The following is a 59,976-nucleotide window of genomic DNA, read 5'->3' on the forward strand; positions in this document are numbered from 1 at the left end:
TAAATCTATTGCTACTCTCTAGTTCACTATGATAAGGAGGGAACTTATTATCTATCTAGATGCGTATCATGATCTTCCCTATTGAAGAATGAAAATGTGCTTTCTTCCGAGGAGAAAGGAAACACCCCCCAAAGTAAAGCGGCATTACGCTGCTTGCCAGCCATGCCTGCTGTGAGCACGCCGTGACTCTGGGTCTCTGCAGTCACCCCGTGGTAAATACCTGTGCTGGGATGGAATTCCCACCCACAAAGCTTGCACCTTGGCATCAAATATCTTACCTTCTCGATTCTTGGATTCTCTAACAACTGTTTGCACTTTACCCTGCAGCTGGTGATCCCCAAGTCCTGAAGACGCTGGTACACATGTCAAGAAGCAGCTGCTTGAGGGCCCTGCTCTGCAGTCTATTCTAGGGCCCGGAAGGTACATTTGTATAAGCAGCAGAGGGGCCTGGATGGACCTTGTCTGAATACCCTTGTTCCAGAGAACAAAGACTCAGGCAGATGAGGTAGAGAAAGGGAAAATTCACTCCAGGAAAAAGTAGAGGAAGAAGCACTTGTAAGTTTCATTTCACTTTCATACAGTTCCATATAAATATTCTCAAATAAATCAAAAAACTTTATGAATCAGCATTTTAAGTTTTTTACTCTGCGAATGTAATACAATCTTCAGCTAAAACAGGAGTAATGAGACAGAATGGTTCTGAAAAGTACAATAGAAAAATATTGTTCACTGGTTTATTTTTCCAAATGAGCAATAGGCTATTTACAAATAAGCAGATCTCCACTGGTGTGTATTAAAATGGCAAGTCTATTCCTGTTGGAAATCTAAATGAAAAAGAAATTTATTAAGGCACATTTGATACGTGAGTTTAAAACAAACAAACTTTCTGGTGTAATGAACAGATTCATTTCACTGTTGTCCCCAAAACATGTGAGCACCAAAATTGTCAAAGAACACTTAATATTTAGTAAAACAGTGAGGAATGTAAAAATTAAGGAGGGGGGGGGAAGCATTTTCAAAAGGAAATCTTTGGAGATCAGTTGACTGCAAATAAAACATACTAAACACACTCCTGATACACATAAATACTAGTAACTGATAGGTACTCGAGAAATGGCAGCGTTCTAAACAATGGATATTAAATAAATTAAAGGTATTTCAGACACAAAGGATAAAACAAAACAGTAATTAAAGAACGGAAGGCCTATCTCCACAAACATAGTGCAGGACAGGATGAAGTAACCAAAACAAGATATATTTTTCCCCCAATGTTTTCATTCTAAATATTAACATTTTACCTTTTAAAGAGAAGGATCAGGAAGACAGAAAATGCCCAATCCTCCCTGAAATTTAATGCCAGGTCCATGCAGGCGACACGGACTACAAGAGTAACAGCCATGGTTCCTACTGTGCGCTCTCTGCTTCTCCTGCCTTTTAAACCCTGTGAGACCACACGAGCACAAGTTTGGGGGGAAGAATCAACTTTGGAAAGCTCTCCTGAAGGTGATGATACAGCGACTGTCACATCTCTTTTACTAAGGAAACACAAAATGGCTTTAAAACAAAATCATGGTTAAAAAAAAAAAAAAAACAAAACCCAAAAGGTAGAATCTGTGCAAAGTTAACAGTTACTAGAAAACATTTACCACAGTTACAGTGTCTTGTTACAATAATACTTTGCAGGAAAGTTCATGTTTTCTGCCATAGGACTGTAGCAAAGGAGTCTGAAAAGGAACTGTTTAAAAGTGTCCATCAGGTACATTTCAAGTTATAATTAAGCAGGTCTGCTACATAAGGTCCAGCGAAGAAATGTGTTCAAAGGCAAACATGATCACATTTTTGTTCAAAAAGCTCAATCTCCAAAGAGTCCTTTGTAAGAAAAATCACGTGTAAAATATATCCTCATATGGACTTCAAAAACTGAGCATACAAAAAATTTCTGAAAAATAAATTAGATAATTAAAAATGTCTTTTTCCAGCAGAGCTGGACATCAGGCTGTCCTCACTGAGCCGTTATTATTGCTGCTTTTACTGTAACCTGGGTCGTTTTTCTCTAGCCACATTTCAGCCAGCTGCTGTGTGGACCCATACGTTGATGCTTTGGACCCCAAGCACATTTTGTACTGTTTGGGATCAAGATTGGGATCGCAAAAGACAGGGTGGTGGACGTGGACTACTCCTACTTCTTGGCTTCTAAATGTCTTCAAACCTGCCTGGACCACCTTGTTGAAAAGGTCCACGTCCTCGAGCCCCCATCCCTGGATGGAAACATCGAAGCCTCCTACGCGGACAAGATCTCCCTTATAAATGCAAGTAATGCCAAACCCATAGTTTCTCCAGAAGCCAGTTTTCTGAGTAAAGGCAAAATGGTTGTCACTGGGAACTTTCCCACTATAAACAATCTTTGGATCGTACTGGCTGAAGATGATTGGAAAATATATTTGTTGGCCCAGAACGGTATTTGCTCGACATCGCTGAAGGAATTCTGTAGTAAACACGAGGTCGACATCACAGAAGAAGAGCAAAGAGTCATTATTAAACTGGGAAGATCCTACTTCAAGGGCCAGAGCTCTTGAGAACTCTCCAGACACTGGCAAAATCTGCATGTCAGCTTTCGGGTACTTAACGCGATAATCCCTCATGAGTTCGACTTGCTTGGCCTTGTCAGGGTTGGAGTCAGAGTTAAAAAGCAGAACGACGAGCTTGACGTTCTGATTTGGAATGAGACATGTCTTCTCGAAGTTTCCCATAAATCTCACAAACATATCAAAACGTCCAGACAAAGGAATCAGTATGTTTATCTTTTTCTCTTTGGGTTCTTTATACTCGCTCTTTGACCCGGGGAGCTGAAAGGGAACAAGCTTCTTTAGGGAATTTGAGAGGAAGGACAAGGATCCGGATTCTTGATTAATCTTGTTGGCCAATTCCTTTGCATCCAGCTCCTCGTGCTCCACGAACTGGATCCTGCTGAAGGTCTGCTGCAAGTACGCGTGCCTCCGCACAGGCACCGTCATCTTCTTCCCTTTGTGCCTCTTGTACAGGAGCAGCAGGTCCAGGATGTACTCGGCGCCGTACATGGGGTTCACGCGGCGGTAGCCGTACTGTATCTCCTTGAAGTCGATGATGCGGCCCCGGGTCTTGGCGTTGGCGTTGATCATCTCCATGACCTGCATGACAATGTCATCCAAGGCTTCCCTCTGGGCAGAGTCCATCCCTCTTCGAGGGGGCTGGCCATCAGCAGCCGAATACAAATACTTCCCGGTCAGAAACTCCCATTCCAGAATCTCCTCCCGCTGGCGGGGCTGGAACCGCATGAAGGAAGGGGGGATCCCCAGCTGCAGGTCTTCTTTATGGATCTCGGTGTTGCTGTACCTGCTCATCAGGACAATCTCTCGGTGCAGCTGAATGGTGCGGTGGCGAAGCTCGGCGATCTTGCGGCTGAGCATGTAGCTGTGGAGCCGGTACTGGTAGGGAGGGTTTTTGTTGGGGTGCAGTGTGATGGCTCGGTGGATCTTACTGTTATGGAGATCTCTAATGTACCCCTTTTTGTTCTGTTCATAATTCTCATAAAAAAGCTGCTGCATCTGTTAAGAAAAAGAAAAGATTGCTATAGAATTGTGTGACTGTTGCTCTATTCTCGTATTTCTTTTCATGTCTGCATACTCCAGGAAAAAATACTAAATATTAGAAATACTTCTCAATGAGCTACAGTCCACCAAAGGACGTAAGTAAAGTTCTGTCAACAGTAGCCCAAGAGCTTCATAGATATAAACTGGTTAAAGAAACAATACCTCATGTTCACTGGCCAGCCAACCGTAATTTTGTAAGCAAACAGTAATGAAGAAGTTTCCCCATTAAGAAAAAGTGCAATCTCGAGATGACAGTGCACCGAGTCAGCGTGCCTGGTAGGAATGTCATCCCGAGTCCCCTGGTCCCATGAAAGGGGCCCAAGCATCAAGAACCTCACGGAAGACTAAAACCCAGGACAGGGGTGCCCATCGGCCTGGAGCAGCAGACCATGGGCTACTCTGGATAGGACCCAACCACACAGGAGCCAAAAGGAGAATTCCTGGAGTAGAGAACCCAAGCCTGGGATTAGCTGCTTCCGGGGAGCTAACGAGCAGGAGCTGACCTGCAGGAGCAGGCCTGCCTCCCAGAGGGGCGTGTTCTGGGAGAAACCACGGCTGTGCCAGGGCACCGGAAGTGCACACCTTGGAAGTCCTTCACAGCTGGCTTGTTCATGTGCCAGGAGGGCCTCCCCACAGCCTCTGTGCGGGTGGGGGGGGGGGGGGAGGGGCCCGGGGGTGGGCAGCTTACTTACACCCGTGCTCAGACAGCTTTGCCACGATGAAGGGCAGAGACAGTAGGGAGCTCACTGCTCTCCCCAACTCTACCTCTGAGCTCTGATACAGGTTTGGGGGGACATAAGCTTGAGGCCCATGAGCCAAAAGGGTTCCCTCAAGTTAGGGAGGGAAAATACTTAATTCCCAGTACACTGAAGCAAGATGATGATGAACATTTACAAGTCTGGAATGAAGGTTAAAAATGTGCAAGACAGGGCCTCCCCGGTGGCGCAGCAGTTGAGCGCTGGGTTGCGAAGCTGCCCACGGCCTCTGCGGCGCCGGTTCGATCCCCGGCTGCTCCCCGGCCACCGGAGGAGGGTCCTACATGGCGCGCAGACCTCTCCTGCCGCCCGCTGCTCCCCTCAGCAGTGTACTTCGGTCCTTCTGCCTGCTCTGCTCCCCGCTCTGGCTCTGGTGAATTCTCTCACCCTCTCGCGCTTCTGACTGTACCCAGTGCTTGTATAAACAAGCAAAACAAACAAACAAACAAATAAATAAACATGCCTCTATTAAAAAAAAGAAAAAAAATGTGCAAGACATTTTAAATAAAAACAACCTCTGAGATTGGTTATTTACATCTTTAAATTAGTCTTATATCATGTGCGGTTCAATTTTGGTTTTTGTTCAAATATCAACTCTTGATAAGAGTGAAATGCATTTGGACCGAGTAGTTTGCTTGTGGGCAGCTATCTTTTTGCGTCTTTATTCTGAACCCACTGCAAATACCATCATACAGAAAACACCAGTTAGCAGTTTTACATCCCATTTTCTTTCTATACAATACTATGTGACACTACACATGACCAATAAAATGAGTAAGTCAGAAAGAAGCGAAAAGCATTCCAAAGAAAGGTTTAACAGAAAAAGCAAAGAAGGTCCTGGACAGCCCCACCCCTCCTCAGAGCTGTGAGGCTGACAGACATGACCTCCTTGAACCTGGCTCTCGCTTGTAGGAAACCCGAGGACTGCTCCTGGGGCAGGAGTCAGCAAGGAGCACACCTCTGCAGGCGCCCTCACTGACTCCGACTCTGCTTCCCACATCATCAATGATCCGCACGGGAGGTCCGTACATGGAGTGAGCTACTGAAATATTTCCAAGTGTTGTAATTAATCAAAAGGGAGTAAAGTTTAAATAAAGAAAAAAGACACCAGGCGTATGTGACCTTGGAGAACTCTTGAGAACTTGGCCTTTTCTGTGAGTCAAGAGGCATTGGGCTGCCCCCAGAGTAAGTACATGCACACAGACACACAGACACACACACACAGGCGCGCGCGCGCGAGTACACACACACACGGTGTCCGCCTCTCTCAGCCACTGCACTGCAAACAGTGGCACTTAGCAATGTGGAATTTTAGATTCTATAGAAGAATCCATTTTTAGAATTTAGAGACTATGGGAAAGCAAAACTCAAACACTTGGCTAAAGTGGCCTGAAGTAAAGCAGCGACCTGGGGTTTGCTGAGAGGAAGTTGGAAACAACTGAGGCGTGAACACCTCCAAGGGCTGGAAGGCCCGGCCACAGAGTGATAACTGATAAAACAACATTAAAGTGTACACCTGCAGAAGATAACATAGGTGGGAGCTGGTCGACCTGGAATGTCTTTGTGGACTCATCTCCACTGGCAAGGGAAACAAAAATACGTCAAACTAAAGTTTTTACACAAAGAAACCACGGCCAAAATGAAAATGTAAGTTACTGAGTGGGAGAAGAGACTCACAAATCAGACATCTGACAGGGCTAATATCCAAAAGACATGAAGTGCTCCTTTGACTCAACAAAAAACCACCTGGCTGAAAAGAGACAGACGATCTGGTCAGAAGCTTCTCCAAAGATGCGCAGACAACCGCAGGCGCGAGAAAAGGTGCTCATCACCACTGACTGCCGGGAATGCAAATCAAAACAGCAATGAGATATCGCCTCACGTCTGTGGGGATGCAGAGTTCCAAAAAGACAAGAAACAAGAGCTGCTGAGGATGTGGAGAGAATTTAACCTGTGGCCCACGGTTGGTGGGAATGTAAACCAGTACGGCAACTCCTAAGAAACAAACGGAGCCTTCCCACCCACCCTCGACTGTCAACTGCAGCAAGGAGCAGCCGAGAGGCCACCCTTGCAGTTTAACACGGTGAGCCTTACAGCGGACGGCAATTAACTGCGTGCCGGTGAGAAAGGACTGCTCCAGGCTCGCAGCAACACTCCACACAGCAAAGAAAGCCCTGCGACTGGGGACTGGTGAAATAATTACTGTTCACTCTGTGACAGAAGGCTCTGTCTGTAATAATGTAGATATTTTATATGTGTGTTTATAATTACATATTATTTCCATTTATCTGCTTATAATGTCCAAACTTTAACAATGAGCATGAAGCAGCATGGCACCTAGAGGTCCCCCCACTTCCGAGAATGTCCACACGCAGACATCACTTTGGCCTGGGGAGCTGCTTGCGGGTCAGGAGTCTGAAGCAGGTGGTTTTCCTGCCTTTCCCCTTTGAAGATGCTGCCAACCCCACCCCGGGCCTTCAGACAACAGGCGTCCTTGCAGAATCCTGTTCTCTCAACTCTGTTCTTGGCAAAGTGGCAAAAATGGTCTTCCTAAAATACAAACTGTAGACTTATGGCCCGCATGATGCTCTGAAAAGAGAATAAATATAAAAGGAATAAACCACAAGGGTACAGTGGACAAGAGATGTCCCCAAAATCTGGGATCCTGGTGAGTGAAGGAAACTAGAATGGCACTGAGCAGACACCCCTCACGGGAGCTCAAGAACGCCCTCTGAAGTGGGAAGGTGTTTTCAATACAGAATTCTCTTCCTAGCAAACTGCCCAGCAAGAAAAGGGGGGAAAAGCGGTATTTTCAGATACTCAATGACTCAAGTCTACCTTGTATCCATCTTTCCCAGGAAGCTAGAAGAGCATGTGCCCCTCTGCAGTGAGGAAGTGAATCCAGAAGGGTTAACACAGGACACAGTAAACACCACAGATGCGCCCCAGTTAGCAGCACAGCAAGTCCCACAAGAGTGCGAAGCATGTTTGTATCCCCCAGATTCATATGCTGAAGCCCTAAGTTCCCAATAGGATGGTTTTAAAGATGGGGCCTTTGGGAAGTAACTGAGGTTGGATGGGATCACGAGGGTGGGGACCCCTGATGATGACTGGACTGGTGCCCTTGTTTGGGATGAAGGGACCAGATGCTTTCCTCACCGGCAGGAAAGAGACCAGCTGTAGACCAGGAAGAAGGCCCCTCTAAAATCCAACCATGCTGGTACCTGACCTCCAACTTCTAGCCTCCAGTGAGAGATAAATGTCCGCTATGGGGGCGCCACGCCTGTGGCATTTCTTGCTGTGGCACACTGAGGGAACTGGTGAATGTGCGAAGACAGCAGGAAGGTCCTCTGCCTTTATCTCCAGAGCACAGCTCAGCGCCTGACACATTACACGATCCTCAACAGATACTGGATGAATGATAAAATGCTGTCTTCAAGCACAAGAATCAAGATGCTGTTGAACAATTTCAGTGCAGAAGACGACAGTGGACACCAGGCAGGGGCAGCGCACTCGGTAACTGACACACACGGGCTGGCTAGCGTGACCGGCATGGAGGTGGGTTCCTCGGACCAGAATGTTTTTTTAAATGCAAAATGCAGCAGCACGCGTTAAAAACACATATTTTTCTAGGCAACAGATGTAGTTGTCATTTGTTTTTGACTACCCAGAAGACCCAATGTGACTGCACATTTTATTCTTGGCTCCCCAAGCCCTACATTCAAGGCACGTTCCAGAGGGTGCCTCCTCCAGGGCACACAGGTCTTCCAGACATGACTGATCACTCCTTACACACTTGCCAGGACACCGTGTCCCCAAACACTTTCAGGAATACATTTTTCAAAATGTTTTAGAGGCTGTCTGTGGCCGTTACTCTCCCAGCGCCTGAAGGTAGGCGAGCTGACCTGGAACACAAAGTGTGTGTGCTAAAGGTATGGGCATGAAGAGGAGAAAATTACTAACGAGCTTATGGAGGCCTGAAAACCCCCTGGAATCATCACAAACTGAGAATTTTAGACTATAGTGAACTTGTAGTAGGCACCTCTGGCTAAATTCCAAAGTCTAACTGAAAGAATGTTGTGTTATAATCCCTTTTTTAAAAAATGAAGAAAATCTGTTGCAGAAGAAGAGAGAGGGAGAGAGAGAGAAATTTATAAAAGGGAGCATTTATTTTTATTAAAAATATTGCAAAACCTATGCCCAGATTGGTTGGTGCCCTCCCCCCGCAACCCATGTTATTAACCCAAAGGATTCACTTAGTACACTAACTAAATGTTACAACATAAATGTTCTGAAGTAGTTACCCACCTAGAAGACTGGATAGAATATGTGGTTGTAATGGACACAGCTCCCTTTCTAAGGGGGCAAACACACTCCTAAGACTTTCCAGCTAAGCAGAGAGAATTTAACAGGTAAAGGTGAAACTAACACCCTGCCCAACTTGGCATCACGTAACAACCTTAGGTCATTTAGCATCCCCCTCAACTTACGGACAATGCCTTTTGTAAATGCCTTTGGTGTAGAGACAGGAAAATTTACATTTATAAGATAGAAAGCAAAAGGAGATACAAACCAATGCATACAGCTTATTTAATAACCACCAAGTTATTCTTTGCTTTTAAAAAATGCACCAAAGCTTCCATTTCCAGCACCCATAAAACAGCCATTTTTAATCTCTGTTCTAAAAAGTTCCCTCATAAGCTTGGACTCCAGTAAAACCATCTCCCTCTCTGTGAGAGGCCTGAGGCTCTGAGTCATTCTACGGTACATCTGAGCGGGCTAATAAATATCAAGGTCACTCTCTTCCCAGGAACTCCCAGTCCAGCTGGGAATACCCAGCAACTTACCCACAATGAATCTTCAATTAACAAATACTTTCTATGGTCTTCATTAGCAACGTCCCCTGCAAAGCAGGCCAACTTCTCCCCAAGCCATGTTCTCCCCAGTAACTGTCTACTTCAATATCCCTCACACGCATATCTCAGCCACATCAACAGATGATGGCTGTTCCGAAGTGACAGCTCCTTCTAATTCTGATTCACACAGTGCTTCAATTCACTGCAGAGAATTTGTTTCCTTATTCTTTTATCTGAAAACTGGTTCAAAGACCTAGGTTGTGTAAATATCAAGAAGTCTTAACTGATAGTAGTTTCAAAATAACCATATTCACAAGTTTTAGATCTTTAACATTATCATATATTAGGAATTCTTGATTTATTTTTTAAACAAGGACCTTTTAAGATAAAAGAGGCAAATAATAATGAGGTCAAGACACCAGCACAACCTGGGCAAGTCCATGGCTCTCAGGATATACGGTTGATGCTACAGGTCCCTGCTAGGTGTCTCCAAATTAACTTTCTATAGGTTTTTTTTTTTTTTTTTTTTAAGATTTACTTATTTATTTTACACAAGAACCAGGGTACAGGCCAGATGTGTGGGAGGGTGAGAGGATTCACCAGAGACAGAATGGGGAACAGAACAGGCAGAATGACGAAATACACTGCTGAGGGGAGGGAGCAGCAGGCGTGACAGGAGAGGTCTGCTTTGCCTTGTGGGATTCTTGCTGGCCGGCTGGGATTGAACCGGTGCTGCAGAGGCTGCAGACAGCTTCACAGAGCAGTGCTCAACCGCCTGCGCCACCAGGGGAGGCCCTCTATAGGTTTTTACCAATTTTCATCCAGCTAAATTCAAGGTCTAGATATTTTGTATTTTGAAGATTCCATTCATACAAGTGTATTTCACAGCAATTAAATTGGGTCTTTAGTGGTTTAAAAGGGTTAAAAAGAGAGGGAAACTATAGGAATGTGTCTTGAACAGCGTCAAATTCTGAAATTAAAGACCTTTTAGAGATCTCTGACATACTTCAAAATGATAGAGAATTAAACTTGACAAGTAAAACAAAAGCTGCTGGTAGTAAAGGATGAGACACGAAGCAAAGTGAATGTGCTGAAATCAAGAGTTTGCAAGGGATCTATTCCCAGATTTGAAAAATCAGCAGGGGGAGGAGGAGCCCTCAGCCACAGTCAGAACATGTCACACTCCCATCCCTAGAATCTCACCTAGGGGCACTTCAGCTTCCAGAAATTACCTTTCTTTCTATTGACACAGATAAGAGGTGAGTTCAGCAGCACTGTGAAGAATGACTGCATGGGCACTATTGCCAGTGAACCAAGTTTACACAAATGGGGCATGGAATGTTAGGGGGAAAAGGATGTCTCAAAGCTAATTCCATATAAGCTTTGTGGACTCCACCCCCACCCCAGGTCAAAGCCAAAGACACTGGAAACTCCAAATCCCATCACCACCAAAGGGAAGGTTAAGCAGCCAGGTGGATATAAAAGGCAGACACGTGGGCTTTGGGGATCCCCCATTTTTGGCCCTCTGCCAGCTCGCAGCGTCCGGCCAGCTCTGAGAGTGACTTTGGGTTTCCAGGTCGTTGGATCGGGTAGGAAGCATTAAAGACTTTATTTCCCTATTTTCTCCCTGAGTTGTACATTTTTCTTATTTCCTTTTCTCTTGTAAATAAACCTTTTATTAACCTTTTGTGTGTGTCTGTAGTAGAGTATTCATAAGTCCCTTTAAAGCGTGCGGGTGAGGACCCACAGCCAGGAACCCGTTTAATATCGGGGTTGCTCTATAACAGGAAGACTCAGTGAACAGTCATGTTAAAGTCAAGTACACCAGGTGGGAGAAGCCAACAAACCATGCGCAAAGAAAGGATGAGCGGAGAAGGGCAGCACCCAACTGCCACTCAGCTCTGGGCCTGCTCACAGGGATGCTGCAGAACTCTGTCTCCCAAAAACCAGCTTCGCTGCAGGTGCCTGGTCCATCACCGCTGGCCTCTACCTCCACGTCCCCTCTCACCACGCCAGCCAGTGAGCGGCCACATACCAGCTCCCACACTTGCTCAAAAAAATCCATATGATCCCCTGGCTGCAGCCTAGGGTATCACTAAAACACAAATCACAACAACAACAAAAAAAACAACAACAACTAAAAAACGAACTGACAGGTACAAGGTAGGGGAAGTGCACCAGGCTGGGTAGCTGGGAGAACAGGGACACACGAAACAGGCCCAAGGCAGTCAGATCAATTCTGTCTATCTGTTCACTCATCTGTCTACTTGCTGCTCTAGGCAAAACAAAACCTTTAGAGGAAAACACCAAACTTCAGACCCTTTGCGGAAAGAGGTAGGTGGAAATAAAATGCAAGAGATTCACAATTCACAATAAATGTTTTGTTCTTTACGACAGCAATCTAAACTAAAAAGCTCAACATGAAAGGCAGAATGTTCCTTTAATATCCATTATGAAAACATGCTTCCCCACCCTTCATCTCTCCCAGCACAGGCTCATTTAATTCTCACAATTTTAAATCCATTGAGGGCAAAACTAATTTTTGTTTCAGTTGCTTCACATAGGTAAATGTCGAGTAAGTAACTGCTGAATAAATGAATGGATAGATATTATTGCCATTTTGCAAAGAACAGAAAGGCTGATCATAGGAAACTGTCAGTGGCGCCAGCCAGCTCTGAAATGTGAAGAGAAACTTCACATTCAACAAGCAGAAGCACTAACACCTTAGAAAAGAAAGTGCTTGCTCAGCATACTCCTCTGCCTGCTCATCTAAGATGCCCTATCCCACTCCCACCCTCCTTCATGGTGTTGGTCTACGGGGCCTGCCAGGCAAACCAGCCACAGGAGACAGATGTGCCCTGTCAGCTCTGCTCCCATTCCCGACTCCCAACAAATACAGCAACAGCCAAGAGAACGGGACTCTAAAATGTGGATAATCTGTGCCTTCTTGTATCTCCACAATAAGCTACTTCCCTTACACAACCAGTCAACATGATCCTCTGGCTAGATAAATATTAGGCAGCCCGTTTGTCCTTTAACCCTTCCGAGGTGCTTGATTGAAAAAAAAAAAAAATGTGTATTACCCCAAATCCCTAATTAATTTATGCTATTTTAGGTGTACATTTTAATGGCATCATCAATAAGAAAGGTTTAAAACCCAGAAATGACTACTTTAAACTTTCTGAACAAGTATATAGACTCCCTGGAGCCAAATGTTGATGAGATAAAGCATGAAGCCAAGAAAAGAATGGAAAAGTCCCTCAGTAAATGTGCACACAATGCAAGGATCCCCAGAGCAGAAGATCTGGTGACAGCACCAGCCTTCCACATCCGGTGACTTGAACTGGAGAAGTCCCCGCCTTGCAAGCCCGCTCCCTGGCCACAGACAGCAGAGTAGGGTCACTTCTGCTTAATAGGTGGGGGCGGTGAGTCTCAACAATGGGGATGGCCAGGAAAACGGGCCAACTGAGGAACAGTGTCACTGCACCCAGCAGGGATTTCCACACCTCCCTCTCCACCCACTTCCTTCCTCTTCTGCTTACTTATGGGCAGCCACCAGCCTTGGCCCGCCACCAGAACTAAGTGGGATCTAAATGCCAGCCGGCTGGCTTTTAAAGTGGAAGTGACTCAAACGACTTCTCCTCGGTGCCTGGAGCTATGATTACTGAGTCTTAGGCAGTAAAGCCACTACCAGGAAGGGTGGCCAAGTAATCTCTAAGTTAGAGATACCAAACCCTCCTAAGCATAAGAATGAGTAACTTCTATTTCATTACTGACATTTATAAATTTGTACACAGGTCACACGTACTCTAAAAGGAAATAACAAAAAGGTACATTTGAGGTAAGGTCATCTTGACTAATTAAGAGGGTTTGCTCCCCTCTCCCCCGTTTTCTCTGACTCTGTCCATATACAGTCACACATTTTTCACATGAGAAACCATTATGTAGATTAGGTAGCAATTCAAATTACGTCAAAACCACATATTTACACTATTGCATTTGCTTAAAGGCTAATGTAAAGGAATAAAAGTCCTCTGTCAACCAAAGGCTAGAAGTACAATTTTTTCCTCCATTAAAAAAATTGTGTGTGTGTTGCTAGAGGAAAGAATTTTACAGATTCAAATTCAAATTACATATTATCTTGACTCAAGTGAGTCCATAGAAATTAGTAGATAAACGTAAAGTAAGCACACTAACTAGAACCCCATAAATAGGACTGATACTAGAAGATATGAAAATGTCTTTCTTTCCAGTCTCTTAATCACGACTTTCTTGTGTCCCATTGCTATTGTCCAGTGTGGATGTTGTGCAATTGCAAAAAAAAAAAAAAAAAGAAAGGGAGAAAGGTAGGGGGATTTATTATACAATGGACCTACAACAGCAGAAACCAGGAAAACTCAGAGAGCTACAAAGAAACAGTAACTATTCTTGCCCAACTACCTGAGGGTTCAATTACTGTCAAAATAATTGAGAAAAGCCACAATAGTGATATCACATAATGAGGAAGACCGTAAACTGTAAAATAATAGCTAACACGAGCAACAAAAGCCATAATTTAAATATGAATGAACTCTCTGGTTTCTGTTCAGCTGTACTAGCCAAACATGTTAAAATGTTACATGGGGTGTGTGTAATCTCAGCAATTCACAATGAACTATAGGCATATTCCTAAAAGGCAAAAGGAAAGTACTTTAATTGTAAGTATTTTATAGCATATTATAGTATTTTATACCTACTAACTCACAAGTAGGTATCTAAAAAAACAGTTAAGAACTACAAACTGCTTTATTTCTTCCCAAAGAAAGTGGTATTATCTAACCTGAGATTCTCCCTCAAATTATCGATCTATTTAAATTCAAGCCCATTAATTTGTTTGCATAAACATCTGGTTAAGCCCTGATAACTAATGACAAGGCCTTTCAATGCTCCCCAAATGCAAGTTTAATCACAAATGCATTCAGAAAGCTCAATGTGATGGAAGGGGTAAGGCTAAAAGCCACACAGCATACATTTAAAAAGGAGACTCTGGAGAGAAAGTTTCCCATCGCCACTGATTTGCTCATTTCATACAATATTTGAGAATACTGCCAAATCCATCTATCATACTACTATAGCCAGAATGATTTCCATTCTGTAAAAAAACACATATATATGCAGATATATCTATATCTGTGTTGTATGATGCTATTGTGATTAAACATTATATATCTATATCTCCATATATAATGCTAAATCACAATCTATGTAGATATAGACATTTAATGTTAAATCACAATAGCATTATACAACGCAGCAATCATAAGGCCAAAACCACAGAATATAGTGATGATCAGTTGCTATGGGCAATGATTCTCGCCAGTGGAAATGTTTATTAGAAGCCTGTTTCCTATTTGGATATCATATTAAGTGCTTTTACCCTACAAATAAAATTAAATTGCAGTACACAACTGAATTTTTTAAATACCGGACCTTGGTAGACTGCAGCCGGAGAAACAAAACCAAGCCACAGAGAGACACAAGGCCGCTCTGGACTCGCTCAGTTCCCAAAGGTTTCTTTTGCTCACGTGGCACAGCCTGTGACCTGCCTGCCAGGTTCTGTCCTGCCTGCCTCTGAGGTGACAGAATATGGGCTGGCATGGCTACCTGCCTCCAGGCCAGCTAGGTGTGGCTACATACCCATTCTCCCCAGTGGAGCCCCAGTAGAGGTTTCACGCTCCCCTCCTGGCAGAGCCTTCCGGAGGCTGGGCTCCATCTCCCCAGGCGCCAGCACAGTAACCTGGATATGAGGACAATGCCACAGATGGCAGAGAAGCAAATCCGAACAACCTGCACCAACGTGACTGTGAGGAACAGAGCCCCTGCCATTTCCTGGGCCTCGATCCTGGCCTGCTACTCAGGGAAAGAACCGAAGCCTCTTGCAATGCATTTCCAGGCATCTGCTAGCGTTCTCAGCCCTTTTATTAGAAATGTAAGTTATAAATTTGCCTGCTTTTATGAAATGTGTGAGCCAATGAATAAACGACGATTTAAATGCAGCTGTGCGAGGTAAGTATCTCACCAAAAATCCAGTAGCAACTACGATTTTCTGAGCAGCATTTTACATATAATTTCATGTCATCTCATGCCAGTCCTGGGTGTTATTATTCCCATTTCACAGATGAGGCGGAATTTTGAGAAACTGGTTGAGCAGACAAGCAAACAGTTGAGTAGCAGCAGAGCCAAGACCTAAAACACTCATGGCAGTAACTGGAGAAGGAGTCAGGAAACGAGGGCCCGTGGGCCAAAATCGGGCTGCTACTTGTTAAAAGTTCTGCTGGAACACAGCCACGCTCCTTGTTTAATTACTGCTCCCTTGTTTAATTACCCGCCATGGCTGTTTTCATCACAACAGCAGAGCTGAGTCCACGAGACAGGCATCCTTTGTGGCCCACAAAGTCTAAGATACTTACTGGCTGGCCCTTGACAGAAAAGCCCACTGACTGATGTGAAGTCACTCACCACAAGGGCATCCCCACTAAGGGTGGGGGCATGTGCAGACCCTGCCTCAGCAGCACAGTCCCCGAAGGTGATCTCTGCTCTCCCAACGCAGCTCACCGCTCCATCCCCACTCTGTCCGGCCCACCTTTCCTGACCAACTTCAGGTCTGTCTCCACAAGACAGGACACCCCTTTAACACCCATGGAAGTCACACCTCTGGCTTCCCACCTTTTCAGTGCTGACAGAACTCCTTCCCCCCAAAATTAAAATTTTATCAGTTGTTTAAAAATAGATGCTTTTGATTCAAGCGAAATTAACGACCTGAAAGTACCATCACCAGAAGCCAAAAACACCACGCATCCAGCCCTGTGAGCCCTGTGCTTTGTGGCACACATTTATCCTTCTTTGCTTTTGTGCATAAAAGGCAGTTTTTCCAAACTAAAAACAGACACGGCACTCCCCAAAATAGAACCCTCAAAGACCACAAACAGCAGTGTGTGTTCACTTTATCCCTGTTTCCAACCAACATTACAGCTGCATCAGCAACTGGTATCAGTGAGTCACGGAGCGCTCGGAAGCACCCCTCCCCATGTGGGGCAAGGAAAGGTGACTTTGTCCACACAATTCATTTCACACGACAGATATTTGGTGAATGCCCAGCATGTGCCAAACACAACTGTATGGTTGCTCGATACTCTCTATTTGAAAAGTATTTTTTAATTCCAATTATTATTCAGGTGATAATACAAGTTGAGTAAGACAAAAATGCCACCATGTGTAATCATTTTATGATCCAGCTTACTTGTGGAATTATCTTTGAAGTTTCAAGGCAAAAACAACATTTTGGCACCAAAAAGCTCGCTACAGACAAATTTATGAGGGCCTGCCAGGCCACAACACCTGACTGGCAGGTAAAGAACTGGCAGGTAAAGAAAAGGCGCAGGGGAGACTGAGGTGGTGCCCTGCTCTGCTTCTCCAGCCACGAGGCCTTGGGCAAGTTTCAGCTTAACTGCAAAATAAGGGGGCTAAACATGAAAGGCCCTTCCAGGGTTAGTGCTGGGGAGGTTAACAGCATGGACAAGATTGGGAGATCATTTGAGGACTCTCTCAATACAATAAAGACCTGCAATAAAAGGATACCTGGCTGCTCCCTGCCTCCAACTGCTCCCTCCAAATTAGCCAGAGACCAAATTCAGGGAAATGCAGCGCTCACGACTCTCCAAAGCCTTCAGACTTCCGCAGCCTGGCAGCAAGGCTCTTGGGTCCACCCTCATCATTTCTCACCTGGCTGCTGCGGAGCTCTCTACTGCCCTCTCTGGCCCTTGCTCTGACCCTGTGGGGCTGTCTTTCCATTCAGAACTCCGGTCATAGAGTTGCTTGCTGGGAATTATTCAATCCACTGGAAGAACTGCTTTGTCCCCTCACAGACCAGCCACCTCCACCAGGCCCACCCATGACTGCTCTGTGGCAGGACCGGCAGGTGCCCTCTGCCAACCTCCCAAGTAAATTCTGTCTGCCTGGGACTCAGCCGCTCCCAGAGCCAGGGTCTGGGAGCACCGAGAGGCCTGTGCACTTGTGTCACACAATTCCCTACTGCCTGCTGCCTTCCCAGGGTCTCCCAGGGTGTGCCCATGGGTGTGTGAGCGAGGGCATGTCAGTGCTGGGGGAAGGTGAGGCGAGAGAAGATAAACTTCCTTTAATTCTTCTTACGGAACAGTGATTCTCCACAAAGAACACACTGTAAAATCACCTGAAATTCTAATGTGTGGTCCCTGGCAAAACCCACTACATAAAGATAGTAAAGCTGGTGTTTGGAAAAAGGAAACTCAGAAAGAGCTGCCTGTTACTCCTCCCCACCCCTCCCACCTCACCTCCCATGAGGTTCAGGGTAAGGACCAACTCTCACATCTTAGGAAACAAGGTGGGGACAAATGAGTGGATTGGACAGAACCGTGGAAGACGCCTAAGCAGGGCAGGAGGCTGCTCGGCAGTCCGCCTCTCTCCGTGGCTAATCAGATGCATTTAATGGGGGGATAGAGGGGCTTCTTTTCCAACAGGACGCTAAGGCTAGGGAGGGCAGACAGGAAAGTTCTAAGTCCACAGAGCTAAATCTCAGCCAGAGGTGGCAGCTTTGTATCACTGGATATGAGCCTACAGGCGGTCAGGAGTGGGAGCGACAGGGAGAAACTGACAATTGCTACCTGGAGGCTCTGGCGGCCCCAGGCTGTTAGGAGCTGTCCTTCCCTTTTGATTAGAGTGACCTATTCTCAGGGACACCAAACTAACCAGAGGGTTAGATGGGGCCCAGGGAAGAACTGGAAGCTGCCTTGTAGCCTGGGTGGTGAAGTGATCTCAAGGCAGCAGCGAGCTAGCCAGGGCCCCTCACCCAGCTGAGGACAACCCTCAGACCTCTGGATGCATTTCAGCTTTCAAGCTGAGTGACATCATGGGTCAGGCTGCATTCCATGAGCTTTAGCAACTTCAGGAACGACTATGACAAGCTCTCCTCCTCCCCTAGTCCAGGGAGGGAGGAAACTGCAGGCTTGGAAGGGGGCAGCAGGCTCTGAGGCTTAGGAGTGAAGTCTGCAGGGGAGGATGAGGGTACTTGTGACCATATAAAGCTGTCACACAGAAACATTACCATCTGCTAGAGTTAAGAGTACCACCATTTGAAAGATACCAGAGTACTCAGGTAAGAATCATCAATGGATGCTAAAGTTAACGGATGACAGAGGAGGGATAAGATAGATCATGGAGAAATGGGATTAACTCCCTACAAAATATGTCTGAATTACAAAGGGGAAATTAATCATTTCACAGTAGATCCTGCCAGATGTGCAGGAGGTTGAGAGGATTCACCAGAGACAGAGTGGGGAACAGAACAGGCAAACTGACGAAATACACTGCTGAGGGGAGCAGCAGGCGCAACAGGAGAGGTCTGCTGCGCCATGTGGGTAGGGACCTCACTGGCCGGCCGGGATGGAACCGGCACTGTAGAGGCTGCGGACAACTTCACAGTGCACAGCTCAACCGCCTGCGCCACCAGGGGAAGCCCACTACGAAGAATATTTATTAGAACACTGGCAAAATACGAATAAAATCTGTAGATGACAATATTGCATCACTGTCTGATTTTGATGACTATACTATTTTCATGTGAGTGAATGCCTATGTTTTTAGGAAATACATGTTCAAGTAGTTAGGGGCAAAAAGGTACATTATGTTTGCAACTTATTCTCAAATGGTCCAGGGGAAAAATACACAATATTGTATTTGTATATAAAAAGAGAAAAGCAGTATGACAGGTGGTAAATGTTAACTCTCAGGGAATCTGGGTGAAGGGCGTACGGGAACTTTCATTACTATTCTTGAAGTTTTCCTCAGTCTAAAATTATTTAAGAAAAAAATATCAAAAGACTTAAATGACAGTAATGGTGTTCTGTGATACTACATACTCCACCAACAAATAAATCATGAAATTATAAGACATTTCTTAAAGATTCTTTGGCTATTCAAGGAGGTTTTCAGACATGTAAAACAAAAGTATTTGATCTTAAACTGTTTTACTAAGCCTAAGGTTTCAGTATTCTCTTTTGGAGCTTCCTTTCTGATTTCATTTTATAAAAGTAATCAACGTGGCAATACCTCATATTCTTTGAGGTTTCCTGGAAAAAAACCCATTACTATTTCTGTCTCTAATTCATCCTTTGTGCCTGCCTGCTGTGGGTATGACATCAATTTATTATAACCAACAATTTACAGTGCCACCTAGTCCCTAAATCACCACATACACACTGATGATTCAGAGGGGTTAAAAAAAAAGGTACTTATTACTAGAACCAGCCTATCAGTTATTTAAAACCTGGTCCTTGTATTTTTCCTTAATATAAACAAACCAGCCATCAATCTAGACAGACTCTAGGTAGCTTCCTGATTAACAAGAGAAAAGAGAGCTCTACAGGATTCTTATAGCTCCTCACTGAAAGACACACAAACCTGAAGAGAATTCTTTTAAGCAAAATGTTATGAATCTGACATTTCTATGGGTGGCTCTCAGTATTAGCCTGACACATGGACATACAAGCTCACCAATGCTCATTCTACTCAAACTGAAGAACTTTAATTTTGAAGGTGGTTTAACAATTTGCACTACCTCCCCATCCCGTGGGATGGTACTATTAGCTATTTCAAGTACCTACAGCTACTTAAAATAATAGTGTTTAAGGACATCTGATTTCTGTTGGATGTAACAAAGTGTACAAGGCTAATGAGAAGTTTAATATTTCAAATCCCAATCTAATTGCTTTTCCTTCTCTGTGCAGTCTCTGAGCAAAGAGGCACAATTTAGGAAACAGACTGACACCACTGGGCATCCCAGGGTTCACATGCGGACTTGAGTCAGACACACAATGGAAAAACCTCACAGGTCTCAAATCAACAGGTGATCCATTCCCAGGTGTTTGTTTTTAAAGAGTCATTATCCATTAAAGGAAGCAAATAAGCCACCCAGAGGGTGGGGACAGGAGTGGGAGGAAGACTCTCACAATCCCAGACAGGGACCAGTGGCTCCTCATCGTTGGCCAGTATGTGAACACTGGGGGCTCTGGACGTGGTGGCACATGATGGTCATGATGGAAATCTGTTTCCTATGAAAATGGTTTGGAACAGAAGCCTTTATGTGGGCTGACTTCATCCAAGCAGGACTTCAGAAAACAATGAACACTTAACCAAATTCCTCCCTGAAAGAATATAGTATTCCTTAGAAAGTTAGTCAATTACAGAAGCTAGAAAGCTAGGAGGAACAGTGTTCCTAGACCACATGAGTAAACTGGCTGCAAAAAAGAAGAAATAGTTAAATTTCTAAATGAAAGAAGTTAGTAACCTCTGAGAAAACATTTGTCATTTTCTCATTCTTTCCCACAGAACTACTCCTAGCGGCAAAGAAGGGTGAATGACTATTCCCACAGTTTAGGGGGGCAGAGCCTAAAACAAGTCCTCCTATATTTATTCAATTTATATACTCATTTTCAATCTTAAAAATTCACACAAATGCGCATTAAATTCAATGATGTCCATGTTTGTCTCAATGTCTAATTATCTCCCCCTCCCCCAAGCATGATGTAGAATTAACGATCTGGGGAATTTCAGCCAGGCTTGTCTCGGATACCACACCCTCACACACCTTTTGGGGAAACCTGGGTCTAAAATTAAAATTTTGTTTAAAAGAAACAAGACCAGACCAAAACAAACAAACAAACAAACAAACAAACAAACAAACAAAAAAACCTGACCAGACCAAAAGCAAACAAACAAAACCTAATGAGGGAGAAATCCTGATAGGATATCTGAAACAAATCTTGTCTTGTAGATTTTTTTTAGAAATACACCATTCCTGACAAATGCTTTTTATATTAACATAGCATTTACAGGCAAGAAGAAAAAGTACTCACTACCTAAAATGGGAATAAAAGACCATACCTCATTTTTGGAAACAAAAAAAATCTTTGGCTGAAAGAGGAGAGTTACACCCACTTAACACTTCAGAAGGGGAAGAGTAAGTATCCTCAAATGTTTCTCAAGCCTGCCAACTAATTTTGAAAATTATTCCAGGTTTGCGAGTACAGCTTATGATGCTGGCTGGCTGTCGACAGTTGTGCACATCAATTCTTGAATATCGCTTCAGTGTTCACAGAACACCTCTTTCAATTGAAGTGACTATCATTACATGTCTAAATACACTGGCCTCTAAGGGGAATACAAAAATGGTTAAGGCAAGACCTACTAGGTCTGCTGATAAAAAGTAGACATCTAAGAAAAAGACAAGTTGACTATCTAGTGCGAAGTAACACCCAAGAAAACAGATCTTCAAAGAATATGCTGTCAGAACCGAAATGTCCTGTCTTACTAAATTTACCAATTAGTTTTTTTAAATACTCTTAAAAGGAAGGTAATGTTTTTGTGACAAAGTTAAGTATTACCTGGAATCACGTAATAAAAATTATAAAAGCCAATTTCAAAATGGACTTAGCCTTCCTTACCCCCAACACCCATCCATTTTTTTCCCTGAGGTAAAAAGCCACTAGTAGGGTCAAGCAAGGTAGGCTCCTATACAGGGGTGCCAAGCAACCCAGTGTGGGGTGTTAGAACCTGAGCAGAGTGAAAAAGGCATTACATGGGGGTGTTGAAGCAACCGGACACTGCCTAGGCAGAATGGAAACTGTTCCAACAGTAAACATATCTGAAGATAATGGGAACTAAATCCCCCAACTGTCTAAAAAGAGATAAAGATAGTGAATCCTTTTCTGTTAAATAGACCTCTGGGGATCCATGTGAACTCATGGACCGACAGACATAGACGGACGGACGGACACACACACACACACACACACACACACACACACACACACACTTACTTTCCTGGATCCAGTTCACTGAGCTGCCACACCCCAGCAGCACACCTAGAGCTCCTCAACAGTTCCCACTGAAAGGAATCAGGATCTCTTCAGGAAATGGGAGATTGCAGCGCTGGGGAAAAACAAGAGCCTGGAGTGTCCTGTGGTGACAGCAAGAAGTGCTCAAGGAACGATAGGGACACATCACAAAGACAGAGGTCAGCAAGAAGGGGCTGCTGCCGGACAAATGTGGGATGATTTAAACATAAATCACACACTTACCACTACAATGTAATAGTACAAGATTATAACCCAGTGAATGAAACAAATGCAGGACTCCATGAGCACACAAACACATCACAATAAGCAAGTGGGAAGAACTGCAGATTTCCTTACTCCCAAGTAAATAAAGGTAGAAAGAATTAGAGAACCACCATATAACAAAGATCATGGTAATAACCTAATCAGCGCAGAAACATCAACGGTTGCTCAAAGCAGTGGGTACGAGCTTGATGAGACAAAGGAGGTTTACATAGTCTCCAAGTGCTTCTCCACAATGATGCTTTTTAATGATGAAAAAATAGTAACTTCACAGTGGAGAAACCTGGCGGGCATCCCCTTAATCAAGTGATCACAGTTAATAACTCCCCAAATTGAACAAATTAAAATCATCAACTGTTAGAATAAGAAGAACACATCATTTGTTTCTCTAATATTCCTGCTCCAAATGCCTAACTTGGATCTAATCATGAGGAAGAAAACAAATCCAAACCGACAAACACTGCACCACCTATCATCTCCCAGCCTGGCGGTCGAAAAATGGAGGAACTATTTCATATTGAAATAGTTGATTCAAGAGACACTTAAAATAGAACATTTAAAATGCTATCCATTTAATGACTCCAATTTATACAGATTTATAGAAAAAATGACAAAAAGACATACACCTGTATGCCATGATGATTTTTCTGTTGCATGGAAAAAAGGATTAAGTAAAAACCTTCATCACTGATGCTTAAGAGACTGGAAATTGTTACATAAATTCAATGCTCCACAGGGAAAAAACTGCTAAACACAAATCAAAAAGTCAGTTGCTATGCAACAATAATGAGATGTTTGCATAAAGTCAACAACGAGGGGAAAAAACAGTAAAAATGAACTTTCTATAATTCCTATGTTAAATTTCCAGAATAGACTATAAATAGCCAAATTGGAAACGGCTCCAATAGCGGTTATTTTCTTAAAACAAACACAGTGGTACACTTCAATTTACTGGAAGGTGTGAGTGAACACAGCATTATGTGAAAGACAAGTTTACTGGCATGAGACTGGTCTGTATTAAAGGACAACTTCAATAGCAATTTCAATATAAAGTATAAAAATTGCCTATGACTTTGTAATTCAGACCTGTTAACATTCCTACAAGTTAGTGCTATTGAAATATTCATCAAGTTTCTCAAAGTTTCTCAAGTTTCTCAGTCTTTGACTTCTGGTCTAATATTTCACTTCCCATCTCCTAACTCTGATAAAACTTTCTGAATGCTCCTGATATTTCAGAACTTTTCAAGGGAAAGAAAAAAAAAAAAATAAAGCTCAAATCAAGATCTCTGTGTTTAACTTAGGAACAAGATTAGATTGTACTTATTAAATATTTTCAGACAGTGCCTTATATTGCTTAAGAGATTTAAAATGGCAACAAGTTAGTAAGGCATACCACAGCTAGAATTTTTCACAACACACAAGGCAAATGGTTAATAACACAGGAGGCTAAAGGCTCTACCACATCTTGACACTTTGTCCTTTAGTCTGCAAAAACACTGCAGAAAAACTCACCCTGATATAACAATCAAGAGGTGGTGCAGACTGAAATCAATTTTCAGATCACAATGGTCTGAAACTAGAAATCAACAAAAAGAAAAGGAGAAAAACCACAAATTTGTGGAGCATAAGCAACATTCTGCTGAACGACTACTGCATCAAGGAAAAAACTCAAAGTAAAAAAAAAAAAAATACTATAAGATGAGAAGAAATTAATCATCAGATTCTTTGGGATGCAGCAAAAAGCAGCACCAAGAGGGAAGCTTACAGCAATACAGGCTAACCTCAGGAAACAAGAAGAATCACAAATAAGAAATCTAACTTCATACCTTAAAGGAACTAGGGAAAAAAAAGAAAAACCAAAGTAAATAGATGGAACAAAATAAAAATTAGAACAGAAATTAATGTAGTAAGATCAAAAAGACAAATCCTCAGATCAATGAACCCAAAAGCTGGTTCTTTGAAAAGATTAGCAACTGGGAAAACCATTAACCAAACTCACAAAGTCAGAAAACAGACACTACAGATATCCAATGGATCTTAAAAAAGTGTTGAGAACAACTATATGACAACATATTGGAAGACCTAAAGAAATGGATAAATTCTTAGAAACAAACAACATTCCAGGACTGAATTAGGAAAAAGCAGAATACCTGAACAGACCAAGCAGGAAAAAGGAAATTAAAAAAGTGATCAAAACAAGAGCAGGGGACCAGATGGCTTCACTACTCAATTCCACCAAACTTACAAAGAAGAACACTCATCCTTCTCAAAATCTTCCATAAAATTGGAAAAGAGGGAAAACGTTTAAACACCTTATAAAAAACAATATAAATTACCCAGAAACCAAAACCAGACAAAGACATGACAACAGAAGAAAACTACACAGTCCGCAAACTGATGAACACAGATGCAAAGATCCTCATTATCTTGGCAAATTGAATCCAGCAAAACATTAAGAAAATCATACATCATAACCAAATAAGATTTATTCCAGAAATTCAAGGATGGTTCAACATACACAAATCAATAAATGTGATACACATCAATGAACAGAAGGACAAGAATCATACAATCATCTCAGTAGATGCAGAAAAGCCCTTGACAAGATTCAAGATTCTTTTATGCTAAAAACCCTCCACAAAAGGTATATAGAAGGAACATACACACCAAATTAATAAAACTCAAATACAAGAAACCCACAGCCAACATCATACTCGAAAGATACATGCAACTCCACGTCACACATGTAGCACTATTAATGGCCATGAACTGAAAACGAGTGCCCATCAATTGATGAATGCATAAAAAAGATGCTGGATAGAGACAGTGGAATACTATTCAGCTGTAGAAAAGGATGGAATTCTGCCATCTACAACAAAATGGATAGACATAAGAAGGAATTACATTTAGTAAATAATAGAAATGAGTCGTATGTAGTATATAGAGAAAACAGATTAAATAAAACAAAAATAACTCTTTAGACAATAAGGCCAATTCGTGGTCACCAGAAGGGAAGGGAAGAGGGCAATGTTATGGTGAAAGATAGATTTTGACTTTTAGCAGTGAATATAATGTCTGTGTGTCTGCACTGATTTGTTCCACGTCATTTTCACTGTCAAGTTCACGAAAAAAACTCAGTCCTTACTCCTTGCATCACACTATAGAATGATTGGGATTTGCAAAAATTCCCATGGGTGAATCAGGCGACATAAACTGTATACACATACCTCCCTTTGAACAAACCAGCTGTGGAAATCCTTAAACTAGTCATTACAATTACCGTGTCTATCACACCCACAGTTCAGTTTTTCCACACAAAGGCCTATTAGTTTACTTGTTAGCTAATGAGGGAAAATTTAAAAAATTGTTAAAACACCAAGGCAGCCCCCATAGAAGAGGGTGCATGCTGGATGCCTCCATCCCCCAAAATAAAATTAAACCAGCTAAGTCTATTCATCTTTCTAGTCTAGTTCCTACGACTGCAGTCATGCTAAGCCACGTGTCATTTCCACAACAGGTCAGGCTCTCGGATGCTCCTGTGACTTCAGACTTACTGTTCCTTTACATGGGGTGCCCCACCCTTGTATGTTGGGGAGATCCTCTTTAGCAGGTAAGCTCTGGGTAACAGTCCCACCCTCGTGGACTCTCCCTGCCACCCCAAGGCAGTCTGTCTTCTGTTCCCTAGGACACCCTGTGCTGAGCCCTGTTAGTACTCTGCTCAGAGATGCGTGATTATGATGACACCCAAGCTCTCCCCTGCAGGACTACAGGTTGCTTGAGAATAGGGTTCTTATCTTACTCATCTTTGACCTTCTGCCTGGCAAAAGGAGGGAAGTGCTTTTTTACTTTTTATTTGTCTGAACTGTTTCTGTTAGATGATTAAAATGTCATCTGAAAAATAAAAACTCCAGCCTCTGTAAGATGTACATTCAATTAAACCCTGGGCCCTTCCTTCCCCTGGGAGCATAAGGAGAGGGAGTGTGACACACAGCAATAGTCTGTGCTGGGGGGAAAAACGCTGAAAATAAAGCAAGTTGAGTGTGGATCATCCCAGGGGTCTGCTAGTCCCCATCCCCGCCCCTGCCACCCCTCCCCCCACCCCGTACCTGTTGAACTTGTACTCATCCTTAAGACACTTGCCCATTGGGGCTGTCCTGACACACTGACCAGGCCAGGTCTGCCTGCTCCACATGCTGCTGGCTCTCTGTCCTCTGTATCAGGAGGAGTCGCACAGCAACAATTCATGAATATAAGCTGCAGTGGCTCACCCGACACCCTAATGTCTGAAAATCTGTTAAGTGTGGAACGAATCCCAGGCATTATACGTTATCTGTCTCTCCCATTAGAAAAATCCCACAATGAAGAAGGTTACTCACTACGGGGAGTAAATGTGCCACACGGCAGCACCGCCACAGCAGGCGTTTAATTACCTGCTGAATGAACAAATGATGAACGATTCATGTATGTCCCCTCAAAATCATTCTCTACTTGTTAACAGTCACCTAGGTAAGAATGTGATCATCTTCTCCAAGTTGTTGAGACTTGTCTTAAAAACTTCTGCCATCACTAACTACAAAGCTAAACGCTCCGTCTCTTCAAGAAGCCTAAGGCACACGGACAAGCACAGAAAGAATGGAGGGGGAGTAAAAATCAAACCCAATGCCAGAGAAGATCAATTCAACAATTTTTCCGTATCCTCATTCTAGTCAAGCACAAACCTGCCCAGGCTTAATATTATAAAGATATAAAAATGGAAAGGGCCTCTCATCCAGACTATAACAGTAAGTGCCTGCTAAAAAGCCTGGCTTAGACAGTCCCGGGAAACTAAAAACCTCTCCCAAAAGCAAGGAGCGAAACTGCACATCTAGTAGGGTGGTCAAAGTCCAACTCGGACAGCAAGTGCCTGGGCGACGAGAGCAACAGAACTTTCATTCGCCACTGGCCGCTGGTGCAGGTGCAAATGGCAGGACGGCCACGGTGGGAGACTGGGTGGGGGGCCCTTACAGACTCTCACCACACAGCCTTGCAGTCACACTCGAAGATGTTTACCCAACTGATTAAAAATGTATGTGCACATATGATCATTCAAATCTAAAGTAAAAGTTTATTTTAAAACAAAGACAAACAAAAATTTTGTTCTACTCATTATTCCGTAAACCACAGACTCTTAGATCAGCGATTCTCAGAGTGTGGTCCCTGGCCCAGCAGTACCAAGAGCACCTAGACGATTGTCGGAATGCGAATTTGCAGACCCCACCCTTGACTTGCTGAACCATAAGGCTCTCTCGGCCCCTCAGGTGACTCATACATCCTGAAGTTGCACACACAGTGGATCTGATCTCTCGTACACACAACATGGGTGGACTTGAGAATCAGGCGATGCTCAGGCTGCTGCCAGAGGACCACACTTGAGAATCACTGCTCTAGACAAAAAAAGAATGGCCACTGGTAATTGCTTCAGGTGTCACCACTCCACGCCAGACAAAGAGAAGGTGCTATAAGGTGCTGTCACATGAGATTGCATTTTGGGTGGGTGGGGGGGTGGGGGCAGAGACAGACACTCTGTGGCTGCTGCAACAATTCAGCACACCCTGGGTGGCTTGAAACAACAGGAATTTACTTTCCCACAGCGCTAGAGGTTTGAAATCTGCAGGGCCAAGCTTCCAGGGAGAACACACACCCCATGTCTTTTCCAATTTCTGATGACTACATTCTACACTTAGTCGCAAGTGCCCACGTCTTCTGTCTTCCCCGTGTCTGCTGCTCCCCCTGCCTCTCATAAGTACACTGGGATGGGATTTAGGAACCACCTGCATAATTCAGGGTAATTTCCTCATCTCAAAATCCTTACTTTAAATACATACACGAAGACCCTTTGTCCAAATAAGTAAAGGGTGACCTGAAATTCAGGTGATCAGGACTTGATACACCTGGGCGGCCCTATTCAACCTACTGCACGTTATAAGTGAAGATGACATTCCATGAATTCCCTCCAAAACTGTAGCAGAGGATAAAGATTTCTGACCCAGGATCGGACAGTTTCTTTTCTTTCTTATAGGATGACCACAGGCTACCACGTGAAATCAAGTGTAATTGTGGACTATTACTGTCTTCTAAACTACCAAAACTCAATTTATACAGTTAATAAATGCCCTCTTAAGGCCAGAGAATTCAGAGGGCTTCTTCTGGAAATCCTGACATCTTTAAAGAGACTTTTGAGAAATTTTAAGTCTAAAGATTCCTTTTTTTTTTTTTTTTTTTTTTTAAAGAAACTAATCTAGGAATACTGCTTTGCTGCTCTCTCTTACATTTGAACTTCCTGAGAGTAAACCTAGGGACTGGGGATCAATCACCCCTCTTGTATGTCCTTAGGTAGAGGTCACTACATTGAATTCATTTAAACCACTACTTTATCTCTACAGGGCCTGACAGTACCAGCCAAATCTAATAGTTATCAGGTGAACTTATTATCTTAAACCTGAGTATGCCAACCCTACCTCCCAAAGAAAGGTATGAACCGTAAAAATTTTCCCTGTGTTTAAAATTCTAAAAAACTGAACTTTATTGGTTCTTTTCCAAAGGATATGGCAATATTAACGGAAAAAGCTAGAGTGCAGTGCAATAATAAACAGAGAAAGAAGTAAGCTTCCAAGGCCCATGGCAGGCTCCACTGTTAGACTGGCTGGATTCAAATTCAGAATCTAGCACTTCAGCAGCTGTGCACACTGGAGGCACTGGGTGGCTCTGTTTTAGAGAAGAGGAAACTGAGGCTTGGGCGAGTACAGACAATAAGGGCTTTCTCTCTATACCAAAAGCATAAACTCTCTCACACATTCCCCGGCACAAAACCAAATTTACTACAAAGTCTTTAACTGGATTAGTGGTTTGAGTCTAACTCTGTCCCGAAGTTAACAGTGACTTCTGCCTTCCAAGTTAAGTGTCCCTTTGGAGACTTGGCTGATGAACCATAACTTTCACAGAATGACTTAGCAAGCTGCTGGGTGCTGACCACCAGCATCTGTGATCCCTTGGGGCTCAGGTTGCTCCCAAGTTTTTTTAATTACAAGAATTGTTCCTGCACACCAGTCATCAACAGATTTTAAAAAGTCCCGTTTATTGTGCCAGCACACCTCTCACCCTGCCCACCTGTACCAGACTGTCTTTTTAAATATAATGTTCACTTCTTACAAAAATCTCCCACATCACAACTTTCACAACCTTTTAAGCCAACTATAACAAGTTGCCTAAAGGTAAGTGCTCAAATACTTCAAGTTCAAAGGTAAGCTTTCCTCCTGTTTCACTGAGCCTCCTTGCTTAGGCCCCTTTCGGTGATTCCCCTCATCTCTTACCTCTAACCCTCGAAGCCCCTGGCTCAGTCCCAGGGCCTTTACCCAGCACAGCAACTCCCCAGGTGCTAACTAATGCCCCTACCCCCGCCCCTCCTCTAGCTCCTGCAGCGCCTCCTCCACCCACCAGCCACAAAAGTCCTTCAGACACAGGAGCTCCCCACACTCCTCTGCCCAGACCTCCAGCACCCTGCCAGCTCACTCAGCACAGAGCCCATGCCCTTCTCAAGGACAAACCTTACAGGACCTGGCCCTGCTCACTCATGAGCTCCAGACACCCAGGCTCCTTGCAGTCCTAATAACTCACATGTTCCCCTGCATCCCCACCCCCCGCCCAGATACAGACAAGGGTCCTATCGCTCTCAGCTGGAAGGCCCACGCCCCGAGCCCACCCATCACTCTATCCCCTTATCATCCTTGTTTCCTTCAGCAGCTTAGCTCCACCTGCCAGGATACATCTGTCTTCTTGTTCTGACATCCCAGAGAGAAGATGCATCAAGAGAGCAGGCATGGCCCGTGCCCAGCACAGGGCCTGGCACACCACAGGCTTGGCTTTTTTTTTTTTTTTAAATGAATTAGCCACTTCTAAAAAATAAATATATTTGCATACCTGGGCTATTTCAATTTCCATACTCATCTTACCCTAAAATAACCAGAATTCTAAATTATTACAAAACCAATTTATAAACACCTAGAAACAAAACAGGGATTCCTTCCTCAGGTGTTGTTACAAAATAAGAAGGGACTCATCTTTTTGTCTTAAATAAACCACACTATGATAAGTAAGAAATAAGTCTTATGTCTTTAAAATGATTGTTCCTGTTGAGAAGAAAAGCAGAAATGTTAATATATGCAAAAGGAAAAGCAGTACCTACAATAACTAAAAAAAAAACCTCTGAAAGTGTCAGACTTCAAGTAACCTTGTACTGATCACTTTATCCCCACAAGGGTTCACTGACAAGAAAACACAGAAACGAAACTCTCTGGGGGTGACCGCAGCAAGAGCACTAACATTTGATTGCTGAGTGACTGCTGAAAGATCCTCTTCAGCCAGGGAAAAGTTCTGCTGTAATGGTACCTTTACAAATTTTCCTACAGCAATAACATGGTACATTATAAGCTTGCTCAAATGATAAGCTCTTTATGCGGCTTAGAAGTCTGCAGCCCTCTCAAACAAAGACCTCTCTGTGTCAGATTTCCTAGAAGTCAATAAGCTGGAAATCACATCGGGTACAATGTCCACTTAGACTCACAGAAGAGCTAGTCTTCTGGGGCTTTACCCGGGTCCCCAGGCACCGGCAGTCAACAGGCTACAATGGCAGAGACTGCAGCTTCCCTTCTGTGTCCAATTAATCATCTGCGGGCTCTAACTGCTTCTTATTTTGAAATAATTTTACATTCACGTAGGGGGTGTAGAGACGGTAGGCAGAGTCCCTGTCTCCTTGCCAGCCTAATGTTAACGTCTGTGGAACTACACCTTGCAGGCCACCACCCAGACATCCGCACTCGCTCCCCACTGACGAACCCGCAGGTTTCAGCCCCGTGCCACCGGCTTTTCCACTCAGGTCCTCTCCCAACCAGGACCCGACACTGCATCCAGGTCTCCCCCACTCTGGGGCAGTTTCTCCTGGTCTGTCATGACCGTGGCACTTCTCAAGAACACTTGTCAGGTAGTTTGTGACGTGTCCCTCCACTGGGGCTTGTCTGATGTTTTCTCATGACTAGACTGGAGTCAGGACTTCGGGGGAAGACGACACAGACATCAAGAGCCCTCCTCGCCCCCCAAGTGTGGAAGTCCGTGACATGAGACCACCTAACCCTGGAGATGTGGTGAAGGTGGCTTGGGCTAGGCTGTCGTCATCCGAAGTCACTGTCTTCCCCACACTCTACTGCACTGACTAAAAATGAGTCACTAAGTCCAGCCACAATCAAGGTAAGAAAAATTAAGTTCCACCTTCAGAAGGGAAGATTTTCAAGAAATTTGCTAATCTGAAACCACCAGAGTAGTTAATAAACACTTTTTAACTTTTTTGTTACCATTATGTGTTGGATAAAACAAATCTCAACTTACACTCAAGGCAACTAACAAAAGCTAAAGTTTAAGAAAAAAGTCCTGGCTTGAGGAGGATTTGCAACCAGACCACATAAGCAAAGTCAGGAAATCATCAACTGCAGAGACAAAAAAATATTTTAAAATGCCAATTTGTTTTTAACTTTAAAGTGTTGGCCAGTTTAAAGTGTGGCCAGTTTAAAGTGTGGCCCTCACCCACAGTTCTCTGCTCCTGCCCTCACAGCTAACGGAGCCGCCTCCCAGACCCTACTCAGGAGGCATGGCTGGCCCCTGGCTGCGCTGACCTTCACGGGCTCCAGAATCACAGCAATTAGCATGGCGCAGAGGAGGGAAGAAATAAAGGGTCAGCCTGGCCACCACGCATGGTGAGCCAATATCCACCAACCCAACTCTGGTTAAAGAACAAAGTCAAAACCCTGTCGTCTCTGTTTTTCCTGGCAGGGAGACACGAGATGAGCCAACTGGCTAAAGCAGAACTTCAGTCTTCACCCTGTTCCAAAACCTCGCTGACCCTACACTGTGCTGTGCGAGTGTAACAGCCAGGATGGGTCTGAGACACAAGCACGTGGCACAATCGCCAGCAGCCCTAAGCATGCGGGTCAGGGCCAGCGGCCTACGTCCCGTTCTGGGCCTGGAAATTTGCTCTACGACACACACCTAAAGTGATTCTCTTACAGACGGTCTTCCTTTGGGAAGCTGCGATTTGGTGAGGGGTTCCTGGCAACACTAACACTCGAAGCCCACATATACACCTGTGTGCACACACACGTAGACAGAGAGACATAAACACAATTTTCCCACTAGAAAAAAGTCCCTGTCACTGAAGTTTGAGAAACACTGACTTACATCTCCCAACTCTACCTCACACTATGCACCCTTACACAACTACACCCTCCACTGCTTCCTCCTCACCCAGATCACACCACCTCTGACAGGCCCCTGCCTTCGTTCCCACACTCACTGCTTTTAGACAACAGATAGTCTTACGAGTTCAACAAAGATCATTACGACTAAAATTAAAAACTTCAAAAAGTTTTGCTGGCGCCTCCCCTAGACCTCTTAGAAAAGTGAAGGAATAGCACATGTCTGCTCGGATTAGTGCAGAAACTAACCTCTGTTCGAAAGGGGGTGACTCAGGCCATACAAGTTTCCTTGGCATGCCCCCCCCTTCATCCAGCCACACTCTAACTGTTCCACTCCCCATTCCCTCTCCCCACGTTTTCCTGGGCTTCTTACACTATTTTACATGGCCTATTGTTGGTTTACTATTTTATTAAGTACTGGGCTATTATTCATATAGATTTTGTTCATTTTCACGTATTGTTTAGTTTTTAGAGCTTGTTTCACTCTTTCATTACCTTAAAATAACTTATATGGTGTTCTGAATGCTGATTAGTGGTCTAAAGGGCAGATTATTTGTTTCTAACTGGAAGTGGAGTGACAACATCTGTGACCTTAATCTTTTCAACTATAGCTGCATCCTATGATAAAGACCATAATGTATCAACCCCACCTCCTGATGCTAAGGAAGGCTGTCAACAAAACACAAGTCAAATACGCTTAGCAATGGCCATCCAATAATAAAAGTGGTTAATATATAAAGTCTATAATGTCTTTAACCTGCTCCGACCAACTGTGATCATGAAGGCATCTCAACTCACATCAACATCAGTACCTCCTCCTTCACATCAACACCTCCTCCCTCACAACCCTCCTCCCTCACAACCCTCCTCCCTCACAACCATAAGACTGTGACATCCCAAATGGTGAAACCATTTTAGAGACATTTGTGAACATCTAGAATGCTTTCTTTTGCCAGTATAATAACAGTTACAGGTCCAAAGTAATTAACTTCCCCATTTTAGGTAAGCTTTGATTTGGTTTTGTCAGAAGAGTCTTCTCTACATCATAAAAACATTCTAAGACCATTATTCTACAAATTACATTCAAATATTTATTGACAATGGTTAAAATCTATGCAAAGTACTCAGGGGCTGAGTTCTGACTGGCTCAGTTTTTCCAGATACTTGAGGACATGCCTCCAATACCAGAGCATTTCCCAGCACCTGCTCTGTGCCAAAACCTATCTACTTGGGCCTCCCCGGTGGCGCAGCGGTTGAGTGCTGGGTTGCGAAGCTGCCCACAGCCTCTGCAGCGCCGGTTCGATCCCCGGCTGCTCCCCGGCCACCGGAGGAGGGTCCCACATGGCACACAGACCTCTCCTGCCACCCACTGCTCCCCTCAGCAGTGTACTTCTGTCCTTCTGCCTGCTCTGGCTCTGGTGAATTCTCTCACCCTCCCGCGCTTCTGACTATACCCAGTGCTTGTATAAATAAATAAAAATTAAATAAATAAATAAATCTTTAAAAAAAAAAAAAGAACAACTATCTACTATGTTAACATGTATCATCTCAATTAATCCATGAGATCCTCATACAAGCCTACAAGATAGGCAATTTCTTGTCCCATTTTCTAAGGAAATAAAGTACAGAGAAGACAGGCACCTTGCACAACTGACGAAAAACAAAGTCAGATGCAGGGTGATTCAAGCCCAGGTCTGCTGTGTCCCAACCAATGTCCCCACCATTCACTCCTCTGCTTCCCCAGCATCCGTGCACGTGGCCTCACCTTTCATCTCTCACCCCTCACTCACCCTGGCCAGCAGCAGGGGTCACCTTGCCGTGTCAATATACATATCATACACACTACCCCTTCATTATCCATCTCTGTGCACCCCAGCCCCAACTAGGATAGAGGAGAGCCGGTCTTTGCTTTCCGTACTTGCTGTGACCCCAACCTGAACAATGCTGAGCATCTGCCATGATGACTTATTTGAAAAATACTGTAAGTGATTGGGTGGAAGTCTTTTAATCTGTAGGACACAATTCCCTCACATCCTAAACAGAGAACAAGAAGATTTATCTAATTGTTAAAAGCAAAACCAAAGCTGTGAAGCTAAGGTCCCAAAACGGATGGCCTCTGGAGACATTAATGAAAATGGCAAAGACCTCCCAAACTTCTCTCCTCCATGAAAACAAAGAGAACACTAGCAATAACTGTTTAAAGCAACGTTCCCAGGATGCTGGATATTAGCCAAAGGTCTGCAGTAATCCAGGGAATGTTCATGCAAGAAAAACAGTGAAGTTCTGGGGAAAACAGTGAGCTCTGTGACATTTTCACTTGCTCTATTTCCAGTTCCTGCTTTCCAGCAAACTCGTATCCTTGAAAACAGTCTACAATCACAGTGAAAACCAGCAGCGTGGCAGTCACTGGAGAGGGAAGAACAAGGGTAGAGCTCCTTCAAAGCCCCTTTCCCAGAGGACAGTCTACCTGACCGTTGAAGTGGGTCCCTGGAAGACCCCACTTGCAAGTCTGTCCTTATTTGACCTGATTCATTGCAAACAGCCTCCTGAGGGGAGAGAGAGTTATTTGTTTAAAACAGTCACAGGCAATTGTTGAATATCATGTTTCCTGAGGTGGGGGTTATGAGCTGGAACAAAGCATAGATAATCAAAAAGCTTAAAAAGAAAAGTTGGGAAATGAGCTTAGCATATACTCAGGAAAGACCTGAGAAGAACCCAAATTCTCGCCAATGGTTAATCTGGAGCCCCTGTCCAAGCAGGAGGTAAGACAAAGGAAGAGCTGAAAAGCGCATGGCCAGTGCTGAAGCAAGCACCAGACAGAGTGTCTCGGCAAAGCAAGAATGGAAGATTTCTTAGTTCCCGACGTCTCGGTCTAACTACTAGCTGACCACTAAGCAAACCAAGAAGAAATTTTAATGGACACACACACAGACTTCACAGAATTAAGACTAAGGAGTCACCAAAAAAAAAATTTTAAGACACCAGTTTCTAAAAAGACACCAAACAAGAGCAACGTTAATAAGCCCTAGAGAAAGGGGCAGACACTGACTTCCAAAGTTGCCCTTGTGTATGACTTAAAATGTCCCTTTTCCAACAAGAAATTATGAGATGTCCAAGGTGCACAGAACTGGAAGGGAAAATTCACTACTGATTTGAACAGGCAGAAGAATGAATTAGCAAACCTGAAGAAAAGTCGCTGAGATTAATGTGTCTAAAAATCACATTTTAGGCCATTAAAAAAGTCTCAAAAATAGAAAAAACTGGTATATGTTCTCCAACCATATGAAATGAAATCAGTAACACAGTAGCTGGTCTCACACTGCTCCGCTGACCGGTCTCACTTTTTCTTATTTTCACTTTCCCTTCATGTCCTTCCTCTCCCTGCTCATACAGTCTTTTCATTGTGGCCCCCCTTTTAGGGGTGCTAATTTACCCTTTCAGTCTATTGGGAACTTGGAAATTGAACCATCAAACTTGCAAAACCAAAGAGTGAGGTTCAGAATAACATGAGAGGTTTGAAGAAAGAGGCACCCTCGTGCTCAGTCTTTGGAGCATTTTTTTGAGTCATGTAGGGGGCCTGCCTGGCTCTTGGCAGCCTGAGGAGAGAAGGCATCACTAGAACACAGATCAGCTCCAGGCAAACCAGCAGTTAAGAAACATTATTTCTTCTTTTACTAAAGGGGGAGGGAAAGGCTTCTGATAAGAATGTTTAACATTCCTTTATAAGCCAGGAAGACCTTACTATGTATTTTGCTGTAAACTCCATTTCCCCTGAGGATTGGCTTCTCATAAAAAGAACACCATTGATCATACCCTTCCTTGCATTGTTTTATACTTAATCTCACAATGTTTTACATTTTTTCAACTACTTCATGGACATGCTTTACAGGAATAAGGTGCTTAAGGGAGGAAAAGAAGGCCATTCATAGTTCATTCTTCTTCGATAATATCCTACCAGTTCAGAGGGCACTGCTGGGTGCCTTAATGATCCCTTAACAAATACTTACTGGCAATTCAGCAGCACAGCCGGTATGTCTTGGTATACTGGTTATCCCAAACAAGTTCTATGTATGTCAAGACAATAAGCCTTCAGGTTTAGGGTCAGTAGGAGAGGCAAGTGGTTAGAGGTTGGGTGGCAGATAGAAGTGGGGAGACTTACCCCTGTAAGCCCTTTGTCCCTTTGAATTTTGAACCAGGTGACAGTATTAACTTTTTTAATTTCATGATTTTATTAAAAAGTATTTATTTATTTATACATACAAGAGCTGGGGTGTAGGCCAGAGGGATAGGGGAGGAGTGAGAGGACTCACCAGAGACAGAGTGGGGAGCAGAACAGGTGGATTAACCAAAATACCCTGCTGAGGGGAGCAGCCAGCAAGACAGGAGAGGTCTGCTGCACCAAGTGGGTTAGCTCCCTTGCTGGGAATCATGCATTTTAGGGTACTTTTTAAAGATTTCTGTGAAATTAAAATAATTTCCAAATAAAATTTTTAATTGTCATGTAGTAATAACCACCAATAATAATCAAAACAAGCTTATGAATGAAACTGGATTTTGATTTGGACAGTTGTGTTCCTCATGAGTCATTTTAATATTAGTGTAATCCCAAGGCATTATTTCTACTTCAAAAAAAAAAAATTATACCTTAAGGCTAGGTTTATAATAGAGCTAAATAAGTACTTTCCAAGACCTAAAGCTTAACTTAATTGTCTTTACTAAAAGACTCCACCTCAATAATTTCTCATAATGTGAGTCTTAATCAAGAAACTAGATTTACAGGAAGTTTAATAGAAGTTCCTCATCCACATGAAGGATTAACCTTGTCTAATGATACATCCTAATAATGACTTTGGTTAGAAGCACTTTTAAGTCAGACAGAAAAAAGGAAAAATAAAAATAAATCAAAGGCCTAATAAAATAACTGTTCTAAGAGATAGAATTCCTAAAAAATGTTGAAGAATGACATGTGAAAGGCAAAACTTTAAACTTACAGAAAAATTCTTATGACCCAAAGGAGAACAGTCTTCCTTAACACGCAAAAAACACAAACCATGGCAGGAAAAGACTGAAAAATTAAGACTACGCTTAAATTCACAATTTGCATATAATAAAAACAACACAATTAAAGTGAACAGACAAATCACATTGAAGGGAGGAGGGGGAAGATATTTTCCAGCCAAAGGAGGGTCCACGGGTACAACCCTTGGGGAGGACAGGGTCTGAGAAAAGCTCTGTGGCCTAAAGGCAGTTATAGAAACAACAACAAAAACAAACCAAAAAACCCAGCGACAAGGTCTTAGGTAGGGACAGAGAAGGACTCCTACCCGGCTCCAGATCCCTTTAGCTAATCAGGTCAACCACCAGGCGCAGCAAGTCCAAGAGGCTGCTCCAAGAATCCAGACAAGATGATTATGGAGCCCTTGCTTCAGGCCTTAGAAAATGTTGAGGATTATGTTATAGTAGGGGGGAAATAGCCTGAAACTTGTCTCTCAGCCCCTTCAGCCCCAGGACAGTAGTTTCTAACTACAGCCAGGCACTAAGGCTAGGTGGAAGTTCTTGATCAACTCAAGATATTGGCTCTGCTCCTGTGGCCTAGCAGTGCTTAAGATACCACAGCTTGACAACAGCAAAGACAGATACGTTTTTTTTTTTTTCTTTTTTTTTTTAAATAATAAATTTTATTTTTATATTCCCCCATACAATTGCAAATGCCCCATTCTGACCCCAATCCCTCCCCTCCCGCCCCCCACCCCCCAAAAAGTGTCTCTGGTTCATAGTTTTTTGTTGATTTTGATTTTCACTTTCTTATATTCATTTTCCTGGTCCCTTATTTAAGTTTTCTAGATTCCTGCTATGAGTGAGACCATCCGGTATTTTTCTTTTTCTTTTTGGCTTATTTCGCTGAGCATGATCCCTTCCAGCGCCATCCATGCTGCTGCAAATTGCATGTGTTTATCTTTTTTGAATGCTGAGTAATATTCCATGGTGTATATGGACCACATCTTCTTGATCCAGTCATCTATTTTTGGGCATTTGGGCTGTTTCCAAAGCTTAGCTATTGTAAATAGTGCTGCTATAAACATAGGGGTGCAGGTGTTCTTTGGAATGGATGTTTCTGTGTCCTTTGGGTAAATACCTAGGCGTGGAATTGCTGGATCATATGGAAGCTCTATGTTTAGTAGGTCCAGAAATCTCCACACAGCTCTCCATAGTGGTTGGACCAGTTTGCACTCCCACCAACAGTGCAGAAGAGTTCTTTTTTCTCCACACCCTCGCCAACATTTGTTGTTGCTAGTTTTTTTAATATGTGCCATTCTCACTGGTGTGAGATGGTATCTCATGGTAGTTTTGATTTGCATTTCCCTGATTACAAGTGATGTTGAACATTTTTTCATATGTCTGTTGGCCATTTGCATTTCCCGAAGACAGGTATGTTTTTAATTGGCTCTCAGTGGGCATCTCCTCTGCAATTCCGGCAGGGAGGCTAGGTTCTCAGACATGGGGCAGCACAGAACATACCAAAATACACAAGGAATTATATATTTTAACCATAATGAAACAAGTGAAGGTATAACTATTTAAAGATGGGAAGAACTCAGTTTGCTTAAAACTGCATGAAATCCCCAGATTGCCTGCTGCAAACATCCATGACGACAGGGATCCTTCCTAGATCCAGCCAGCAATCAACTGCCTGAGGTTTGGGGTGGGGGAGGGAGGCACTCAGAGATTAGAGGGTTTATTCAGGTCACATTGCAATTTAAAATACATCTTTTATAATTAGAAATTTTAAAATAATTACATGAAAACCACTTCCTGTATATTTGAAATGTCTACTTCCCGACAAGTTCAAACAGAAGAAATAGTGATTACAAAAAACCATGAATAGCCAAAGCCCTACTGATGAAAACAAAGGAGAAAGGAGGCATCACACTTCCAAACTTCAAGCTATACTACAAAGCCATAATAATTAAACAGACACACAGACCAATGGAACGAAATAGAGAGCCCAGAAATAAAGCCACACTTATATGAACAACTAATCTTTGACAAAAGAGCAAAGAATATGCAATGAACATGGACAATTTGTTCAATAAATGGTGCTGGGAAAACTGGACCTCCACATGCAAAAAGATGAAACTAGACCACTACCTCTCACCGTGCACAAAAATCAACTCAAAATGAATAAAAGAACTGGACATAAGACCTGAAACCATAAAACATATAGAAGAAAATATAGGTAAAATGCTACAAGACAAACATCTCAATAACATCTTTAAAGACTCATCACCCAAAGCAGTGATAGTGAAGGCAAAGATAAACATCTGGGATTATATCAAACTGCAAAGCTTCTGTACAGCCAAAGAGACATTAACCAAAGCAGAGACACCCCACTGATTGGGAAAAAAATCTTTGCACTCCATTCAACTGATAAGGGACTGATCACAAAGATATACAAAGTACTCACACAGCTCAACAAAAACAAAATAAACAATCCAGTCAAGAAATGGGCAGAAGAACTTAAAAGACATTTCTCCAATGACGAAATGCAAATGGCCAACAGGCATATAAAAAAATGTTCAACATCCCTTATCATCAGGGAAATGCAAATCAAAACCTACATTGCTGGTGGGAGTGCAAACTGGTCCAACCACTATGGAAAGCTGTCTGAAGGTTCCTCAGTCTACTGAAAATGGAGCTACCATATGACCTGACCCGGCAATTCCACTCCTAGGGATCTACCCAAAGGACACAAAAACATTGATTCAAAAGAACACCTGTACACCCATGTTTATTGCAGCACTATTTACAATAGGTAAAACCTGGAAACAACCCAAATGCCCAAAAATAGATGACGGGATCAAGAAGATGTGGTACATATACACAATGAATATTATTCAGCGATCAAAAAAGATAAACTCATGCCATTCACAGCAATGTGGATGGAGCTAGAAGGAATTATGCTCAGTGAAATAAGCCAGAAGGAAAAAGAAAAATATCGGATGGTTTCACTTATAATGGGAATACAGAGGAACCAAATAAGACATCAGTGTAAAAATAACAGTAACAATACAAAACACGACAAAGCAAAAACAGACAATTATAAACCAGAGACATCCTGCAGGCAGGCGAGGAGGAGGGAGAGGGATCAGAGCGAGGGAGGGAGGAACACAGGGGACTGAGGTGATGGTGCACGGGTGCCTTGGGGAAGGAAATTCTATGGCGACTCAATCTGAGGGGGTGGGGGGAAGCAAATACTGTTTAAAAATTAAAAAAAAAATTTAAAAAAAATATAGTGATTAGGAAATATTTAAAAGCAAGTCTGGAGAGAAGGCAAGTATGGGCAAGAATGCTGTTTCCTCACCCAAGCACATTAGAGAATTAATTCAGAAGAAAAGCTAACCGTTTACATGAGAGTATTTTTTTCCTTGAGCAAAATGCCTGGCATTTCCTTCTGCTCCTAACAACTATCAGTAGTTTATCGATCTAAACACCACACAATTTTTTCCACTCTGAATAATACCAGATCCAGCAACTGCAGGCCAAGAGGCGCACCTCTGCCAATAAAAACAGAGAAGTTAAGGGGGCCTCCATGGCGGCGCAGCGGTTGGCGCCGGTTCGATCCCTGGCCGCCGGGCGAGGGTCCCACATGGCACGCAGACCTCTCCTGCTGCCCACTGATCCCCTAAGCAGTGTACTTTGGTCCTTCTGCCTGCTCTGCTCCCCGCTCTGGCTCTGGTGAATTCTCACACCCTCCTGTGCTTCTGACTGTACCCAGTGCTTGTATAAATAAATAAATAAGTCTTTAAAAAAAAAAACAAAAAACAGAGAGGGGTCAAAAGTTAACTCATGTACTCTAGAACCATGAAAGAGAAAACATCGAGTAATCAAGCACCCTCGAAAAACTGCACTTCTGCATCACAGTAACTCAGGACGCCCGCCAGCTGTTCTATTCCGAGAGGAGCTACCATACTGCAAACTCACTAATACAGTAACTGCCTAAAGTCAAGGCTTAAAATAAATGCAAGGCCAAATGCTACTGGCGTTTTCTTTTACATCACTTCTCATTCTATGAATTCAGAACATGTCAGCTTCTAAACTGTGTGGGTCAGCATGACTTCATGAGCAAGGTCAGGTCTTTGGGACCACACGGACAGGAAAACCTCTCGCAGTCACATCCGTGGAGTTAGCAGACACCAGATCGGAGGAATTTTCTGGATAATCATGAAAACGAATGCTGTGACTTTCAACAAGCTGGATCTTTTCTTTGAACCTCAAACACTATTATTTATTAATGAAAACAACAGAACAAAAGTATAGAAAGTATGTCCTAAAGGCAAAGAGAAAAGAGTGTAAGAGGAGATTCAAGTTAAAAAAACAACCCTCAAAATCAGGACTGTATAATCTCTTAAATACCAGCCTTAGGCTTTGAAGTGGGTATTAGCACTCATTTCTCACAGCAGGTTAGCTACGACACAATAAACAACGTTATTTCTGCTCTCACCTCATAAGACCAGACGCACTGGACCCCCGCAAACCTCCGCACGCATCTCCCCACTTCGACGTCCTCGTGGGTGGTGTACATCTCCCGGAGGCACTTTCCAATGTGTGGCACCATCCTCCGCAGAACCTCCCGGCTCATGATCACCCCGGGCCCCCCCATGCAGAAGTTCTCGCCGGGCTCCAGGGCCAGTTTTCCCATTTCTCCTGTGGTGCCCAGTCCTGTCTGCCCAAGAAAGAGGGGTTCACTGCTATTCAAACTCCTCAGAAAATTCTCCAGACGATCTCCTTTGATGTAAACATCGTCGTCTGCTCTCATAAACCATTCGTACTTGTCCAAGTAGTGGTCATGCATGAACTTGAGCATCATGAAAGACTTCTTCTGGGGTGGGTAGGAGTCATCGACACCCCGCAGTGGCACTATGGGAATTGGGATCGCTGTGTCCGAGCCCTCACTAGAGAAGAATTCGACCTTCCCGGGAATTGTCTTGGACCATGTTCTGGAATTAAAAACAAATGGTCAGTGAGAAAACAGTTTATTTCAAGCTTCGTATTCCCAGGAAGTCACATATCTGCTATGGGTGAATCACCGCAGGTTCAAAAGAACGATAAAAAGCTATTTGATCGGCTTGCTCCCTAGAACAGAAGCCCACATTATCACATATCGCAAAGCCAAACTAATTTTCAAAGGCGCCCCAATAAAAAAGAACAATGGGGTGTTAAAATATCTCCAGAGTAACTAGTCTTGGCTATGGCTCAAAAGCAAACTGCCAGGGCACCAAGGTCTAGGTATCCAGGTTAATTTTATGATACTAGCAACTCCACACCTTCAAAGCCCTCTGCTCTATAAAACCAACAATAAAAGAATCAAATCATTTATTCAACATTTTCTTTGAATGCTGACCAAGTGCCAACAATCTGCTAGGCTGGAGGGAAGCAGCGATGAGTAATACACATTCCCGGACTTGAGCTGCTATCAGGAGCCGTATCTATCAGAACAGCTTCACGAGTGCACAGACTGGGATGCACTTAAACGAGTGTCTGAAAGACAGGTGTGCTGACCCAAAGAGAGAAACAAAGGACAAGCAGCAATCCCGCTGAGCACAAGGCTGAGACCACAGGGCGGGGGGTGTGGGGGGGTGTGTGTGTGGGGGGGTGCTGTGAACGGCAGGAGAGCCCTGGAGATGGGGCCTAGACGTGATGAAAACCACCGTGATGCGGGCATGGAGGGATGCGGAGACAGCACCCTGAAAACCCAGGGTGGACCAGCAGCAGTGAGGGAGAGGTCCACAGTGGCCCAGGCACGAGTGCATGGGACCACTCTTCCCACTGACAGGGGAGAGACAGGTCCCTGAGAAGGAAACAGGTAAATACTGCCGCTGCTGGACTGAGGCAAGGCCGGCGGTGCACTATACCTCCTCGATGCTTTGCGAGGACAGCGGAAGTGCTCCAGCTACAAAAGCACTTATGCGGACAACGTACAACAAACACATCCTAAAGAATAAAATACATCATTTAATTTAGCCTGAAGAAAGATCAAAGCACAGTTCTAAGCACAGTTTCCCCAATGTATTGTTATTTTACTTAACCATTACAGTGCAAGTGAAGAGTGACTGGGAAGATCAATGCAAGTCCTCTGTATCTTTCATGTAAGCCTAGCAGAGAAATATCTGAAAAATATAGATGCCAATCTCTGGTGAAGAGGCACAGGAGCAGGGAAATAAGGGGCTGCAGACTGAATAAAAACGACTTTCCCTTTTTATTCTGTATACTTTATCTCTATAGAGGGGAAATCTTATTACATGTTTTTGGGAAAAAATGCTCAGTGTGACAAAATAGACATAAATCAACATTTACCGCTCTAACCCCCTTCTAAGTGTAACATCCAGTGGTGTGAAGCAGTCACTGTCCTGCCACCACTGGTCCTTCATCGTCTCGCAAAACCGAAATGCCTAAGCAAGCATGTCACTTCTGTAATGTCAAAAACGTTCCACAATCAAGTACTTAAAAAATAATTACTGGCTTTACTTTTCTTCCTAACCCAAATATAAGGAGTATAAAATGACTGCAAATGTAGCAGAGGAAAAAAATTGACGGGACTGAGCTTTCTGCAAACATGCACTTATAAAGTCCAAGGATTCCATCGGTATCATTTTTCATCAAACCCCCGATGTCGACAGTAAGATGCACCATTGTTTTACGTACCACAACAAAGGGAAAATAGTGGCCACATAACCATGTGATGCCAGCAGCTGTGAAATGCTTTCAGAGGACGTGAAAAGGCGTGCATCTTAGCAGGAACGCGATGCGGTAGTTTACAATACTGGCTCTCCCTCAACGCCTGTGGATTCATGGACCAGTCACGCCACGGACAGAACTCTTAACAAAGAATTGGGTGCCCCTGAGGGGCTGCAGGCGCTGTACCAGGGACTCTTTCGTGGCACAAAGGAAATGCTCCTGAAGAAGCTCAGCAAGAGAAGCCCAATCATAGCAGGAACAGAGCCACTAGTTCACAGCTAAATCAAGTCCTCGCATGCAGATCACGTTCATTTACAAATGCCAACACACTGCAAATCACACACCCTCAAGGGAAGCTGAGCACACCCTTCTGACACAGTGTCACCTGCAGGAGAGGACTCCCCAGTCCTTAAATCTTTTAAGAAGTCACTGATGAGAAAGTTGGCCAGAATGACCCCATCCAAGTCAAGGACCCCGATTCCCTAAGTAGACATGATTTTTGTTTAGCACTCAACAATAACTCCATGAAAATGTAATTTCAGTGCTTGCCACGTAATAGAGTCAATACCACCCATTTACGTGAAAAGAGTGACTGAAAGATGCAGCATGTGCTGTGTGTGTAAAAAGGCAAGATCGGGCCTCCCTGGTGGCATAGGGAGTTGAGCACAGCGCTGTGAAGCTGTCCGCAGCCTCTGCAGTACAGGTTCGATCCCCGCTGGCGGCGGAGAGGCCCACATGGCGCAGCAGACCTCTCCTGTCTCGCCCGCTGCTCCCCTCAGCAGTGTATTTCGTCAGTCTGCCTGTTCTGCTCCCCATTCTGTCTCTGGTGAATCCCCTCACCCTCCCGCACATCTGGCCTGGACCCCGGTTCTTACATATATAAATAAATCTTAAAAAAAAAAAAAAAAAAAAAAGGCAAGATCATGTCTGCTTCTTATCTTGAGACAATCCAGGTCAGCTTCTCTTCACTCTCTTGAGCTCCCCATGACTCCTATGTGCAGAGGGAAACCAGTTTCATCCAGCCTCAATGAGGAGGCAATTGAGAGGTCAAGTTCAAAGGCACGCTAAAGTTAAAATATACTAACATATAATGCTTCTGAAATATAATTTAAAGCTAAATAGTCTGTATTATCTTACAAGTGATTTTTAAAAGATAGTGAATAAGACATTAAAATACTGAAGCACCCAATGCCTAGGACTCAGGTAAGTGAGACAGCCCCTTCCTTCCACGGGACAACACACCAGAGTGACAACAGACAGCATGAGGGCAAAGAGCACCCAGCTCCTGCGGTGAGGATCCCAACTCCACTCAGGGCATGCGACTCTGTATAGACCAGAGATGATAAAAGTGCTTGCCTTAGAGATTTGTTGTGAGGGTTTAATGTCTAACCCGCTTTGAAGTCAACCCCGTATGCAGTTAAGGTATGCAGTTAAGTGTGACTTATCAGGGTAGACAGGAGTTTGCAAATCAAGCAAAAGAAAAAAAAGAAAAAAAACGAGGGTGACAGGAAAGTGGACTGAACTACAGCTACACACTGGAGGGGAGGTTTGCGGAAAGCCACTTCTTACATTTTTGGCTAAAAATCTGACACTCAAGCTACTTATTGGAATTCTGTCTTACCATCAATTTCAGGCAACCCAAGGAGAGATATCTAACAAGTTTTTAAACTTCACAGGTGTTTTCATTTAAAACATCAGACTCTTGGGGCCTCCCCTGTGGCACAGCGGTTGAGCATTGGGTTGCGAAGCTGCCCGCAGCCTCTGCAGCACCGGTTAGATCCCTGGCCGCCGGGCAAGGGTCCCACAGGGCGCGCAGACCTCTCCTGCCGCCCGCTGCTCCCCTCAGCAGTGTACTTCGTCAGTCTGCCTGTTCTGCTCTCCACTCTGGCTCTGGTGAATTCTCGCACCCTCCCGCGCTTCTCTCACCCTCCGGTGCTTGTATAAATAAATAATCTTTTAAAAAATATATAAAAAATAAAACACCAGACTCTTTCAGACTAGACAGAGGGCTAAAATTCATCTGCATCTGGCCCTGCCTTCTGTGCTCCCACCAGCCGGAGAAGCACTGAGGCACTGGCAGCACAGGCACTCATGCGACTAATGCCTAAACTAGGCTTGAGTGGTGTAATTTGCCCAAGAAGAGAAACCAATTAATTTTAAAAACAGACAATCTAACCTCAAACCATCCTTTAAAGCTTCTCTGCAGTTTTATGCTAATGCCACCCAATTATTATCTTTTCCTTTTTAGGTATCTCTAGGGGGTGAGGGGAGTCATGCTGGCCTTTTCTGTTCTAAATGGTGGTTTGAGGGAAATCTCTCAATAAGAAGTTTTTATAGATCTTAAGAAATTATGATCTTTTCATGTAGGGCCTAAAAATTCCAAAGTCAAAGAGTTCTGGAACATAAATTATGATTCACCTTCCTGAGAAGGGGGAGTGTGTTAATAATTTCAAAGCAGTGAAGGAAATGCTGCGGCAGGTCCTCCTTCCATAATATAAACAGGTCAAGTTCCTTAATTTTCATAAGCAAATGTCAACGTTGCCATCAACAGGTTTGTTACCAGGAACAAAGAGCTCTCACTTAATTGAAACCACAGAACACTTGTGAAGGTTCCGGCCAGAAAGCTCCACTTTCAATGGACTGATAAGCAACTCCTGCTAGAGCACAGATAAGACAAATGAAATTGGAGCATGCCAAGGAGGCTTCCGTTCCTCCAGGCTTCTAATGCTGCCCCTCCACCAAGTTAAATCACAGTGCAGCTGGACAGCCAAGTGTGCTGAGTTAGGACGTAAAAGCAATATCCCCCATCTATTACTGTCATTTTAAGATAACTACATAAATACCTCTCTGTACAAAACTGCATCTCAGCCTGACTGTTGCTGCAGATACATATACAGGTTTATGGGTAAGTCTTGAAAGCAAGCAATGGATACACTCATGCCGTGGATTATTACGGGAATAAAAGTACACATATAAAAATAACATACATACGACCCCAAAGCGCTTACTGTGGTTATTTTGGGAGGGAGGATCAGAAAGATTTAATTTCCCTCATGTTTAATACATTTTCTAAATTTTCTGTAATGGATAGGTAGAATATGCAAAGAATTTTTTTTTTAAGCTGGGGGCAAGTTTTAAGCTAAGAAGTAGCCAAAGAAATAAACAGACTTGACAACAGAAAATTTTACTACTCTATCCAATGGACAAAAACTGAAAGAAAAATGAATTACCTTCTTTCATATTTTCTAAACTTTAATTGTTACATTAATTTTTACAAGTGAAGGGGAGATTTTCTGTGAGTTCTCCCCAAACCACCCCTATATGCCAATGTTAGCTGATGGTTCCAGTGATAAATTTGAAAGGACTCATCAAATCACCCCAGAATCTGGAATCAAGGAGAATATAGTTTCTCCCCTGTAGGGACTGACAGATAACAAGATTTAAGTGTGTATATTTATATTCTCCCTTAGTACAGAAAGGATTCAAGACTACTTAACCATATGTATACAGCATTAAAAAAAAATAAGGGCAGGCCTCTCTGGTGGCGCAAGGGGTTAAGCGTCAGCACTATGAAGCTATCCGCAGCTACAACAGCATGAGTTGGATCCCCAGCCAGGGAGCTACCCACATGGCACAGCAGACCTCTCCTGTCTCCCCTCAGCAGTGTATTTCAGTCTATCAGCCTGTTCTGTTCCCCGCTCTGTCTCTGGTGAATCCTCTCACCCCCACTGCTCTGGCCTGTACCCTAGCCCTTGTATGCATAAATAAATAAATTGCTCCTTCTTTAAAAAGGAGCAAAGGAAAACAGAGTAGGAAGGCCTGAGCAAAGGGAGAAGATATTTGCCTCTGCACCTGAGAGGCCGGGCATGGTGGGCAGCCCCCTGCCAAGTGCACAGCAAACACTTATCAACCAGGGACCCTGAGGAGATGCCAACTCAAACCAGGGAGCTCACGTGTCAGGCCTATTTGCCATCACATGCCCTCCATATCTGCTAACAGTGGGCCCAAAGTCAGCTCCCGGCCCTCCAGCAGGCAACCACAAGAAGTCACAAGATAGGGCCAGTCTGTCCAGGGTTAAGTGAAATAACAAGTCCAGGTTATTTCCCGACCCCCACCCCCACCCCAAGGCGACTGAGGAGCACGCAGGGCAACTACAGTGAGTGTCCCTACAGGACGTGCACTGTCATGGGGCAGCAGTCTTAGCTCATCATCCCAGAAAAGTGCCTGGAAGACAGTTTTGTGCTGCCACAGGGGCATCCAGGGGCTTAAAGCTGATCAGGCTTTGGGAAAACATCCAGATGCTCCAAGGCTACCAGTGATGACTCTGGGGGGCTGGCAGCATGACCCCCAGCAGGACGTTGTAAGCAGGGCTCAGCCACCATCTCCATCCTCCCTCTGGCATGGCCACGCACTCAGCTGCAATTTCCCCCTTCGGTTGAGGTGGTTTCCGCATTTGTGGCTTCCTCTTTTAAAACCTTTAACTGTCTCACCGTTAAAGATGTTAACACTTGTGATGTGAGCAATCTCACAGTCCTTTTGGAATTAGGTGGGGAAATACAACAGATCACAAAGGCTGGGGAAAATTTTTAAGAAAGAAATCAAATTATACTCTTAACCGTTTAACAGAACACACTTAAGATGAAAGCAAGCGTTCAAGAGCTTTTTTCTCCCCCTCAATAAAGCTGTTGGTGGGTGGATTACAGCTTCTTACTCCACACCGGCCTGGGCAATAGCCCAGAAGGAGGTTCTGGGGTATTAAGAGCTAATAGCAAGCTGCCCTGGAGCCCTGGTTCAGCGTAAACAACAGGAATACTCCTGCGTGGAGACCACAAATACGCCCTCTTTGAAACATAAGCGTAGAAGTTTGGAGTGCGAGTGTCAGAGGCAAATTCTGATGTCATGATACCTTTTCAAAGCTTTCAGTGCTGGAAGCATTTGTATTTTGCTGTTGTCCACATGAAAGCTCCAAAATAGAACTACTTAATCCGGAATGAACGCCTTCAAGTCTAATTCTAAGCAACACTGTCTCAGGCTGCTCGGGCCAAACCTCCGCGTTACTCCGCCCGCTTTCACTTTCGGGCACCAAGCCCATCGACAGGTACCCTTCACTGAACAGTTACAGAGGGCGGGGCACTGGGCGGGGGCATGCAGGGAGACCTTATGACAACTACACAGATGTGTGGGGTGTTGTTACCTACATCTTAAAAAATGAGGAGACTGAGGCTCAGGGAGAGGTCAGAATTTGCCCAAGATCATGATGCTAACAAAGGTCCGAGTCAGAATGCAAACAGGCCTGCCTCTCCAGCCTCCTGGCTTTCATCCTGAACACTTACTTCTCAGGTTATCACCCACTGTAGCTTTTGCAGTCTCCGCTCCCCTGATAAGGCTGAGGAAACAGATAAGGAGAACAGCCTTACACCCACTTCATCCACTTCCACCCACCTCGGTGGAGAACGGGCCTGTCAAGGACACCTCCTTAGAGTTTCGGCTGGATTTAAGTGAAGGTCGGAAGACTTTGTGAAACCCTCACTCTCAGGGTATCTTTGCTACTCCAAGCCTGGCCTATCATTTTCCAGCATAAGATCAAAAACATACAGAAGAAAGTTTAACACAAAAGGTGGCCTTTGCACCATGGTTCAACTTACAAAGCAATCATTTTAATGGCACTAATATCTGCATCTTCAATAATCTTCAGGCTTTCGGTTGATTAGCCCTAAAGTGACATCAAATTGAGGCAGACTGTACCTTATTTTTAATCATCCACAAAAAACATATTTGGCTATAGAACAAGTACCAGAGCTATGTTTTAGAAATGACAGTGAATTAAGGCGAGACAATCAACAGCTCTAATAATTTTAGACTGTCACGAAGTTTCTTGTTAGAACCACAAGCCAAGAAAGACATCGACAACAGCTGGAATCACCTAATATTCACATTAATATATGGAATCCAGGGCCCTCACATTAAAAATGCCATCACCTATGACTTCCCCAAATATCAACCTGAAGAATGAAGATTCAGGAACTGAAGGAAATATAGTAACCAAATAAATGTGTTTACCCCTAGATAAGAGGATTAACTGTCACCAAAACTGTCCCTTGGAAACAGGATTAACTGTCAGCAAAACAGAAATGAACCCTGACTTCAGCCCCAGGAAGCAAGAGGTCAACTTGCCTCCTGCAACCAGCAAGTCTCAACACCCTCAATTAACATGCTCAAAACTGCAGTCATCTCCTCCCAAGAACAGTCGTCGTGTCGTCATCTTTTGCTGGAGCTCTGTAACTTTATTATAAAACAACTGCTTGCTGAAAATGCAGAAAAGTACCAAGAATATGAAAAGCCATTCAACATTGTGGTACATATTCTTTCACACTTTCTATGCTATACAAACATGTAAGTCTATTTTGTGTCATTTCACACAAATGTGGCTTCATACTGTGTATAATGCTTCTTTATAACCGCTCTCCTCTCTTCATTTCATAAGCATATTTCAGCCACCCCACAATTTATGACTGGAGAGCCCCAGTATAAGATCCATCAGTACAATCACCAAGTCCACAGCTTATAACACAGGAGCCCACGTGGGGACTTTTCTTGAGACCTTCATAAATCAGTGCAGCCCCCATTCTTTTGTCACCCCACAGTGACTGGCTTAAGAACTTGGAGAGCCTTCATAAATATCAGCACTCGTTTCCTTTCCTAGATGATACACTCTGTAGGGACGGTATTAGCAATCAATTTTTAATAAACAGCAGCTTAATTAATGGGCCAGGAAAAGGGACCTGCCATGTGATGAACACACAGTCATGTATCACCAACCCTCTTACTGACCACCACAGGTATCCCTGGAATATTCTGCCTGAGGGCATCAAGATCGTGTGCCTTGACACATGGGATGGTGAACTCATTTTCAGAATCACACTTTCCCCAGTCGTCTTATACAGGTGATCCGTAACTGGAAATGAGATGTACTTCCCCAGTTCACCTACAGGTTGCTTGGGCTATGAAGGCTTTCAGTATATTTTTGCCAAACTGAATTCCACCTGGAAAGCAAGCTTTGTTCTCAACTATTTCTCAACAAACATGGTTTCACCAAGTCCCAGAAAGAATGACAGCAACTCTGAGATTTGCCAGTTGAGGCTGGTGAAAGGAACAGGCTGGCTTCATCTAAGGAAGCAGGAGACTGTTAACTGGCATAGTAACATCTTGCCATGAGATTACTGTCACTCAAGCTAGTGCTTCTCAAAATTTTCTCTCCACAATTCCCTGCAGAATGATGCTAATCTTTGAAGGTGCTTTTTATCACTCATTGGGCAAAGAAGAGAAACCTTCCACCTCTGAGAAAGTAAAGAAAGGGCAAGGGAGCTAAGAATCAAGACAAATAAAAGGTGTTAGGTTAGTTTTCTGGGCATTAAAATGTACTGAAAAGGTAAGTATGCATGCTTTTCTTTTTTTTTTAAATCAAACTGTTGATTAATAAAGTAAATAGCATCAAAACTCTTCCAGCAAAACCAGGTTAAGTGCAGCCAAGAAATGTTTGAAACAAGATTAACAAAGGGGAACTTGTCTGCCGGATATTAAAATATTATTCAAAACTTCAATAATTTCAACGGGTGGTACTGGCACAAGAACAGACAGAAAGATCAATGGAACAAAACAGGAAGTCCAAAAGCATACCCAGGGATTCTGAGTATGAAGATGGCATTTCAAGTTGGTAGAGAAACAGGAGCTTATTCAACAGATGGTGCCAAGACAATGTACTATTTGGGCGTAAAATGAGGTTTGAGATGATTCCTACCCTTTCCAGAATTAGAAAAAAATGTTATTCACAAATATCTCTCCAGGCACTAACTTTCTGAGCTGGGGGGGAGGGGAGAGGGAGGAAGAAGGAAGAGCCTTAAAATCAGAATGGAAAAGTCTGAACTTCATGGACTGTTGTGACAGGAACTTTGTTGCCATTTTGCTGCAGAAAGGTAATGAGGGATAGCAGTCATGGAGCAGGTTTGCAAGGCAAGACTCTGCTACTTGAGCAGAAGTTCTTGTGCCATTTATCAAAAACACACAGGCTAGTCAAAGCTGGTTACGTGATAATGTTATGAGGAGTAAGGTCCGAAGGGTGGGACAGGAATGGGGGACAAAGTTTTACAAGGGACAGGGTAGGGGACATAGTGACCGTGCGTCAAGAGCCACTTGCGTCAGCGAAGTATCTGATGCTATCACCGGCAGTTATGCCAAGACCACCACGGAGACAGTCACGTAATCAGGTCAACAACACCTAGGCGTCCCCGGGCGTGCCTTATCATATGGGCTATAGGCCATAGGTAGTCAAGGAATTCTCTGCTGTGACTTGGAGATAGCAAAGAGGTCACAGTTGCCCTTGAGCGGCCAGCGAGTAGCCAGCTCATAGGACTTCTATCAAACAACATAACTGCAGGAAAAAAATATGAATTGCACTTAGTCACACAAGACACGAGGAACCAGGGGTGCTAGTCATCTGTCACTAACCAGCACAGTTAATGACTGGAGGAATCACAGTAGCATTTTAATGACAAATGACCTAGAACACAACACTTTGCAGATGAGTCAAAACCAATTTTATTTGTAGAACCCCAGCTACCCAGAGCAGTGAGGTAATTCACTTCAGATGTCAATCTCTTAATTCCTTTAAAAATGCATCACATTTATGAAAATAAGGAAACACAGGTGTCTGAGTGTTTTCTTAAAACTTGTACTAAGGCTGGCGATGTCAACACCCCCTAACTCCCCAGCACCCTGGAAGAGAAGAGGCAACGATGGGGCACATTTAGGCCACTAATAGCCTGGCCTCCAGCTACCATCGTATTGCCAAGATGTCACTTTCCAACTAGCTGACTCTGGACAGGCTGGATGTGAAGGGGAAGCAGGCTGTCATGGGGTGGACCTCACTGTTCCTCTGAACACGACCAGCTAACAAACTACTGGAGGATCAACACTGCCACCCCAAGCATCAAATCATGTGTGGACATTGGGGCCAACTGAGTTGTTTTCAGGCGTCACCTGGGTGGGCCGGATGGTGTCCCCATGCCTGACAAGTCCTCCTCAGAGCCAGCTGCCGTAGGATTTAAGTCTCTGCTCCACAAGGATGGTTTGTCCTTGAAGGACTGGGTGAGCCCCGGCAGTGAAGAAAATCTGAGCTGACCCCGCTGGTGGGTCTGTCATCCTGCTGGAGAACCTCCCTTTCATGTGGAAGCAGCAGCAAAGGGAAAAGATGCTTCTGGAAATAGGTTAAAGTTGAGCCAGCTAAAGTAGAGGCCTTCCAAGCTTCCCTTTCCAACCAAGGGGATGTCTACACCAATGACGCTTTTGGCACTGCTCACCAAGCCCACAGCTCCCTGTGGGAACCAATCTGCCACCAAAGGTTGGAGGCTTTTTGATAAAGGAGCTGAGCTACTTGGCCAAGACCTCGGAGAGCCCAGAGCAACCCTTCCTTGTCAATCATATGGTGGACAAAGTCCACCAAAAATATGGTGGTGAAATGGATTTTGCCTTCCTTAAGGTGCTCAACAACATGGAGACCGATTGGCATGTCTGTCTGATGAGCGAGCAAAGTTAAAGATCTTATGTCCAAAGCTGAAAAGTACAGCGTGAAGATCACCTTCCTTGTCTGTTGACTTTGTCACTGCTGACAAGTTTGAGGAGAATGCCATGACCAGCTAGGTCGTCACGGTTACTGGCAGAGCCAACTGGGCTTGAACTGTGGTCCTGAGAGCAGTAAGAAGTATGCTGGGGCTGCTGCTAAGCAGACTATGTGGACTGGGCCACTGGGCCAATCTGAGTGGGAGATTTTTGCCTGAGGAACCAAAGTCCGCACACATGAGGCAGTGAAAGCCCCTTCCAGGGGTTGCCTCACTGTCACAGCGATGGAGACGCTGCTGTCTGCTGTGCCAAACAGAACAGGAGGGTCATGTGAGCTCAGCCATGTGAGCTCTGGGGGTGGAGCCAGTTCAAGTTGCTGGAAGGTAAAGTCCTTGGCGGGGTGGACACCACATCAGCTTAGTGCTTTATCTTCACTCAGCACTAAAATTATCCCCCAATCAAGATCCAGGTAGTAGGCCAAGAGATGCAGTGCCAGGAACCCTGAAGAGCTGCACAGCACCTCAGCTCATCTTTACCACACCCTGGATTTGCCTCCATTCTTCAAGATGCTGTGCCATCTCTCAGCAACTAACCACTGCGCTTTCTAGTATGTGTAAATTTCTAATTTTTGCCCATAAAAGAAAGCAAGATGTGTCGGTTCCCTTTTTGAAGTGGATCATTCTGATTATCTTTGTGCCTCACTAATCAGCATGGAAACAAGATGAAATTCTAGCTAGTTGTGGATTTGGGGTGGATTCAAAGTTGGTGATACATGAAACAATCGAAGTGTCCACTGAAAGTGGGGGGAGGTAATTGTTTCATGAGAAAAGAGATCTCTGTTTTTGTTGCCCCACCTCCATTCACCTCCTACCCCTCATCTAGTCTTCCCCATCTCAGTAATTGTCAGAAGCACCCATCCTTTCATTCAAGGCACCATCTGAAAGGCCCTCAGGGAATCCTGTTTACCCCAGGTAGGCAGAGATCCTGGAGTCGGCCACTCGCTCCATCTCCACTGCTAACACACCAGTCCCAGTCACCCCATCTCCACCTGCACCGCCTCTAAGAATCTCCTTGCTTCCCTGCAACCCATTTTCCACACAATAAGCAGAAATTACTTTTTTACAACATAGTACAATCACCTCTTTGCTGCATAAACCTGCAAAGACTTCCTAATTCACTAGAACCAAATTCCACAAGACTGGACACCATCAGGCTCCACCCTCTTCCTTCGACTGGCCTTCGGTTTTCTTTCCAAACTGGTTGTCGTCCTGGGATTCACCAGGTCTCCCCTCTGCCTTGTGGCTCATCACAAGGCACACACCAACCCACACACCAACCACACTGTGGGAGGAAGTCTTCCCTGATCACCTAATAGAGAGGATGCCGTGCCACCTTGTCCTCACCCTGTCCTGTGTCAGCACTCCTCACTGAAAGCCTTTCCAGTGTCTGTCCCTCCCACCGGGAAAGAAGCTCCATGAGAACATGCATCTTCACAGCTGTGTCCCCACCACTCCGTCTGAACCCAGAGAGGCCATGTACGTGTTTGTCAAACAAAGGAATGAATTCTAAGTTTATCAACAGTTTGATGAACCAGAATCACTCCTGTGAAATTAACAGCTACAGTGTCTACGCAGGGCTTATGGAAGAAGTTCACCCTGGCCGGTCTCTGATCTGCTGCACTTCAAGTTTTGCTCTGCCTGCTTTTTAAAAATCTGTGTCTCGCCTGCCATCAGCTGTCACAGCACTGCTAAGATCTCATGGCGCCCTCTCCCCAGGCAGATGGCGGGCTGGAAATGATGCGGCTGTTCCATTATTAAAGTGCAGCCACTGTAGCACACACTGATGTATCTCCTTGAATTTTACAAAAGCTTTTTTTGGCTCCTTTCTGGATCTCAAGTCAGTCATCAGAAAGGCACGCTTAATAGTAACCAGTCCTCAGAACTAAACTTTGCCATTTTCAACATTTCAAATATACATTAGTGCTAAATGCTATTTTTTAATAGTAACTTCTAGAAATTTCTTACTAAAAATGCTGGCATCGCCTTCGACCCGTAAGCCAAACAACTTTAAAGACTAGAAACAAAGAATTGCCTTTTAGGGGAAATGTAAAAGTCAAATCAGACTTCTACCCTGTGCTAGAAGATCCAAGCTGACTTTTATGCTGTGCATGAAATTTCCAATTTAAAAGCTGACTGCAGACTTTTGGCCCAGGCTGTAGAGGACAGCAAAGCCATAATCATAAGTTACACCCTATACCTTCCATCCTGATTCAGGCCTCCCCCCAAAGTTCCTTAAGGCTAAAATCATCTTCTAATCTCCAGCAGTCATCTCCTAAACACAGGGTTGACAGACTGAGAAGGCAGGAGGCAGAGAAGTTCCACCCTTAGGCTCCAAAGTAAAGTGACCTAAGATTAGAGAGATAAAAGAAGGGACATTTGGGAAAGACAGAAGGAGTGGGATAGGATACAATGATTCCTGGAAAGGATTTTCCTTTATCAGGAAGACAGAGTTGTCACAAAGAGAGAACACAGGCCAGAGGGCAAAGCCTAGTTTCTCTACTTCTAACTGCTAGAAAGTAAAGCAGCAGTGACATAAAAGTCTACATCCAAAAAAAGAGGACATAGGAGGACTTGGAAAGGAGGTCAAAAGTAAGCACATCAGGTTTGAAATTCAGGAAAAGACCATTGCCAGGTATAAAGGAGTTCTACCTTGCAATACATTTTCTGGGTAATCCTGGAGTAATAGGACCCCTACTGGTCTGTATATACTGACTTGTGAAAATGTATTATGTATGTGGGGGTAGGAGGGTGGGCAAAGAGTCACAAATCTATTTGCACAAACTGTTTTGATAAGCTTGTCCCCAAAGTTGTGACTTCATAGGTTTTGCCACCAAATTGCAGTCACATAGCTTTCCTTTCAAAATCATGCTATAAACAGTGTATCCAATCCATCCTCAATTTCTGAAGTGGATGTTTTCTGATCCCAAAAGTAATTCCAGGAAAGTCACAGTTCATCTGGGAGCAAACCTCGATCTGCAGGTTCTCATGTCCCTAAATTAATTTACCCCACCTGCATCCTACGCTTTTCAGTCACTTGGGATACTTCCTGGCAGAACCTGGGCTCTGGACTTAACCAATATCAAATGGGAACACACAGAAATGGGGGCCAACACACTGAAAGGCCACATTCTCTACTGCTTGTTCACCTTTCTCAATCCTTTACTTCCTCTCCTAGAGGAACAGAGGTCTGTATATGCTTCTCCCCAAACAGCCAACCCCTGCAGATTTAGGCCAGGACCAGATTTAAAGACTGAAGTTATAAATGAAGAGCTCACTTGGCCTTGCTCAGCACTGACTGCCCTAAGAGTTCCTTCCCGGAGGCCCTCCAGTCTAGATGAATGTGAAGCCTCGCCCACAGTAAGCATCTCTGCATTTCATGCATGCTAGGCTCCCAACAAATCCCTTTATTGAATCTACACCCCCTCCTTCTACTTCAAATTCACTCCAATACAAACCTGCCATTCGAAAATCATCTCCCTTCAAAAAGACTACTTTAACTAATCCCTTTGTTAATCCTCAAAGGATTCCAGCCACTCTTCTGACTCATGCGGCCAAGGAGAGGGCCAGATGCAGGATAGCACACATTCATCACTAAATTGAGCTAGTTAACGCAGGAATGCAGTTTTCCACAAATCTACCAAAGGCCAAGAACTGCTTTCCCAAAGGTTCTCTTTCCATTTCCTCAACACACAGGTGTGGTCGAGCGTGCAGTGGGGCGCCCCTTTCATTTACAAGACTGCCTCCACTAGTGAAGCCTCCACCGGTGAGAGCTACACGTAATGCTAGAAAAGGACTCTAACCAGATGAATCGATGCCAGCTCCAGTTCCGCAAAGGTGCTTAGTTCAAAGAATCACACCTATCACTATCACGGCCACCACTGGCACAGATATGCTGACTTCTCTGACAACCTCAAGAAAGAGATCGTCAGGTCCATTTCTAAAAAGAGAGAACCTGGACATGGGCAGTGAGGCGCAGAAAGTCGGAGTGAGAACCACACCCTGGGGTGCCACCCTGGTCCCTTCGGACTCCAAAGCCCGGACTCTCGAGCACGGCGCTCACCACCCCACCTCCGACCTGACCTCTGCCGCCAGCGCTGGCCATCACCCGAGGGACATCCCGATGGCACGGCTGCCCTGGCGCCTCCGGTGGTCTGGGAAGCGGGCGGGGAGGGCGCCACCGGCGGGCAGCCCGTGGGGATGCCGGGCGCAAGGAGGGGCGGCGCCCGGGGCGCAGGGGCTCACCTGTAAGCGGCCACGGCGCGGGTCTGCAGGTATTTCTGGGCGGTCATGACTCCCACGAAGAGAAAGTTCCTGTCGCGCTGGCCGCCGTCTGGGGCCGGGCCGCGCTGCCAAGGATGCTCCCCGCGAGCATCGCCGCGCGCCCCGCCGGCTTGGGAAGAAGCCGCGGCCGCCTGGCCCGGCCGGCAGCCCTCGAGGCTGGCGCGGCGCCGCGGGCCCGCTCGCTTCAGCTCGGAGGCGCGGGGCAGCACGAGCCGCGAGGCCAGCACGAAGCCCAGCACGAGCCCGAGCAGCACGCTGAGCCAGGCGCGCCGGCCACGCGCGGCCATGCCCGCGCCGCTCCGCCCGCCGGGCCGCCGCCGCCGCCGCTCTGCGCGCCCTCAGCCCGCCGCCCCCGCCCGCGGAGGCCAGCCCGCCCTAGAGCCGCGAGGCCCGGCCCGGGCCGCGCCGCGGCCGCCGCGGGCCCGCCGCACCCATGGCGGCCCCCGAGCCGCCCGCAGGCCCCGCGCCGGCGCTTTGTTCCGCACGCCCGCCCCGCGCGCCGCGGCCTGCGCCTTTAAGACGGGACCATGCCCGGCGCGCGCCGGCCGACGCTCGGGCGCGACGCGGCGGCGGCTCCTCCCGCGCGCGCGCGGGGGCGCGGGGCCAGCGCGACGGCGACGGCGACGGCTGTGGCGGCCGAGTCCGGGCCTCGGCCGCGCCCGGCCCGCGTCCCCCCGCCGCTGCGGCTCCGCTCGCGCTGCGCCCTGCCCCGTCCTCTTCGTGGCCGGCGCCGCCGCCGCAGCTGCACATCCTCCGGCTTAGCTCGCCATGGCCACCGGCGCCCCTCACGTCACGCACGGCGCGTTTTGAAGCGGCCCCGGCGGCGGCGGCGGCGCGTGGCCCCTCTCGGGATCCGTCCGCGCCGCGCGATTGGCGCAGAAGTGAATGGGGGGCGGTTCACGTGGCCGAAGTTGCACCGAAAAAAAAAAAAAAATCTCCCGGCGCGGGCGGCGCCCGACCCGCCCCGCTGCGCCCCGCCCGCGCGGTCTGCGGCGGGGCCGGCCGGCCCGGGGGGCGTGAGGCCCGGGCGGCGGCGGGGGCCCGGCTGGGTGCCCGAGGGACCCCGCGCCTGCTGGACAGGGCACCCCGTTATCCGCCCGGCGACCACGCCCCCCGCCGCCCGGCGGCCCCGGCGCTGCAGGGTGCGCGGCTGGGGGAGGCTGGTGAAGGGGCTTCGCGGTCCCCCGACTCTCCGTAGACGGCTGGGCCCTCCGGCGTGGACTGTCCTCAGATAAACCCCAGTGTCCACGCCCCGGCCTCCGCCGGGCGGACCTCGCCCTCCACCTTCCCCGCGTCCCCCCGAGTCACACTGTAGCTTTGTTCCCGCCGCGCAGCGGGCAGGAGCCGTTGGAGACGTGCATGCTTGGGGAGTGAACCATGAATTCAGTTACCTGTTCCCTGTGTGCCTGTCTCTAGTTTCTAAACTTAAAAAAAAAAAAACCCAAAAAACCAAACACCATATTTAATATCCGAGCTCCCAACAGTACTAGCATTTAATGGGTTTTGAAGAAATGGTGGGTGAGGTTAAGATTCTGCATGATAGACACCACTCTGGGGGGGACATTCTATGTGGGC

The 59,976-nt window shown here is 44.9% G+C and overlaps 1 protein-coding gene and 1 pseudogene across 1 annotated transcript; one reads left to right on the forward strand and one right to left on the reverse strand.

Moving 5' to 3' along the window:
- Positions 1-707: 707 nt before the first annotated feature.
- Positions 708-58,696, reverse strand: CHSY1 (chondroitin sulfate synthase 1). Its single transcript, XM_037510082.2, has 3 exons — positions 58,363-58,696; positions 42,213-42,708; positions 708-3,584 (listed from the first exon to the last, which is right to left on the reverse strand). Exons 1-3 carry the CDS (start codon positions 58,686-58,688, stop codon positions 1,992-1,994), a joined length of 2,415 nt encoding a protein of 804 aa, XP_037365979.2. The 5' UTR covers positions 58,689-58,696; the 3' UTR covers positions 708-1,991.
- Positions 53,296-54,482, forward strand: LOC119245138 (phosphoglycerate kinase 1-like; annotated as a pseudogene).
- Positions 58,697-59,976: the final 1,280 nt, after the last annotated feature.

The sequence above is a fragment of the Talpa occidentalis genome, unplaced genomic scaffold (genome assembly GCF_014898055.3).
Source record: "Talpa occidentalis isolate TD23 unplaced genomic scaffold, MPIMG_talOcc4v2.1 talOcc4.14, whole genome shotgun sequence".
Lineage (NCBI taxonomy): Eukaryota > Metazoa > Chordata > Mammalia > Eulipotyphla > Talpidae > Talpa > Talpa occidentalis.

Coding starts and splice junctions, on each gene's coding strand:
- CHSY1 (XM_037510082.2), bottom strand. CDS start 58,688: ATGGCCGCGCGTGGCCGGCGCGCCTGGCTCAGCGTGCTGCTCGGGCTC. Junction 42,709..58,362: donor CGCGCCGTGGCCGCTTACAG/GTGAGCCCCTGC, acceptor TTTTAATTCCAG/AACATGGTCCAAGACAATTC. Junction 3,585..42,212: donor AGTGCGTCTGGTCTTATGAG/GTGAGAGCAGAA, acceptor TTTTCTTAACAG/ATGCAGCAGCTTTTTTATGA.